This window comes from Bidens hawaiensis, unplaced genomic scaffold, assembly GCF_021521415.1.
Source record: "Bidens hawaiensis isolate Kalapana, Puna unplaced genomic scaffold, B.hawaiensis_p1.1 tig00043871_1, whole genome shotgun sequence".
Taxonomy (NCBI): domain Eukaryota; kingdom Viridiplantae; phylum Streptophyta; class Magnoliopsida; order Asterales; family Asteraceae; genus Bidens; species Bidens hawaiensis.
Genome location: NW_027497779.1, coordinates 64,035 through 116,504, shown reverse-complemented (window position 1 = coordinate 116,504; position 52,470 = coordinate 64,035). Strand labels below are relative to the sequence as shown.

At 41.3% G+C, this 52,470-nt stretch overlaps 1 non-coding gene and 2 pseudogenes across 2 annotated transcripts; 2 read left to right on the top strand and 1 right to left on the bottom strand.

Annotated features, from left to right (window-relative positions):
• Nucleotides 1–24,662: 24,662 nt before the first annotated feature.
• On the bottom strand, nucleotides 24,663–30,961 carry LOC143594563 (beta-fructofuranosidase, soluble isoenzyme I-like; annotated as a pseudogene).
• Nucleotides 30,962–35,062: 4,101 nt separating this feature from the next.
• On the top strand, nucleotides 35,063–43,721 carry LOC143594571 (eukaryotic translation initiation factor 2 subunit gamma-like; annotated as a pseudogene). Its single transcript, XR_013146358.1, has 7 exons — nucleotides 35,063–35,246; nucleotides 35,346–35,407; nucleotides 35,507–35,619; nucleotides 35,704–35,806; nucleotides 42,360–42,849; nucleotides 42,965–43,225; nucleotides 43,310–43,721. The product of XR_013146358.1 is annotated as a eukaryotic translation initiation factor 2 subunit gamma-like (transcript).
• Nucleotides 43,722–52,178: 8,457 nt separating this feature from the next.
• TRNAL-AAG (transfer RNA leucine (anticodon AAG)) lies at nucleotides 52,179–52,259 on the top strand. Its single transcript has one exon. It is a non-coding gene; the product is annotated as a tRNA-Leu (tRNA).
• The last annotated feature ends 211 nt before the right edge of the window (nucleotides 52,260–52,470 follow it).

Here is a 52,470-nt window from a genome sequence, read left to right as displayed (position 1 = left end):
TAATCGTCAAGCTTTTGTCTCTAGGGATCCTGTTGAACCTTACATGCATTACCAAGATGAATATTATTAAGATTTAAGATAAGTTTTCTTTTTGGAGGATTTGAGGTATGTGTCTGAAAACTAGGGGTGCAAACGAGTCAAGCTACTCGCAAGCTTCCGCTGGTCCAGTTGTTGCCAGCCTGCTTTATGCCACGTGTCATAGTTTCATTGCACCTTCGATTTCTCTCTCCTCCGCATTAAATTCATCGCATTAATTGCGATTAGTATATAAAGGGGGAGAGGGCTGTTTGCAATCCACACTTTCACCCTTCTCTTCTTCTTCTTTAGCGATTTCCGGCAAATACTCCCCTTTTCAGGCTAGCATTTTCCCGAAATCGCTTTCTTTTTTCTGCACAATGTCTTCTCGTGATCTTGAGTCTTCGGCCGATGACAAGAGTACTGCTGGTGAGTGCCAGTGTGCTCTGCCCGGCGATCAGTACCGGTATGTTGTTAGGAAGTTCATGCTCGATCCTCTCGAGCCTGAGTTTCCTGAACCCCATCAGACCGTGTACGATGCCCCCAGTGGCAAGATCGGGGTATATGCTGCATTCTTTGTTTATGGGAACCTTAGGTTCCCATTGACAAAGTTTGTTTACCGTGTCCTCGAAAGGCACGGTGTTCATCTGACCGAGCTGCACCCAATGGCGATCGCGAAGATTCGCCACTTCGAGTGGGTGTGCCGGATATTGGGTGTTGAGCCCTACGTGGACCGCCTGATGACCTTCTATACTTGGAGGTGCATCCAGGGGTGGTACACCCTGACAACCCGAATCAAGGGTTTGAAGATTTGCGCGACAGAGCGCAGTCTCCGATCGTGGAAGCGGGAGTTCTTCTACATTTCTGCTCGCGCCGTCCCCATTGCCATGAAGTTTAAAAATGGCCAAGCCATTCCGAGCCACCACGCCACAAACTACCAGGAGGCGGAATGGTTTGCAAAGATATCCCGGGTCCAATCTCCGGTTTTCCGGTTTCCGGAGTCCGGGATGGTGATGTTGGGGATGAGCCGAGTGTGGAAAGAGGCTGACGCGCAAAAGGTTCCAATCGTCCTCGAATACGGTTCGAACTCTATCCCTTACGGTATGCTCCGTTTCTCTTTGCTTATACGAGTTTATCTTCTAACTGTTTATTTTCTTTCAGAGGGGAACAACTTGGAGTCGCTCCTGTACCCGCGGGAAGCTGACGGTCCCGCGCGGATAGGTACTCGTGCTCTAGACGAGAACGAGTTGCCCATCCTGGAACAAATGGCGGATCGGTTTGTGGAGGTCTATCCGCCGGGCTAAGAGATCCTGAGCCACCGGCGGCCAGGTAAGGCGATATTCTATCCTCAACCCCTCAATGCTGTACCCGCTGCTGGAATTCCTTACATCCTGTCTTCTTCTGAGGAATCCGCAGATGGTCCTCCGCTAGTGCGGAAGAAGAAGGCTGCCGGCGGGAAAGGGAAGGAGAAGGTGGCCTCCACAGCTGATCCGGTGCTTCTATCTGACACCGAGTCAGATAATGAAGAGGTGGCGGGGAACCCCGGTGGTGAGAAGACCATTGCTCCGGAGGCTACGACTGTTACCTCCGGAGAACCGACGACGACGGTGACCGGCATCAAGAGACCGGCTCCATCGGGTTCATCCCCGCCCGTCCGTACGTTCAGGCTCAAGAAAACCCGTAAGTATGAACATTCTTCTTTTTGTAGATTTATCATACTTCATAAATTTATTAACACTTGTCTTCTTTCTGCAGGCGTGGATGTTGACGCATTCCAGGGTGGAGCGCAGGGGAGTACCTCTCCGCCAATGACGGTAGGCTCGGTCAGCCTACCTGAGGCGTCGACCCAGGCACCTTCGCCTGCTTCCGCTGGTCCAGTTGCTCAATCCTTTGAGCCAACTGTTCCAGCCGAGATGACGTCACCGCCGGCGGTGAGTGCAATTTTTACAGCATCGTTCACCGAGCCGGCGGTTACTGTTGCTGCTGATTCCTCGGCGGCGTCCGCGGCGGACACCATGCCTCCGCCATCGACTGCGGCGGAAACCATGCCGCCTCCGCCATCGGCCTCGACTGCTGGACCTTCAGGTACGCGCGGGGCTTCTCGCCGATCTTTGTTACCTTCCCATCTGCCTGACCTTTTGGATGGATTTCCCTTAGGTTCAGGTGATGGGTTCGGTGGCTATCGGCCTGTGATCGACCCTACAGGTGCGTAGGGTTCTTTTGTCCTTTATGCAATTTTTATCATCTTTTCCTAACTGCTTTGTTTCTTTTGCAGTGTCGGATTCCAATGAAGTGTATGTTCCAAGATGGAACATTCGCCGAGGAACAACCCTTCGCACACCTGTGGAGTGCGTGGACTGGGCTCGCCACGCTGCTCCCCATGGTGCGTTGGGGGAAACCATGGTTAGCTACCAGGAGGGTAGGCTAACCAACGAGCTTCGGGTTCTCCTGGCCCGGATGCAGCCACGCGTCGAGCTGCTTTGTCGTGAAAACGACAAGTTGAAAGCAGCTCGCGTTAAAGAAGTATTTCAGGCGCGTGCTCTCCGGGAGGAGAACCAAAAACTAACCGCAGCATCTGCGGAGAAGGAGAAGGCCTTCAAGGCCCTCGAGGTTGAGGTTCAAGCGCGACTCGAGGCCCGCTCCAAGGCTGCCCAAGCTGTTAACGAACAGCTTCGGCTAGCTAAGGAGACTGCGAGGAACGCGACCGAGAGGGCCACCAAGCCTGAAGCTGTTGCTGAGCCTCTCCGCCTGGAGAATGAAGAACTTAAAGCTAAGTTAGAGGCTCTTCAACAGGCTCATGATGCCTTGGCTATGGAGGATGCGAAGAAGCTTCAAGAAATCCTGGACCAGAGGGGTGTGCTTGCGCACACCGAGCGGAAGCTTAAGGGCGTTGAAGAGGCCGCTGCAAAGGATGTGCTTCTCGCCAATCTTAATAAGAACGAAGCTGAACGCGCCTGCACCCAAGCTCTGGTTGTCAAGGAATGGCTTCTTCGAGAAGCGTTGCCTCAGGTATTTTAGCTTTATGTCGTCACGCTTTCCTTTGTAGGATAGAAGTTCTTATACTTGTACATTTTTTGTAGGTTGTGCATCGGGTCTTTTCAGAGACATCTTACGACGATGCTATGAGCGCAGCCCTCAACGCTTCTCATGAGGATGGGGAACGGACCGGCTTCCTGCTTGGTCTAGGGTTTGCTGAGAAAGGCGTCCCGCCTTCCAACTTCCCTTTGTATAATGCGGATACCGAAACTATTTATGACCAAGCAGTGAACCAGTATGCTGCCTTCCCGCATCCGGTGGTGGAGAAGGTGAATGAAATTGCTGCTGCTGATGATGGGCTTGCTGTCCTTAGAGCTTTCCTTGAACCGTCACCCTCTGCCGATGGTGCGGGTCCAAGTGGGAGTGGTCCTGAAGCATGATCCAAAAGATCCCTTTCCACCACTAGCGTAGATATTTGCTCTTGTACTTCTTTTGTATGCGGGTATATACCCAGCAATGTTTGTAATATTCAAGTTGATGAAATAAAGAATGTGTTGGTCCTTTGTTTATTTTACGCATGTTTACACTTAGCAATTTCTTTAGTACTTAGATAAGTTAACTTTTTGACGTGGTAAATTATAAGTTTATTTTTGCTTCCTCTTTCATGATTGTGCGGGTAGGACCGTCACTTGCACTTAGTAGGATGGCTAAACTTACATTTATCCTGCGTGGAAGTTTTCCTCATCTTTTCCTTGAAATTTTCTAAGTGTTCAGAATAAGTTAACCTTTGAACGTGGTAGATGATAGGTTGAAGTTTTGCTTCCTTGCTTGTGATTGTGCGGGTAAGACCGTCACTTGCACTTACAAGGATGGCTAAACTTTACTTACCACTGACCTGCGTGTAGGTTTTCCTTAGAACTTTTTTACATTTTTAGCGTTGTGTTTATGCGGGTTTTGCCGCCTTCCACACGCAACTACTTACTTCTTCACGCATTGGTGCGGTGAATACCGGCACATGGGAAGTTCATAAGTTAAAGGTAAGGCTATCAACACATTGTGTAAGGAGAATCATTTCCATTAGAAGTGGCTCTAGGCCTTTTCTTTACAAGTTTGGAATTGATCTACATATAACATTTGCGTAATTGAGCTCCATTCCATGTTCTTGGGATAGGAGTGCCATCGAGCCTTTCAAGCCGGTATGCGCCTTTTCCCAGGACTTCTTTGATAATGTATGGCCCCTCCCAGACCGGGGCCAGCTTTCCTGGGCGCTCTTGGTTTGAAGCCTCGTTGTTACGCAGTATGTAGTCTCCTTCATTGAAATTGCAGAGTTTTACCCGCGTGTTGTAGTACTTTTGCATTTGTCGTTTGTAATTTTCTTCATGCACTGCGGCTAAGTCTCTGCGTTCCTCGGTTAGCATAAGGTCTAACCGTCTTTCCGCATCATTGTCTTCTGGCTGGATCAAGACCCTTGGTGAGGGTAAACCAATTTCGACTGGGACCATGGCTTCAGTGCCATAAGTGAGACTGAACGGGGTTTCCCCCGTACTGGCCTTTTTCAGCGTTCTGTTTGCCCAAAGGACGTGCGGGAGCTCGTCCACCCAGCCGGATCTGTGTTTCAAGAGTCTTTTCTTTATGCCATCGACGATGCTCTTGTTTGCTCTTTCCACCTCACCATTACCTTGCGGGTGTGCCACTGAGGTAAAGGTGTGGGTGATTTGAAGTTCTTTCAGCCACTGCTGTAGCTTCTTGTCAGCAAAGTTGGTGCCGTTATCGCTCACCAGATTCTGTGGAAGTCCAAAACGACAAATAATAAATTCCCAAATAAATTTTTTGATATGTTTTGCGGTTGTTTGGGCTAAAGGTTTTGCTTCTATCCACTTGGTGAAGTAATCGATGGCTACCACTAGGAACTGAACATTTCCTGCTGCTGTGGGAAATGGGCCTGTCACATCGATGGCCCACTTCTGAAATGGCCACGAAGAAGTGACTGGAACAAGTTCGTTCTTCGGGCGATGCGTGTTGGGTGCGTAAAGCTGGCAAGACCTGCATTTTCTAGTGTATGCCAGTGCATCCATATACATCCCCGGCCAAAAGTATCCCGCATTGTTCAGCTTAGCCACAACAGCGCGGGGACCTGCGTGAACTCCACAGATGCCCTCGTGTACTTCCCTTAAGAGGTAGTCAGCATCTTGGTTGTCCACGCATCTTAAAAGTGGGCCAAGAAAGTTACGTCTGTAAAGGTTGTCATTGATGAGTTGATAATTTAGTGCTTTACAGCGTAGTTTTCTTGCCTGTGTTTTTGATTCTGGTAGTGTTCCTGCTGTAAGGTAATTTATTATTGGTGTCATCCACGTTTCTGTACCGGTTTGGATGACACAAATTTCCTTGTGCGGGACTGATGGTGCTTCGAGGAGTTCAATGCGGATGTCCTTTCCCAAGTGGGTGAAGGCTAGTGATGCAAGCTTGCTTAACGCATCCGCAGATTTGTTTTCGCTGCGCTTAACGTGTATGACTTTACAATCATTAAAATCACGCATAAGGGTTTTTGCCTGGGCGAGGTACAGGGCCATTATGTCGTTCACAGCCGTGTACGTCCCATTTATTTGGTTGGCCACCAGCATGGAATCCACGTGGGCTTCCAAGTTTTTCACTCCCATTTTACGCGCAATTCTCAATCCGGCCAAGAATGCTTCGTATTCGGCTTCGTTATTCGTACTTGGGAAATCCAACCGAATAGCGTAAGTATATTCTTGGCCCGCTGGGTTGGTTAATTTTAACCCTGCGCCTGAACCCTCGTTGTTGGCTGCTCCATCAGTATAGAGTCGCCAGATATCGTTGATGTCCTGTGCTGGGGAGGGTTGAGCCTCCTCCTGGCACTCTTTCTCCCGCGTAGCGGGGACTTCTGCAATAAAATCGGCCAGGACCTGGCCTTTTATGGCTGGTCTTGGCTTGTACTTAATTGCATATTCTCCCAATTCAATTGCCCATTTGGCTAGACGTCCCGATAATTCGGGTTTGCCTAGAACGTTTGAGAGTTTGAAGTTGGTGAGAATGGTGATTGGGTGGCCCTGGAAATATCGTCTTAACCTGCGTGAAGCGTGTATGAGTGCTAAGACTAATTTTTCGAGGGTAGAGTACCGGGTTTCTACGTCTGTTAGTACACGGCTAACATAATAGATTGGCATCTGGATGCCTTTTCGTTCTGTTAGCAGTACTGCCCCGGTTGCTCTATCTGTTGCGAAAAGGTATAGGATTAACTCCTCTCCCGCTTGTGGTGCTGTAAGTGTTGGGAGTTTGATCAGGCGTGACCGAATCTCCTGAAAAGCTGCTTCCGCTTCTGGTGTCCAGCGGAAGTGCGTTTTCTTTAAGCAGTTTCTTAATGTTGACACGAAAGGAAACGACTTATCTGCATGGTTTGCCAAAAAGCGATTAAGTGCGACTAGTCGTCCATTCAGTGTCTGAGCCTGTTTGATGGTGGTAGGTGATTCCATTTTAACAATGGCTTCGACCTTTTCAGGGTTCGCTCTGAAGCCATCTTTAGTAACAATGACTCCCAAGAACTTCCCTTCTTCCATCCCAAATGAGCACTTGCTCGGGTTGAGCTTCATGTTTATCTTTCTGAGCGTGTTGAAAGTTTCTTCAATGTCTTTCAACATCGCTTCTGGCTCGGGGCTTTTGATGACCAAATCATCCATATAGACTTCCAAGTTTCTCCAGATTTGGGCATGAAACTCTTTGTCCATCAGGCGTTGGTACGTGGACCATGCATTCTTAAGTCCGAAGGGCATCATTTTATAACAAAATGTACCATCGGGCGTCCGAAACGCGGTTTTGTCCTGGTCATCTACGGCCATGTGGATTTGATGGTACCCCTTATACGCATCCAAGAAGCATTTAAGGCGAAATGGTGCCAACGAATCCACCTTAAGATCAATTTCTGGTAACGGATAACAATCTTTGGGGCATGCTTTGTTCAAATCTTTGAAATCTATGCACATGCGCCATTGTTTGTCATTCTTCGGTACCATTACGGGATTTGCAACCCATGTTTGATATCTACTAACGCGTATGATGCCTGCGTCAAGGAGTTCCTTGACTTGGGTTCTACACGCGTTAGTTTGTTCAGGCCCCATTACTCTGCGCTTTTGTACGACTGGCGTAACAGCCGGATCGCACTTGAGCTTATGCTCCGCCTTACTTCGGGGTACACCAGTCATGTCAGCTGGTGTCCACGCAAAGATGTCAGCGTTTTTCTGCAGTAGGCGTTTGAGTAAGGTGCGGGTGGGATCAACGATTGTTGGTCCAATGGTAACGGCCTGGTCGGGGTATTTGCCATTGAAGGCCCATTTTTCCGGTTCGGTGATGGTTGGTTTAGCCATCTTTGGTTGGGGTTTAGATGAGACAGATGCGATGCATACCTGGGGAATGCCAGTGATCATCGCCACACCCTCAGCTGTTGGCCATCCCATCATGCCGTGGACTGAAGATACCACGGCGTTGAATCTTGCCATCCCGTCTCTCCCGAAGAGGATGTCGTACGTGTGGTGTGGCTTCCTCATCACGACAAAGTCCACATCCTCTGTGCGGGAGTGTTTTCCATCTGTAAGAGTGACGGGGAAAGATAGGATACCCAGGGGGGTTTCTGTACTGCCGTCAAACCCTTCCATTGAAGCGTAGACCGTTTCCAGGCGTTCTTTGTCTTCATCATCCAGCTTGTCAAAGAACTGCCTGTACATCACCGTCGACGAAGCGTCGTTGTCAACAAGAGTGCGGGAAGTGATGTAATGCCCCAGCTGGCTTTTAATGACGATGGGGCCTTCTTTGCTGGGGCCTCCTGGTACTCGCGGGAAGCGCACCTCAGCTTCCTTCCACGCGCATGGTTCTGTCGCTCGTCTTTTTCTTCCTCCGACCTTGCCATGAACCATGTTGATGCTGATGTCGACGGGCTTTCGTCCGTTACCTCTGTACCGGTTGTCACTCCTTCCTCCCTTCCTGATTGATGCCACGAGATGTGCAAGTCTTCCATCCTTGACAAATGCTTCAACAATGTCTTTCAAGGATGTGCACTCTTCAGTACCATGACCCTTTGTCCCGTGGAAATCACAGGACTTGCTTTGATCCGCATTAGGTTTCTGCCGGATCAATGGGGCTTTTGGCCATGGCAATTTTTCCGTGGCAAATATCTCCGTGACGCTCTTGGTGAGTGGCGTCCACCGGTTTTTTCGGTTTGAAGGGTGTGTGTTGTCCCTTCCGCCAACAAGAGGGCGAGAGCTGGATGAGGTGTCAAAGTTTACCCTTGACTGCCAAATACCTAGCCGCCTCTTTTTGTTCTGCCGGGCGGTCCTAACGTTGTTCTCCCTTGTCCTCTGCGTGTAGAGGTGTGTACTCTGGGGAAGATCCCTTCCCAGTTGCTTTTCCGTCTCGGCAAAGCGCTTTGCCGCCGTCATGATGGCATCCCAAGTTGATGGCATGCCATCCCAAGTTGATGGCATGCCATCCCAAGTTGCCGCCGTCATGATGGCATCCCAAGTTGATGGTATTCGGCGCCTTGGATGAAGGCGGCGCGAACCAGATCCTCACTTATGTTGCCGAGACTTAGCTTTTTGGAGTTGAAGCGGGTGATGAAGTCTAGTAAAGATTCATCCTCCTCTCTCACGCAGTTGAGGATCGTCCACTGCTCTTCAGTGTACTTCCTCTGTTGGCTAAAGTGCTGGCTGAACTTGTTCTGAAAGTCCGCCCAGTCATATATGTGGTGGATCGGTAAACGATCGAACCATGCCCTGGCCGCTCCGACCAGAGTCATCTGGAACATGTAGCACCACGTGGGTTCCGTCCAGTTGCTGACGGTAGCCCCCGCAATGAACCTGTTCAAATGGTCGTCTGGGTCGGATAGACCATCATAAGTGCCAATGTTGGACATCTGTTTGGCACTTCTCGGGGCGATTGCTTCCGCAATGTCCCTTGCGAATTTTGACTTTCCTGCATTTGTAGCAGTTGGTCTAAAGGTTTTGGAGAAGTCACGCGGGTTTCTCTCCGCGATTGGTTTAAAAGCTTCCCCAAAATTCCTTTTTGGTTGGACGTCCGTTTCCTTACGCTTCCCTTTCGCCTTATGGCGAGGGTTCGCGTCGGTATCGGACTCCAACTCGTCTGAGTACTCGCAGTCACTGCTCATATTGAGGTGTTGGCGAGTACTGCCGAATTCGTCAGCCTGTTGAGCTGAACGCAAGCGTTCATCCAATTCGGCTTGGAATTCTCTTTGCCGTGCTTCGGCCCACGCCTTCACTTGATCTAGTGTTTGGCGAGGGGCCCTTGTTCGTTTTTCCAACTGGGTGTCGGTGAACCCCAGTGGAATATTTACTGCACTTGCTCCGGCTTTGGTGGTCGGAGTAGTGTTCGTAAGGATTGTATAACCGCCGGTGTTCCCCCCAGTTGCTGGGGTTGTTACCGGGGTTTCTTGGTCGGTTACTGGCCTTTGGACCGGAGTAACGTTAACCATTTCTTCAGAAATTGTGAAAAAACTAAAATAGTTCTAGCTTTTATGCACGGATGGCGCCAATGAAGAAACACTATGTGAACCCTGGACAGATTATAGATAATCTGGACAGATTATAGATAATCTGGGGGTTAAGTAATGTTTCCCACGGATGAGATCTAACTGAGAAGGCTGTTCTTCAGGAGACCTGCAAAACAAACACCGTAAGCTCGTCACTGAGAAGGGGGGGGGTTCCTCCTTGTGACCACCCTCCGGCGTGAGAATCAGACTAGATTGCTCTGAATATAAGTGTATATTAAGAGATTGCTAGATAACTGGATAGCAGATGATCTTACCATTCCAAGATGTTGGAGTATTTATAGCCGAAGGTAGGTTAGAAGGTATAGCCGGCTGAATAGTATTCCTGTTCTACCAACAGTGGACTATGCACAGGCCATACTGGTTGGTGGATAGGTTACGGCCAACAGTAACTATGTCGGCTGCACTATTCCTCCAACTGTAGATTATGCACGTCCTACCTACTGTGGATTATACGCAGGCCATGCTGGTTGGTGAATAGGTTACGGCCAACAGTAACACTATTTCACCAACTGTAGGCTGCGCATGCCCTGCAGTAAGGGTTGGTGAGTAGGCAGCGGCTAATAGTGACAAACAGTACTAGAGGGTGCTCCTCCTCGTACTGTTGTCGGTGAGCTGTCACCCTGTGATTGGCTCATGGGCTGTTCTGGTCAGATTGTCTGTCCTATCCATACCTTGGTAGGTATAGTACAGAAGATCTTTCAGAATCATACGGACTGGCTCATTTTGGCGGGATTGTTCCCGTCTTGCTCATTCCTTCATGTGACTACTGAAGTATCTATCGTCTTGTGCGTGTAGCCCTGCTGTCTGCGGGTAGCCTTCCCTGATGGCTTGTATCCGCAACTGCGGGAACAGGCGGGGTACTTCACCATTGGGAGGCTTTCCCTGCGTGTACAGCTTGCGTACTGCGCGTAAGGTTCTCTGAGCATGGTGGGTCCTGCGGAAGCAGATGGCCTTTGCGCAGACGTCCCTGTTCAAGGTGAGTCTTGCGGGACCAACTGGGCTCTGCTGGGACCTACCTCTTCACTACTTGAGTTCGGAACGATGAAAAGCTTGAAAGGAGTCGATTAGTTATCGAGCCCGAGCTTGAGCCTTGTGTATTTGAAAGCTTTATCTTTTTTGGAATTCTATATGTTAATTTCACAATGCACAACCGAGCTTTGGCTAGTTTAAGATACTTCACGAGCTCGAGCCAACCTTAATCTCATTTAAAGTTTTATATAATTATATAAAACTAATTAAAATGTATTAGAATTAATTAACAAATAATAAAAAAGTTCGAGCTTTAGTAAATCAAAACTAGTCAAGCTCGAACTCAGCTTTGCACATTTATCACCTGCTGAAAATCAGATGATTTGGACAGTTGGACAAATTTCTTGATTTTAATTATATATAATCCAAATCATTTGGTTTAATTAATAAATCTTGATCCATCAAACCTAATCTGATGTGTAAAAACATGTTTGGATCAAATCCTTCAAAACCCTTTTTCTTGGATAGATGTCTTTTATCATTATTGTTTATTTTTCCATCCTAGGTATCATTATTTATGTTCACATATTTTGTGTGGATGTTACAAAACCAACAAAGTAAAGAAACGTGTAATCTACATATGCTCACGTGGAAGAAATACATGAAATGCAACTTATTGACTTATTGTCACTACCCGTCAAGTTTAAGGCATCATTGATGATGTTTATGTCGGGAGAAAGCTTCTATAATTAAAGAAGATTATAGGCAGGTTAGACTAATGGGATGAGTAGATTAGACAGGATTTACTGAAGTTACATCTATGTGGTTTGTTTACATCTCACATTACAAAGACACTAATAATAACTTCGCTATAAGTTACCATGGATTTATATGATGGTATATGGTGTCCAATAGTGTCACCATCAATCTCATCCAACACTTATCCCTTTGTTCCTAATGATATGGAGAAACTTCTATACAAAAACTTAAAAATTATTAATATTTTTGTCAATGCTCATTTTGTGTAAAAGAATATCAATTCCTAACCATCGAATTTTATTAATCGTTAAATCAGTCAAACTGATAAGTTATGTCGAGAACAAGAATCGAACATATAATCAAAAGGTTGTAGACTTGTAGATAACTATTCATTGTTTATAATTATATTTTACTCCTTTTGTCGGTCGGTAAACTGAGTGGCACTTTGAGAATGACACGAGCATGGCAAAAAATGTAAATTAGAGTTCGTTTTAAACTTCGTGACACGTTTGATTCGGTACAAATGCAATATATATTTACGTTGATAATTACTTGCATTTATTGCCATAAAATAAAAACGTGAGATAAAAACAAAGCTAGAGAATTCAAAGAGGGGGTACCTACCTCTTTTCTGATATGTTCCTCACAACTTTAACATCATGCTTTTTTTTTCTATTCTTTTTGTCACATTTAAGGATATACACTTTTTTCCCTAAGGTGACTTGTAAATTAGCGCGAGGGGTTTAACTTTTAACACGTCCAAAACTTTGTTAGTCACGTTTTAAAATGAGTCCATCTAATATATATTTTCAGTTATGTTTTAAATGATTTAATGGGTTTCTTCATACTAGAGTAACTAGACAAGTAGATCTTATAAGACCCTTAAATAGGGATGAGCGTTTTCGATATTTATCGAATTTTGCACGAAGTGCCGTTACTGTACCGGTACCAAATATTTAAAATGTTCGAGATCGTGATTTTTGGAATCAGTACCGGTACCATCCGAGCTCATCACGACCCTCAAATAAGTGAAAAGAACTAGCTCTAAAATGGGTAGCCCATGCAATATTGGTTAGGCCCAAAAGTTTTATTTTTTCTTTGGTCCTTGACTCCTTGATCTAGGAAAAGAGCCAGGGTGGATAATGACCTGTTCGGGCTTGATGATATTTTGGGCCTCAAACAATTTCCCCCTAGCAATCCTCACATTAACCCAATCTCCTGTCTTAGTATCTTGTACCTTAATTCACCCAAGCCTATGGAGTATGGACACCCTTTAATTCTAAGCATATAGAAGTTTCGACTAGACACGAAGCTCGGGTTCAACTCGAGCTCGAAAAAAGCTCAGGTCATTTCAAGTGTTTTATCGATTCTATTGCAGTCTAGTCTTGTAGAATTTGTTTCTCTACAATAGATTGTTCTGGTTTACCTCTCATTCATGACCTGTTGAAAAAAGTAAACTATTTTCACAAGTAGCAATTTAAATGTTTAAATAAAATTATAAATATAGCCCTGCTTGCGGTGCGCACATATGATGTATATATGTGTGAACCCTAGGGTGGGCAAAAGTGAAATTGCACTAATTTTGACGTTATTTTACTAATCTCGTGAAAATAACGTTAAAAGTGACGGACGGTTAATCAGGCATCATGTAGTGGCGTTGATAGCCGAATGACAAGGGTACATGCACCGATCAGCCGGTGTCCCGATGATTGAGTGCTATGTGCCTTATGTCCAAGGCTTGATGCAAAACTACTATCGAGCCGGGGTTCTCACCGGAAGCAGCCTCTCTATCCTTATGGGGTAGAGGTAAGGCTGTCTACATCTTACCCTCCTCAGACCCTACTATAGCTTTGCTATTGGTGGGATATACTGAGTACGATGATGATGATGATGATGATGAAATAAAATTATAAATACAAGTTTTTATTTGGTATATTGATAAAAACTTAACTTAAAATTGTTTTCATACCCTTAACAACATTTTTATGAGATAATTGCTAGTGGGCCTACTTAATCTGTCTATTATTATTTAATGATCAACCTAGTCAATATAATTGATAAGCTAAATGAGTGCTAATTTAGACTTACTAAGGTGTATAATGTGTGAGTTTTCTACCTACTTCCATGTGGCAATGATTTTAAATCTTGCACCCAACCCATTAAGGTTCAATTTTTGGCCTCATTCAAGACACTTCAAAAAGCATCACATGGCATCCTATTTTTCTGTCTGCCTTAATGATTGGTCATGAATAATCCTATTATATACTTTATATTTATTAAAAATAAAAAAGTAAAAGCGGTTATCGTTCCTGTGATTTGTCTAAATTTTCGGTTTTAATCAAGTAGTTTTAAATTTGTGATTTCGTCTCTGTGGTTTCATTTCACTTGCAATTAAACCTGATTTCATTAACCCCGTTAAGTCTTGTCGTTAAATCCATCAGTGTAGGTACCCCTCACGAGAGGGCCAGTTTTGTCCTTTTTCTCCTCAGAAAAACCTCAGTCCTAATTCGCAATCCCCCTCACGTGAAGGGCACGTTGATAGGTATAACGACCAAACTTAACGGGATTAGTGAATTCGGGTTTAATTGCAAGTGAAATGAAACCACAGGAACGAAAATCGCAAATTTGAAACTATTAGACTAAACCCGCAGATTTGGACAAACCACAGGGACGAAAAACTGCAGTTCACTCAAAATAAGATTTTATATAATCTTATTTCTTGACATTGTTTCAGTCAGGATGTTGTAAGCCTCCAACCGTGTGCGGATACCAATACGTGAACCCGATTATGTGGATCAACCTGAGTAACCCAACAGGCGATACGGATTGTCCTATATGGAACAATGACCCGAACCATTTGTGCTATGATTGTGACTCGTGTAAAGCCGGTTTGTTAGGGAACCTAAGGAAAGAATGGAGAAAGGCGAATGTGATATTAATCGTAGCTGTGGTGGCTCTCATATGCCTTTATCTTATTGCTTGTAGCGCGTATAGAAACGCGCAAACCGAGAAATTTTCCGAAGGTATAAACAAGGTTGGACTTGAAAAGTTGTACCAAACGGACTTTAAAACTTGCTAAATTTGTTGTTTTCGGTTTATTTTAGGTGTTTAGTGGTTTGTTTAGTTATGTTTTGATTATTAATGTGGTAGAATGATAGCTAGTGGTGTGTATGTTTCTTTTGTGTTCTTATAGTATATGAGAGTAAGCAAGTTAACAATGGGTTTGAGTTTATATAATCACATCATTTTTCAGTTCTTTTTTTTTGTTTAATTGTCAATTTTTTATTTTATTAACTAAATTCTAATGTGAATTTCTAAAAAAAAATTAAACACATTATTATTGGCACGTGCTTTGATTTAGTTTTACAATATTATTGTTGAGTTATCTTTTTCACATATATAAAAAGAAAATATAAATTGTGAGGATTCGAGTCTTGTGTTTGTTAGCAAATGTGTATCTTAGGAATAGAATTTAAGAGTGTGACTTGCCGTTTAAAAAATTAAAAAAGAAAATTATAGTTTTAATAGTAGACAACCAAATAATGATATGTATATATATTTTTAAGTTTTTTAACACTACAAATAAATGAATAATTAGCCCGCTAGTTTTTTTCTTTTACTTCACTAAGTATGACAGACGAATCTGAATCTAATAGACAAATGAACCCAGGTGTCAAAACCGATTGACAAACTTGAAACCTAAAATATTCGGGAGGGGTAATTTGACAAGCACTTAGCTATGGAATCGAGTATGCAATTAGTTGTAACAGTTTTTATAGATTTTGGATCCGTCCTGATTGGCCAAAACATATATACCTATTTTACTCTAACAAAATCTATTAACTATTTCTTTTTGTTGTTAGCTTTCTTCGTCCTTAGGTAATAGAATAATCTATTATTTCACTAGTTTGTAATTTTATATTTTTGTTTTTTTTAATGTATTTGAAATCCTAGCAGGTGGTATTTATCACACTAACGACTATATTTGATTTCCAATGAGTGATTAACTGATTACCCAACCAATACCTGTAGATATTGGACACAATTTTGTGATCAAGTATAGCACTAGGAATTCTAATACTCGTCTCAATCTCATCGACATCCCTATATTTCATCTGTTTAACTTGTTTAAATAACTCAACTCATTTTAAAGAGTGTGTAAGTTACTGTTATAAAAAGAAATTCTAAACAATTTTAAAACTAAAGAGTGAAAGAAATATAAAATTGATGCATTATTATAGAGGAATATGTCGGTGTTATGTTTGTTTTGGAGTTGTCTACAAAACAGGCGTTGATTAGTGTGATTCAATGTTGAATGTTGCATAATATGCACCGACTTCATGAGACCAATGTTCTTTAGTCTCGATATTCCATATTTAATCTTTTGTCCCTTTTTCCTAGTAATTTTTTAACCATTGTATGATTGTATCCATACTATTAAAACATTAACATTTAGCTTAATTAGAATCCTTAAAAAATTTAAAAACAAAGTTTTTTTATTCGAGTGTTAATCTTAAAAAAAAACAGCAACCATTAATCTTACTTCTAAATCTACATATTTCATCAACACTTTAAGAAGGGATACATTTTTATAAAACCCTCGGTTCTTTGATGTTCGTGTGGTATATGACTTTAAATTTAATTATTGCTAGTGGTTTTATAACTTTCTACAATACTACTAATTATTAATTCTATAAAGTATAGACTACTTAAACACAAATATTTTATCATAATTAATATTGATAAAGGCATCAAGCTAGGTGTAACATCTACTTAGCTCTCGTACATATCAATATTGTCCGTTTTTCTAACACCGAGCTTATGATTTTAATTTAGTTGCCGAGTGGAGACTTCCGAAGAGATCATCATTAGGTTTTGGCTTGGTTCTGTCAATTTCGTGGTCTTGTTCTTATGTATGCTTTGGTCTTTGAATAAAGAAAAGATGGTTTTTGGTTTATAAATTTAAATCTAACTCCTCCTCTTCATCATCATCGTACTCAGTATATCCCATCAATAGCAAAGCTATGGTAGGGTCTGAGGAGGGTAAGATGTAGACAGCCTTACCTCTACCCCATAGGGACAGAGAGGCTGCTTCCGGTGAGACCCCCGGCTCGATAATAGTTTTGCATCAAGCCTTGGACATAAGGCACATAGCACTCAATCATCGGGACGCCGGCTGATTGGTGCATGTACCCTTGTCTTTCGGCTATCAACGCCACCACATGATGCCTGATTAATCTTCCATCACTTTTAACGTTATTTTCACGAGATTAGTAAAATAACGTCAAAATTAGTACAATTTTACTTTTACCCACCCGAGTGTTCACATATATATACATTTTTACGAGATTACTTTTGCCCACCCGAGGCAATTTACTTTTAAATCTAACTAGTTTATCTATATGTATGCTTTCTAATGGGCCGAGTTCACTCTCACAGCCCATTTCTTATTAATGTATTTTGTCATGGATACAAAATTGTTGTAATTTTATTAAGAAAAATTATCTGAAGTTTAAAGATACAAGTAGCATAGTTAACAATATAAGATTTCGATTCAAAGTTATTTCAAACATTAATTTCCATAAGCTTATTCCGTAGTTGAGAATACGGTTATTTACAGTTACAAGGATATATAACCCAAATAAAAACAAGCTTAGAAAATTACCAAACACAAAAAACAAACTAAAGGCGGAACTGGTTTAGTTTTGCTCCACCCATCTTCCATATCTTGAGAGATGCCTTAACAGTGATGCCAGTACCATTGTTGAACAAAAACACTTTCGCTGCGTCATATATCGCCTTTGTAGGATACACCCTTGATGTGATCACTGTTCTTCCTCCTTGCGCAAAGCTTTCGATGATTGAATGGTCCACCTACACACATTTATAGTTGGTTATATACATAACTTAAGTATGCGCGCGCTTATGCATGTCGTAATAATATTCAAATTTTGTTTTTTATTTAGTGTCACAATTTTTATTTTCACATACCAATAACCTCATGTTGTAGTTTTCACCATGGAGGACAGGAACAGTACTTCCATATACAATTTTTCCCACATCTAAAAGCTTTGACGATCTACATAAATTCCATAAAAATAGTTATTTAGTTTAATATAAATGAATCAAATTAATAACGAAAAAAAAATTACAGTATCTAACACGAACCTTGATTCATCGGCACAAAAATATGTTCTTGAGGTGCCATCAGTATTTTTTGCAATATAGAAATATATAGGAGTTTGTTCTGAAAGCGTTGCATCGGCTAGAACCACGACCCCAAATGGTCCCAAAACACCCCTCATGGCTGAACCCTCACTCGTGGTGAAGTTGAACACATCTGCTTCTACGGTTGCATCTAACGAAGCTTCATCTACCTCAAATGAGGCACTTATGTCCAACTATAAACATTGTCATATCAAATGTAAGTTAATGACTACTAGGGTGTCGGTATATATATGTGTGTGTTTATTGTGCAATGTGTTTTATTTTAGCTGCAATGTGTTTATTGTGTGGTGTGTTTTATTAGGGTGAAAACATATTTTCTATACTTCTTAGGAAAAAACTACTTCTTATTTTAACTTTGCTCTCCCTATATATATATATATATATTAACTAACATGTTAATTAGACTGGGTAAATTATTTACATTAACTTATAGTTAAGTTAAATTGTAAAAGACCTATGTGAAATATTATACAAGTCTATGACATATTATTTACCTCTGCGGCGGAGCCTATATCAAGCGGTACAAGTGATCCGGGCGTTAACTCAACTTCTTTGAATTCATCATATGTTTCTGATCTCAATGTCTCTGTTTCCTCGACGGGTCACACCACTGAGAAGTGTTTATCTCTGAGGAATATTATCGAAACATTCGTCAAGGAAGGCAAACTTACACACCTGGTGGCATCAATCAGGAATAGAGGGCAGAATGACAACCGATACAAAAGCAACGGACGAAAGCCCGTTGACATCAGCATTCACATGGTTCGTGGTAACATCAGAGGAAGAAAAAGACAGACGACAGAACCATGCGCATGGAAAGAAGCTGAGGTGCGCTTCCCGCGAGTGCCAGGAGGACCCAGCAAAGAGGGCCCTATCGTCATCAAAAGCCAGCTGGGACACTACATCACTTTCCGCACTCTTGTTGACAACGGTGCCTCATCAACAGTTATGTACAGGCAGTTCTTCGACAAGTTAGATGATGAAGACAAGGAACGCTTGGAAACGGTCTACGCCTCGATGGAAGGGTTCGACGGCAGCACAAACACCCCTCTGGGCATCCTATCTTTCCCCGTCACTCTCACAGACGGAAAACTCTCCCGCACAGAGGATGTAGACTTTGTCGTAATGAGGAAGCCACACCACACGTACGACATTCTCTTCGGGAGAGACGGGATGGCAAGATTCAACGCCATAGTATCTTCAGTCCACGGCATGATGGGATGGCCAACAGCTGAGGGCGTGGCGATGGTCACCGGTATTCCCCAGGTATGCATCGCATCTGTCTCATCAACACCCAAACCAAAGATGGCTAAACCCACCATCACCGAACCAGAAGAATGGGCTTTTAATGGAAAATACCCCGACCAGGCGGTTACCATTGGCCCAACAATAACTGATCCTACGCGCACATTACTCAAACGCTTACTACAAAAAAACGCTGACATCTTCGCATGGAAACCAGCAGACATGACTGGTGTACCTCGAAGTAAAGCAGAGCATAAGCTCAAGTGTGACCAGGCTTTTACGCCGGTCATACAAAAGCGTAGAGTAATGGGGGCGGAACAAGCTAACGCGTGTAGAACCCAAGTCAAGGAACTCCTTGACGCGGGCATCGTACGCGTTAGCAGATATCAAACTTGGGTTGCAAATCTCGTTATGGTACCAAAGTCTAACAAGCAATGGCGCATGTGCATAGATTTCAAAGACTTGAACAAAGCATGCCCCAAAGATTGTTACCCGTTACCCGAAATTGATCTTAAGGTAGATTCGTTATCACCGTTTCGCCTTAAATGCTTCCTTGATGCGTATAAAGGATACCATCAAATCCACATGGCCGTTGACGATCAGGACAAAACCGCATTTCGGACGCCCGATGGCACATTCTGTTATCAAATGATGCCATTCGGACTTAAGAATGCCGGGTCCACATACCAGCGCCTGATGGACAAAGAGTTTCATGCCCAAATTGGGAGAAACTTGGAAGTATACATGGATGACCTGGTCATTAAAAGCCTTAACCCAGAAGCGAGTTTGAAAGACATCGAAGAAACATTCAACACACTCAGAAGGATAAACATGAAGCTCAACCCGAGCAAGTGTTCCTTTGGGATGGAAGAAGGGAAGTTCTTAGGAATCATCGTTACAAAAGATGGCTTCAGAGCGAACCCTGAAAAGGTCGAAGCCATTATTAAAATGGAATCACCTACCACCATCAAACAAGCTCAGACACTGAACGGACGCCTAGTTGCACTTAACCGCTTCTTGGCAAATCATGCGGATAGGTCGTTCCCATTCGTGTCAACGCTGAGAAACTGTCTAAAGAAAACGCACTTCCGCTGGACACCAGAAGCGGAAGCAGCTTTTCAGGAAATTCGGTCACGTTTGATCGAACTCCCAACGCTCACAGCACCAGAAGCGGGAGAGGAATTAATCCTATACCTCTCCGCCACAGATAGAGCGACCGGGGCCGTCCTGTTAGTCGAGCGAAAAGGCATCCAGATGCCAATCTACTATGTTAGCCGTCTCCTAACAGACGTCGAAACTCGGTACTCTACCCTGGAAAAATTAGTCTTAGCACTTGTACAGGCTTCACGCAGGCTAAGACGATATTTCCAAGGTCACCCAATTACTATTCTCACCAACTTCAAACTTGCAAACGTTTTAGGCAAACCCGAACTTTCGGGACGCCTAGCCAAATGGGCAATAGAATTGGGAGAATACGCGATAAAATACAGGCCAAGGCCAGCTATAAAAGGCCAGGTCTTGGCCGACTTTATTGCCGAAGTCCCCGCATCGCGGGAGAAAGAGTGCCAGGACGAGGCTCAGCCCTCTCCAGCACTAGACATCGATGAAGTCTGGCTACTTTACACCGATGGAGCGGCCAGCAGCGAGGGCTCAGGCGCAGGGTTAAAACTTACCAACCCAACAGGCCAAGAATACACTTACGCTATTCGACTGAACTTTCCAAGTACGAATAACGAAGCTGAGTATGAAGCATTCTTGGCCGGGTTAAGGATTGCGCGTAAAATGGGAGTAAAGAACTTGGAAGCCCATGTGGATTCCATGTTAGTTGCCAATCAGATAAACGGGACGTACACGGCCGTGAACGACACAATGGCCCTGTACCTTGCTCAAGCAAAAACCCTCATGCGCGATTTTAATGATTGTAAAGTCATACACGTCAAGCGTAGCGAAAACAAATCTGCGGATGCGTTAAGCAAGCTTGCGTCATTAGCTTTCACTCACTTGGGAAAGGACATCCGCATTGAACTCCTGGGAGCACCATCAGTCCCACACAAGGAAATCTGTGTCATCCAAACCGGCACAGAAACGTGGATGACACCAATAATAAATTACCTTGCGGCGGGCATACTACCAGAGTCAAAAATACAGGCAAGAAAACTACGCTGTAAAGCATTGAACTATCAACTCATTGATGACGTCCTTTACAGACGTAACTTTCTTGGCCCCCTCCTCAGATGCGTTGACGACCAAGATGCCAACTACCTCCTAAGGGAAGTACACGAAGGCATCTGTGGGATACATGCAGGTCCACGCGCAGTTGTAGCTAAGCTAAACAACGCGGGATACTTTTGGCCGGGGATGCATACGGATGCGCTGGCGTACATCAGAAAATGCAGGTCTTGTCAGCTCTACGCACCCAACACGCATCGCCCGAAGAATGAACTTGTTCCAGTCACCTCTGCATGGCCATTTCAGAAGTGGGCCATCGACGTGACTGGCCCATTTCCCACAGCAGCAGGGAACGTCCAGTTTCTAGTGGTCGCCATCGACTACTTCACCAAGTGGATAGAAGCAAAACCCTTAGCCCAAACGACCGCAAAACATATCAAGAAATTCATTTGGGAATTTATCATTTGTCGTTTCGGGCTCCCACAGAATTTGGTGAGCGATAACGGCACCAACTTTGCTGACAAGAAGCTACAACAGTGGCTTAAAGAACTTCAAATCACCCACACCTTTACCTCAGTGGCGCACCCGCAGGGTAATGGTGAGGTGGAAAGAGCAAATAGGAGCATCGTCGACGGCATAAAGAGAAGACTATTGAAACACAGATCCGGCTGGGTGGACGAAGTTCCACACGTACTTTGGGCACACAGAACGATGAAAAAGGCAAGTACGGGAGAAACCCCGTTCAGCCTCACTTATGGCACTGAAGCCATGGTCCCGGTCGAAATTGGTTTACCCTCACCAAGGGTCATGATTCAACCAGAGGACAATAATGCGGAAAGACGGTTAGACCTTATGCTAACCGAGGAACGCAGAGACTTAGCCGCAATGCGTGAAGAGAACTACAAACGACAAATGCAAAAGTACTACAACACGCGGGTAAAACTCTGCAACTTCAATGAAGGAGACTACATATTACGTAACAACGAGGCTTCGAACCAAGATCGCCCAGGAAAGCTGACTCCTGTCTGGGAAGGTCCGTACATTATCAAACAAGTGCTGGGGAAGGGCGCATACCGGCTCGAAAGGCTCGATGGCACTCCCGTCCCAAGAACATGGAACGGAGCTCAATTACGCAAGTGTTACATGTAGATCAATTCCAAATTTGTAAAAGGCCCAGAGCCACTTTTAATGGAAATGATTCTCTTTAGAACATTGACGCTGATGATTTTATACTTGTAAACTTTCCACACGGATATGCCGGTCTTCATTGCATAATTACGAGGAAAGTCGTTGCGTGGGGAAGGCGGCAAAACCCGCATAAACCCAAAAAACGGCAAACCTTCACGCAGGTCAGTTGAAGGGGAAAAGTTCAGTCATCCCACTAAATGAAAGTGCCGGTCTATCCGCATGAATCATGATAAAAGAAACTGAACACTAACCTATTAACAACCGCGCGTCGAACGGTTCAAAACAGAATTTCTAACAAAAGGATGAGGAAAACCTACACGCAGGTCAGATATAGGTAAAGTTTAGCCATCCAACTAAGTGCAAGTGACGGTCCTACCCGCACAATCACGAAAGAGGAAGCAAAACTTCACACCTATTATCTACCACGTTCAAAGGTTAACTTATCCTAAACACTTAGAAATTTCAAAAAAAAGGATGAGGAAAACCTACACGCAGGTCAGATATAGGTAAAGTTTAGCCATCCTACTAAGTGCAAGTGACGGTCCTACCCGCACAATCACGAAAGGAAGCAAAACTTCACACCTATTCTGTCACGTTCAAAGGTTAACTTATCCAAAACACTGGGAAAATTGCTAAAATAAACTAAAATATGCATGCGCAATTCATATAACGTTTATAACGCAAGTCTCAAAGATTCAAAAGTAAGCGGGAATATACCCCTTACCTTGGCAACCAAGTAACTATAAGACGGGTGCGGGTACAGTGTCAAGGCAAAACCCTTCACATACTTAGCACCCGCAGGGAATTGAAGCCAAAAATACCTCGGCAACCAAGTAACTATAAGACGGGTGCGGGTACAGTGTTAATGCAAAACCCTTCACATACCTAGCACCTGCAGGGAATTGACGCCAGGAATACCTCGGCAACCAAGTAACTATAAGACGGGTGCGGGTACAGTGTTAAGGCAAAACCCTTCACATACCTAGCACCCGCAGGGAATTGACGCCAGGAATACCTTGGGAGTAAAGTAACTATAAGACGGTTGCGGGTACAGTGTCAAGGCGAAACCCTTCACATACCTAGCACTCCGCAGGGAAATGAAACCAAGAAGGATCTTCTGGGCCATGCTTGCGCACACGGGAATAACATCCCCGCATAGCGGGAACGTCGAGAACTAGATTGTTTGAAACTTCAAGATGGAATTGGTGGTTTTAACATAATTGATCACTATGTTCAAAACTACCAAAACCTCATGGAGAATCTACACAAGAGGTACTCAACGCTCCTGACTTGCGAGGAGGTTACAGATCTACCCGCATCATACCCAAAGATCAAGCAAAACAGTGGGAAATTCTGCGTAACATTAGGACTTCCGTGGGAGGAATCCCCATGGAAAACCTTAAAACTAAACCCTTTTCAAAAACCCTTTGCTTAAGTCCAAAAGTTCACCTCACTTTATTAAACATTCATGAGAAGAACATTGGACTGGGGGGACTTGAAGAGGTAGGTCCCAGCAGAGCCCAGTTGGACCCACAGACTCACCTTGAAAAGGGACGTCTGCGCAGTTCAACCCGCAAGACTCCTTAACGGACGTCTGCGCGGTTGAACCCGCAAGACTAAACTAAAGGAACGTCTGCGCAGAAACCAACTGGATCAGCAGGACCCACCACGCTCAGAGACGTGACGTCCTCACGTGCGGTACGCAAGCTGTCCCCGCAGGAAACGCCTACCAATGGTTCTCAGGTATCCCGCCTGTTCCCGCAGTTACGGATACCGGCCATCAGGGAAGGCCACCCGCGCAGTATGGCTACACGCACAAGGCTTAACTCTCATAATAATTTAGCAGTCACCTGAAGAAGGAATGAGCAAGCCGGGAACATTCCCGCACAAAGGCGGGAGGGGGAATACTCCCGCCCAAATGAGCCAGTCCGTACGATACTGAGGATCTTTTACTGTACCTGACGAGGTATGGGCAAAAGATCTGTCCAAAGATACGACAGCTCATTGACAACAGTATGGCGAGCAGCATGCTCCTGTACTGTATGTCACTATTAGCCGCTACCTACTCCCCAACTCCTGACATACCACGTGCCTAGCCTGTAGTTGGTGAAAAAGGAATAGTACACAGCAGGCCTGGTCACTATCAGCCGCTGCCTACTCACCAACTACCAGCATGGCACGTGCGTAGGCCACTGTTGGTGGAACAGGAATACTATTCAGCAGGCCACACCTCCTTGGAAACCTACCTCCGGCTATAAATACCACAAATGGTATGACCATCTTATCTTAACATATCTTATCATATTATACCTGATATCTGCTCTAGCAATCTCTTAATATACTTTTATATTTAAAGAGCAATCTAGTCTGATTCTCACGCCGGAGGGTGGTCACAAGGAGGAACCCCCCCCCCTTCTCAGTGACAAGCTCACGGTGTCTGTTTTGCAGGTTATCAGAAGAACCATCTTCTCCGGGTCTAACCCCTCGTGGGAAACAGCTATCTAACCCCCAGGTTACCCGTAATCTGCCCGGGGTCCGGTTAGTGTTTATTCAATGACATATTATTTACCTCTGCGGCGGAGCCTATATCAAGCGGTACAAGTGATCCGGGCGTTAACTTAACTTCTTTGAATTCATCATATGTTTCTGATCTCAATGTCTCTGTTTCCTTGACGGGCCATTGGATCAAGTTAGTTTGTGTCTTTAGGTCCAACACCACGGTTCTTGGAACATTCTATAATAAATAAACAAATCAATCAATCAAATAAACTACTAATAATTAATTATTTATTTTGAAGAGAATTAAATATTTTCAATAAAACTTAATTCTTCTATATTAAATAGATAAATAAGTAATAAGTAAATTACTAATAATGGAGTATAAAATTGTTGTTAACATAATTAATAATTATTAATTTTTAATCAAAGGTAAATGTCAATATTACTAAAACAAAACAAATAAATCAATATTATTTACACATGGCTTGATGAGGCTATTTATGGCTTGATGAGGCTATTTATCAAAAATATGATGATATATATAGAGTATTAGTTTCATTACAATACTTAAAAATAAGTTAAGAACTTTAAGAAACTTTTAACAACCAGTTATTTTTAATATTTTCTTTTTATATATTAATACTTTTTCAGGATAGATTTGACACTTATTATATATATATATATATATATAGTATATATATATAAAGCGATAAATGATTTTAATTATTACCAACATATTTGCCCATCCCTTTTTAATGTCACTTTGTGGAAGATCTGTTTCACCAACGTAGCCCCATAACACCCGTCTCCTCTTACTCGGGTCATAAAACGTCTTTGATGTATAAAACTTTCCATGATCGTATCTGAATCCGATACCCAAATCCATCTCTGGATCATCTGGATACCATTTATCTTTTACCGGATCATATGACCCGATTGCATACCAATCATGCCTATCTTCATCCCCACTTTGCTTCAACACATACTTAGCATCTGGTTCATAACTCAACATATCTAACCCGTATGTATTTGTGGTGGATACCGGGTAAAGATCTACACATTCCCACATACCCGTACCCGGAACCGCATGGAGCACATCATCCAATAATTCAAAATGTGTGAAATTAGTGGTGTGATGTGACAATCGTCAATTTCAGGTTAACTCCGTTAACTCCGTTAACTCAACTCCGTCAATTCAAACTTTAGATCACTGAATCTATAACGCACACCTCATTACAATTAAACTAGGGTTTAAATGACGCTTGACACTTACTACATGTGTAGTCTTTCGGGAATTGCACCGAAACGCAAACGAGTTGACGCAAACGATTGGTGAATAAACGAGAAACGTCAAAACAATAATTATGTTAGGATTATGTGTTAGGATTATGTGTTATGTGATAACATGTTATATAATGTTAACTCAATGTGCAAAACTAAGTTAATTAAGCTAGAGATGTAACATTTGGAAGTTTAGGGACTAAAGTGTAACATGTTATTATTATATAATATTATCAAACCCTAGCTCCCTCTCCCACTTCTCCCAAACCCGACGGAAATTCTAGACCCCCCCCCCCTTGCGATCGGCCTCATATACACACATACAATCAATTATTCAAGCTTTTGATTGGAGATTAAGGTGCTAGGAAGGTATAAACGACTATCCCTTGCATCCTTTATACTTAATTTCGATTTTTAAAGGGTTAATTGAAAACCCTAGGGGCCGATTTTTGTATGTATGGTGTTCATATGATTGTTGTTGATTTGATGATGTATTGATGATGATTTGATAACTAGTTTTGATATTATTGCATGTTAATTGTTGTGTCTTTGAGTTTGAGATCAAATAAAACCCTAAATATGTATGTATGGTGTAATTGATATGCATGGATAGTAGTTATGGTATCTAGAATGTTATATGAATGATTTGTGGTCCATAGATAGTTAAATTGTTGAGTTTGGATGCAAACAGTTTCTGGACAGATTGTGTTGTTGATGTTTGATTGACTGTAACGGGGTGTAAAAGTGAAAATTTATTTGAGATAATTGATACTACAGTAAACTAGGTTGAGTCTAGTTTCTAAAGAATGTAAATTTGCAATTTTTGGACGTGTAAAAGTTAACCTTTATGATTTTACAAAAACGTTGTGCAAAGCTGAGTTGTTAGACCTGCTGTTGGGTTGTTTTGTAAATGTTATATCTCATGAACTACGAGACCAATTGAGTTGGTTCCACTTCTGGAAGTTGACTTATTAAGTTAGGAACCTAACCCAAGTGGTCTTGCATTTATTGGATTTTTCGTTTAACGGGAATTTCAAATAACATTCTGTTGCGCATGAATTTGACTGTTATTAGTTTGTTGTAATGATTTGATTATTGTGAGAAACCTATGTGAAATAAAAATATAATAAAATATGTTCTGGAAACCTAAGACATATATGCTTTAGTGATGATTTTTGGTAAATTAATTGAGATGCTATGATCGGTGGAATAGTACAATCTTTCAAGTAGAATTTCTGTCTCGATGAAACTAGTTGCTGAATTTTGTGAAAGTTGCATGAAACAACGTGATTTCTAATTTATTATCATGATTTGATCAAATTGCCCTCGTGGGGAATAATTGCTAGTTAATTGTTATGTGCGATCAAATTGCCCTTACGGGGAGTAATTTCTAGTGATGTACATTATTAATACATGACACGTAAATAATTGCTCACACACGTATCGTATCACAAATGTACTTGTTAAGGTCACACACGATTCATAAACGAAACACGAAACATGTTGTGTGCATAGGTATTATGTGCCGGGTCTAGAGACTCGATAATATTCCGACACTTAAAAAAGTCTCTTTGTTGTTTTAGAACGCTAGAGAGAGTTTTTCTGTGACGCGCATCTTGGTGATTTATTTTGGGAATACTTCGCAAACAGTGAGTTCACTTAGAGATGTTCAAAACGGTTTGGGACTAGGAACCGGAACCGGTTCCTAACCGGTTCCTATATTCAAAACCACCTTTGGTTAGGGAACCGAACCGGTTCTTACCGGTTCCTAACCCGGTTCCTGTACCGTAACCGGTCAAAAAACGGCTATTTTTGACCCCAACGGTCAAAAAACGGCCAAAAAAACGGTTAGGAACCGGTTCCGGTTCCAGAACCGGTTCCGGTTCGGTTCTGGTTCCTACCCGCCCCCACTCAGAAATGCAAGAACCGGTCACGGATCATCGGGTTGAATCAGATAGGGTCCGGTTCCTACAAAAAACGGGTAGGAACCGGTTCGGTTCCGGTTCGGTTCCACCGGTTCGGTTCCAGGAACCGGTTTTTTTTATCATCTCTAAGTTCACTTACCCCTTTTAAACTGTTTTCAAACGCTTTTCTCTTGGGGGAGATAACATACTCCGAAAACGCATTTAAGATTTTGTTAATATAGATTATATATCACTTGTAAAGACTAAGTGGCAAACGAGTTAACTAAAGTCCTTCATTCACATCGAACCGTTTAATATTGGATAATAGCGAGTCATTGTTGAGTAGTACTACTGGGTTTGACAAACCCCACCCAACGCTAAACTCGACTGGAGGTCGAGTGGGTGTAATCTTGGCTAAACACATATCATGGTCGGGATAGACCTGGTGGCAAGACAAATGATAAACAGTCAGCTTCAGTGTCGAACACTTAGTAATACTTGTTTTATTGGCTAGCTACCTATAGATATATAATTGACATAACACTATCTGGTAACGCAAAACGCTGAACGCAAAACGCTAACGCTTTATTTTATTTGAACTCGTGAACTCACCAACCCTGTGTTGACACTTTTAGTATGTTATTCTCAGGTAGCCAAGGCGGGCGCGCGGTTTAGGATCATGCATTGCTTGAAACACTTTTAATTATGCAAACTTATTTTAAACTGTTATCATTGGGTTTTAAGTCGTCCTGCGTGACGCAACATTGGTTTCTATGGTTTTACGCTTCCGCATTTAATTACTCGTAAACGTTTTCATGGTTTTAAAACTTTGTTTTATGGTTTGATTATAACTAATGATTCCGATCCTGTTAGTTCACACCCTCTGACGGTAAAACTCCGTTAGTGGATTTTGAGGGTGTGACAGGTAAACTAGGGCACAACCAATAGTATTATTGTGCTTTGATCCCATAACCATTCGATACTTGCCATCCGACCCAATCCACATAGTTGATGGGTCTCTAAAGTCTTTCAACCCGACACCCGGAGGGGGGCCGAAAATCGGGTTGGCTTCATGTTTGACCCAGTCAATAAGGGATCAGAGGAGTTGACCGGGCTAGCGAGGCATTGGAGCTGAGAGAGGTCGTGTGCATTGCCCGTGTAGTACATCATGATTTAACCGTTGGGTAGTATGGTGGCGGACCCGGTCATAACCCCTTTGAGGTCGTACCAGTGGTCTGGAACCATAGCTAGAGGAAGGTGTAACCAGTTGATAAGGTCTTTAGAGATTGAATGAGCCCACGTGATATTACCCCATATTGCTGAATGCGGATTATACTGATAGAATAAGTGATACCAACCCATATGATATAACGGACCTGCACTTCAATTTCATGCAAATTATTAATATTTATTGTTTAGAGAAAAAGAAAACAAAAATTAATAAACTACATAGAGAATTATGTATATGACTATTCTATTCCAAAGTAGAATATTTAAGTCAATTTTCATTTGTCCGTGTTTTCATATGCAATGGTGTTCACACATACACACAACTTGAAAAGTTAAAATATGGTGTTTATTACTCGAATTGATTTTGAGAAAACTGAAATTCAAACTGGTCGATTTCGGTTTTTGAATATCTAACTAAATCGGGTTAGTATCCGAACCAAACTTTGAATTCATTAATCCAAACCAAATTCAATTATGTAGTTTAGATTCTTTACTAAACGAAGTTTATACTTTTTATTAAAACTTAATTTTCTTAAATATATCTTTTATTAAAAATAGTGAAAAAAAAATTTATTGAATAAAATAAATCTTTTTGATTTAGTATATATTTATATATTTATTTTTCTCATAATATAAGAATTTTTTTCTAGCTAATTTAAACCCATAAACAATTAACGTGATAAACGCACTTGCAAGCATGCTAAAAATAACTACTCCCTCCGTCCCATTAAAAGTGTCGTGTTTTGAATTTTCAAAGTCTTTATTTATAAATTTCGACCTTAAATAATTTTGTTTGCGTTAGATAACACTTGAGGAAAGTTATATGATTTGAGTATGTTTTAAAAGATGTTTTTATCGGTATAATTTTTATCAAGTTTTTTATATAACACAAAAAGTATATAATCAAGGTCAAAGTTTATAAATAAAGACTTTGAAATTTCAAAATATGACACTTTTAATGGAACGGAGGGAGTATTATTATTATTTTTTTTTTGTACACAACATATGAACGTATTCGAAATCAGGATCTGGTTCGATGGGTCTGGTTGTTTCATGACGTATTTGATTTACTATTCCTTGGTCTAGTGTGGATGTGCTCGGTGCGGTGATTAACGTGTCCCTTGCTAACCAGGTACACGTGTGGCTGGGTCTATCTCCTACACCTGTAATACTTATTTGATATATATGAAGTAATTTATTTAAATCTATAATGAAATACGTTGAATCCACACTAATTCCATAAAAATCTAAAAGATTATGATATAAATAAAAGTTTCTCACTAGAAAAACACTTACCATTAGGATCTTGAAGAGGAGTAAATGGGAAAAATCATCCATCAAGCCAAAATCATGACACATAAGATAAAGAAAAACATATATTAGTGAATAATAAATTTTAAGTTTAAAACACATATATTTATTAAATATATAAATCATAATGATTGCATAAACACTTGTTTTATTGTTTTAGGTATGATAAATAAAACGGCTACGTAACTTATAATATATCATTAACTTATAATATATCATGTATATGTGTTTATACAGTTTTTATATTTATTTAATTTGACGCATATATACCACTGATGAAATTCTTATCAGGTTGAAAGTGGTAAACAGATCGTTGCCATCCAACGCTATAATCCACTTCGACGACCACCTTGTCCTGCCAACCCGCTCTTATCGCCGTAGGCTTGATTTGAAACTCCCGTAACGCTGAATTAATTATGATGGTGGCAGTGGAGTGCCGGTTACCATGAGGCTTTAGCAGTTGGTGGTAAACTACGGCAGTCAACGATGAAAGAACTAGAATGTATACCAATAAACCCGCAAGTACCCTTCGGGTGGATGATCGAGGGGTACTAGTGGAATGTTTTTCAAGTTCCTTGCATGCAACAAGAGGGGTGAATACAGAAAAGGCCATGGTGGTGCAGTCAATAATAATATTATTGTATGTTTACAAGGTTTTGGATGAGGGTTTTATATATAGGAATATAGGATCACTTAAGTTGGTGACTTTCATGGAATATGTGGGCTCCAAAGTGAGTATAGTATGTAACAAAGGAAGATATTTTTAATACACAATAGAGAAAATTACTCTTTTAGTCTTCGTGGTTTTAAGCGAAGTCACTTTTAGTTCTGAACAAAAGATTTTAATCCCTGTGGTTTAAAAATTGAACCGTTTTCGTCCCTCCGTTAAACAACCGTTAACCTGAAGGTTAAAATTAAAGGTATATGTGTAATATTGGTCCTTAAACATATTTTACCCTAGAAAATATTATTAGCCGTTCAATCAATTTACCACCAGCAAGAACAAAAAATCTACTGGCCTTCACGACGGCTACGTCTACCTCTTTTTGGCCTTCACGGCGCTCGACGAAATCAATTTTATAGCAACAACAATTGGCCTTCATGAGGCTCACATTCGCCGGTCACAATTCGTCGGATTAAGCCGGATTGACGGAATTTACAACTGGTCTTCACGACGCCCGCATGTGTGACGAAATTTCATATTCGTTCGATGACCTGTGGAGTGTGGAGGAAAGGCTTTTCTTCTTTTTTGTTTTTTGTAATTAGTTTAAATTATAATGAAAGATTGATTTTTTTCATGTTAATTATAGATGATAAAAACTTATTTATATTACCATGGAGGTGTAATCTAGTGAAGAAGGGGTCGTAAATTAGCGTTCATATGATGATCGTCGCTGTGTCTTTCACCTAATATAATAAATAAGGGGTAAAACTGTAAATGCAGACATTTTAAGATGGAAAAACTAACGTGGAATTGATGGAGGGACGAAAACGATTCGATTTTTAAACCACGGGGATTAAAACAATTCAATTTTTTATTCAAGGACTAAAAATAACTCCGCTTAAAAACTACGAGGACTAAACCAATAATTTTCTATATACAATATAAAAGTGAGTAATTTATATAATAATAATTTTTTTTGTTGTTATTCATGCTTCATCTATATATCTATCCATCCATGTTCGATTTTGGATACATGCACACGTGTATGATGATAAGTTTCCACTTGTCGACTTATTTTATAACCTGTTTACTTGTTAGCATGCAATGGTTCTCTTTGGTTTACACGTTTTCAATGACGTGTCTTCTTGCAGACATCACATACCCTGTGACCACGCATAACCACCGCTTCACCACCATCGGGTTGTTCCATTTGGTGGCGTTCCGGTGTTTTTCTCCCTTGCCGCATGGCACCCGTTTCCGGCAACGCCATAGCAGCCTGGCTCCTTCCTCATCATCACTGCGGGCATTTGGCTCGCTTCCAAACCCGACAGCGAGTGCATCCGCTGGCTCCGTTGGCCGGTTCTCGTCATCGGCATCGTCTAAACAACCATAACTTTTTCATACGTTTTTTTTAATTATATCATAAAAACGAACATTTTATTATCTTTAATTTGAAGATGATAATGATATAGTGTTTTTTCTTCTCGTTAACAGTTATTTTACATGCTAAATTGTTACGTTTTATTTTACATGCTAAATTGTTACGTAATATGTTTCCTACTATATATCAAGCTGGCATTTTGAGTGAGGTGTCAATTTAAGAGATTATTATTAGTGTGAGTATGTTTATTAAGATTTGGATCCTTGAGGTTTCGGATTCGAAACGTAATTTAACAGAGGCTTTTCATAGTGTTAGGTTTCTTCCTTGATGATATTTTTGGTTGAGACATGAAGTGTCAAACTCAATATAAACGGTTAACATTTAGTCTTATAAGACTCACTCAAATATTAAAGGTGGTTTCATAAGTTGGAAAAAATATATAAAAATATATATATTATGAGCACAAAAAAAAGCTAAGTATAAGAAACTTAACAACACACCTACCACCTTCTCACTTTCCCAACTACAACCATCAATGGGAGTAAGTAAACAATATCATAGCGAGTTAGACCATCAACATTCACAAATCAACCCAAATCAATCTATTATTATAAAGCTAATTTCTCTCTCTTCCACATACCCAATCCAACCAAACCAAATTTTCCATACTTATTAGCAAATCAAACTTTATTACTTTTTATTAAATAAATACAATTTATAATTGTTTTTATTAATAATTGTTGTTTTTTATTAAACGCGTTTAGAAATATAAAAATAATTACTTTCTTTAAAATAAACAATATATATATATAATATAAAAAAATTTAAAAAAAAATTTATATTCGCCAAACACACTTAATAAAGTAGATAACAAAATTACAATCGTAGCATTAAATATAAAGTGTCGGATAATATAAATCAGTAATGATTAATATTTATTTTATTATAAAAATATTTTTTTTTGCAATCTAATGTTTTTTAATAAAATTTATACCAGTGTATTCACAAAAAAAAACTAAACAAGACTGTATTTTTGAATTTTTTTAAAAACTTATTAGTTAAAAGTTATTAAAGAAAACCAATTTTAGTATTATAATTAATTAGCATGAAATGGAAATGAAAAATAAATTAAAATAGAAACCAATAATATGGTGACATGTGGCCTGCAAGTGGATGGGCAAACTTGCTTGGTTTGGCGAGTGGTTTGCCCAATCTTGAGGCATTTTTCTTTATTTTTTTTAAATAGCGTTTCAAACTCCTACTAGTTTGCTAATGGGAGTAGTCTTAGCGACCCTCAACGCCATCCTATGCTCCATCCCGATCATCACCATGGGCATTTGGCTCGCATCCGCCGTTCTTTCTTTTGTTAAATAAAAAACGAACAGTTTATTCTTTTTCTATATAAAAAAAACAACATTTTATTCTTTCTAATATAAGTAACACATTGCTACAATTTCTTTCTTTTGTTAATTCAAAAAAATTAACGTATTACATAACTACACGTGTGCAGGATAAATGTATAACCCTATCACACAAACATTTTTAACGGATATACATAACTTTATTATTCCATCTACCATCTTCTCACTTTCCAACCACTTGTTCACTAATGGCAGTAAACAACAACATCATAGCCATCCTATGTTCAATCCCGATCATCACCGGGGGCATTTGGCTATCATCCGCGCGCTGCGGCTCTGTTGGCCAGTAAACTATTACAAAACTTGAAACTATATATTAAACTTATTACTTTTCAGACTTTCATATATTGTTATGTTTTTTGGAGAGCAAGGCTTTAGTCTTTAGAGGCGGCTCGTGTATCCATAAGCGTTCATATGATGCATGTGTACCATGCATATATATTTATTTAATTTAATGATTTACATGATGACATGATCCGTAACTTATTAAGTTAAAATAAGATATTTTATATAGAATCCATCTATTTTAAGTATTTGAGAATATACATATATGCCTTAAATATAAATGGTTATAATTAAACGAGGATATACATTTTAATATTAACATGAGAACGTAGGCACCAAAACCAATTAAAAAAAATGAGATAAGAAACAAAACCAACTACAATAAAAATTTGCATAAACATTCATTTATAATGATAAAGAAAAAAACATAAAAATTACAACTAAAGAATCAAAATAAAAAAAAATAATAGCAACAAATATCAGCAAATACTTATAATAGTAAGAGAAAAAGAATATAATAATAACAATAAAATATAAATCAGCAAATACTTTTAAAGTTTCATAATCTAAAAATAGCAAATACGAACAAAAAATTAACAACAAACACCTACAAAAATAAACCTAATAATAACAGCAAATTAGCCCTTACTATTTTCATGTTAAAAGTAAATGTATTTGATCATGTTTTAGAATTAAATACCTATAAAATATTCAAATATTAAATCTATCGGATACTAAGATGTAAAGGAATTGAATTTAATATAATTTGTATTATGTATGAAAAAAAATAAGAAATAATAAACCGTCTTTCTCCAAAACTTGGTTGCCAAGTAATAATATTTTGTCAATCACGCTTCCTAATTTAAATCAATAACTATATAAGCTTGTTTATTTTTTGTTTCAACACAATCAATTAAAATTTCTCTATTAATCAAAGCAAAGTATTTGATTAATTTTTTCAACATATATTATCGACCACCAGTGTTTCTCCAAAACTTGGTTGCCAACAATCTGATTTCGAATACGTCAAGAAGAGTGAATATGGCTCGAAACAAACTAATGGAGCAGGATTTGAGCAAGTTGGATGTAGCAACGCTACATCCGCTTGCTCCTGAGGTCATATCTCGCCAGGCTACGATTAATATTGGTAAATAAAAATTTTATATTCCATTTATTTTCTCCTTTAAACCTAACTTCTTATGTTAACCGGAACTAACTAAGGTTTTATATGTGCTTAACTTAACAGGTTCTATTGGTCACGTGGCTCATGGCAAGTCAACAGTTGTAAAAGCATTATCTGGTGTACATGTAAGTCTTCTTGTCTTTATCATGCATCTTTTGTTTTAACGGTTTGGTTAAAATTGTCACTTTAAATAACCTGACGTTGTTATTATATATTATATCTAGACTGTTCGGTTCAAAAACGAGTTAGAGCGTAACATTACTATTAAACTCGGGTATGCCAATGCAAAGATATACAAATGTGAAGATGAAAGGTGCCCTCCACCCATGTGTTACAAGTAAGCATACATATCATTATATAAATGTACATATATGATCAATACTTTAATTTACTATATAATATTTTCTTTAAATTTTTGCAGGGCCTATGGAAGCGGAAAAGAAGATAATCCTCCTTGTGACGTGCCCGGATTTGAAAACAGCAAGATGAAGTTAATGAGACATGTATCCTTTGTCGACTGTCCGGTAAGTATTATAAAGTATAAACCATTAGTATAAACCATTAACCATCTATCTTTTCTTGTTTAATATTTACATTATGACCCTTGAAATACGTAGATTTGGAATTGGTATAAACGGGTTCGGGTCAGGTCTGGGTTGAACTCGTGAACCCGTTTAGCTAAACTGGTTGGGTTCAGGTAAATCCGTTGGGTTTGTGGGTTAGTTTAATTATTTCTTATTATATGTTTCTAAAATGTGTTTTTGTAATAAATTAAATTGGTTGAATGGTTGCCAAGATATAAATTTGTACTTTTTTTTTGTTGTAAAATATAAATTTTAAGTATTGATATGTGAAAACAAGAAAAAAAAACTTTCATGTCAAATGGGTCATGTTCAGGTGTCTTTTATCTGATTTTGTCATGTTCGGGTTCATATCAAATTTTCGAGTCTGTGTCAGGTTGGACCCTGAAGAGGTAGGTCCCAGCAGAGGTGGTTAGGACCCGCAAGACTCCCTTAAAAGGAGACGTCTGCGCAGTTGAACACGCAAGACTCCTTAAACGGACGTCTGCGCAGTTGAACCCGCAGACTTCACCATAGGGACGTCTGCGCCGCGACCTACCAAACCCGCAGGACCCACCACGCTCAGAGTTGTGACGACCTCACATGCGGTACGCAAGCTGGTCTCGCAGGAAATGCCTCCCTATGGTTTCCAAGTATCCGCCTGTTCCCGCAGGTACGGATACCCGCCATTAGGGACTGGCCACCCGCGCAGCATGGCTACACGCATAAGGCTCAAACTCATAATAATTCAGTAGTCACCTGAAGAAGGAATGAGCAAAGCCGGGAACATTCCCGCATAAAGGCGGGAGGGGGAAAACTCCCGCCTAAATGAGCCAGTCCGTATAATAATGGAGGATCTTTTGTGTGATACCTGACGAGGTATGGACAAAAGATCTGACCAAGGATACGACAGCTCACTGACAGCAGCATGGCAGACAACACGCCACAGCACTGTGACCAATAGCCGCCGCCTACTCACCAACTCCTGCCATACCACGTGCCTAGCCTGTAGTTGGTGGAAAAGGAAAAGTGAACAGCACGCCTGGTCACTATCAGCCGCTGCCTATCCACCAATTACCAGCAGAGCACGTGTGTAGGCCACAGTTGGCAGAGTACTAGGCCGGCTAAACCTCCTTGGAAACCCACCTTCGGCTATAAAAGACATCAAATGGTATTATCATTTCATCATCTAATATCTTGTATAATTTACCTGATAACTGCTCTAGTATTAATAATATACTTTTATATTCAAAGAGTAATATAGACTGATTCTCACGCCGGAGGGTGGTCACAAGGAGGAACCCCCCCCCCTTTCTTAGTGACGAGCTCACGGTGTCTGTTTTGCAGGTTATCGGAAGAACCATCTTGCCGGAATTAACCCCTCGTGGGAAACGTCTATCTAACCCTCAGGTTACTCGTAATCAGTCGGGGTTCGACTGGTGTTTCTTCATTGGCGCCATCCGTGCATAAAGCTAGAACTTTATTTTTCTCCAGTTTTTTCAAAATTTCTGGAAAGATGGTTAAGGATACTCCGGTCCCAAAACCGAGTAACCAAGAGACTCCGGTAATTACGACCCCAGCTATAAGGGGGAATACCGAGTACACAAACTTTACGAACACTACCCCAGCTACCCAAGCCGGGGCAAGTGAAGTAAATAATCAGACACTGGGATTCACCGATACCCAGTTAGAAAATCAACAGACGAAGCTCCCATGCCAAACACTCGATGAGGTTAAAGCGTGGGCCGAAGCACGTCAAAGAGAGTTCCAAGCTGAGTTGGATGAACGTTTACGTTCACTCCAACAAGTGGAAGAATTCGAATACGACGATGATTCGGAGGAATCCGAGGAAGACGCGAACCCTCGCCATAGGGCGAAAGGGAAGCGTAAAGAAACGGATTCCCAACCGAGAAGGCGTTTTGGAGAAGCATTCAGTCCAATAAACGTGGGCAACAGCCCACGGGACTTCTCCAAAACATTCACACCAACTGCGGCAAGGGCGGGAACGTCCAAATTCGCAAGGGACATTGCGGAAGCAATCGCCCCAAGAAGTGCCAAACAAATGTCCAACATAGGCACGTACGATGGTATTTCTGACCCTGACGATCACTTGAACAGATTCATCGCGGGGGGCGACCGTCAGTAACTGGACGGAACCCACGTGGTGTTATATGTTCCAAATGACGCTGGTCGGGGCAGCTAGAGCGTGGTTCGACCGTCTGCCGGTCCACCACATCTACGATTGGGCAGACTTCCAACAGAAGTTCAGCCAACACTTTAGTCAGCAAAGAAAATACACTGAGGAGCAGTGGACAATCCTCAAGTGTGTCCGAGAGAAGGAAGAATCTTTGCCTGACTTCATCACTCGCTTCAACTAGAAGAAGCTAAGCCTGTGCAACGTTAGCGAAGATCTCGTTCGCGCCGCTTTCATCCAGGGCGCAAACGATCCGGAACTTATCCGCACCCTAACGGGCAAAGATGGCATGCCATCCACATGGGATGCCATCATGACCGCAGCTAAACGCTTTGCGGAAACTGAGAGGCAACTGGGCAGAGATCTTCCGCAGAGCACGAACCTCTACACCCAGAAGACGAGGGAAAACAACGTCCTTACCGCCCGATTGAACAAAAAACGGAAGCTGGGCATTTGGCAGTCAAGGGTAAACTTTGACACCCCGTCCGGCTTCCAACATCGGTTGGGCGGAAGAGATAACGTGAAACCGGAGAAGAACTCCAGGTGGACGCCACTCACAAAGAGTGTGTCCGAGATATTCGCCACGGAGGAGCTCCCGTGGCCGAAGGCTCCATACATCCGACATCGCCACAATGCTGACCGGAGAAAGTATTGTGATTTTCACAAAACCAAAGGTCACAACACTGAAGAATGCTTAGATGTAAAGGACTTGGTCGAAGCATTTGTCAAGGATGGGACACTCGCGCACCTTGTGGCGAAGTGAGCGTCGAGCAGGCTGATGCGTGAACCCCAGCTGGGGAAACGCACGAATAAAATCGCAGCTTCAACGGAGACTACATACTGCGTAAACAACGAGATCCCGAACAAGATACATGTCGGCTCGATGGTGCTCCCATCCAAGCCACGTCTAATGGGAGCTCAATTATACAGTTTATGTAGATCAATTCCAAATTTGTAAAGAAAAGGCCTAGAGACACTTCTAATGGAAACGATTCTCCTTCAAATTGAAGCTGATGATTATACATTTTTATTTTACGAACTTTGCACATGGAGATGCCGGTATCCGCCGCATCAAGTGAAGAATCGTTGCGCAGGGAAGGCGGCAAAACCCGCACAAACCCAAAAGCATCAAACCTTCACGCAGGTCAGTTAAAGGGGAAAGGTTCAGCCATCCCACTATGTGAAAGTGCCGGTATATCCGCATGAATCCTGGTAGAGGAAGCTGAACACTAACCTATTAACAACCACGCGTTGAACGGTCGATTCGAACACTAATGCCGGTAGTCATCGCATCAAGTAAAGAGTCGTTGCGTGGGGAAGGCGGCAAAACCCGCATAAACCCAAAAAACGACAGGACCTTCACGCAGGTTAGTTAAAGGGGAAAGGTTCAGCCATCCCACTATGTGAAAGTGCCGGTATATCCGCATGAATCCTGGTAGAGGAAGCTGAACACTAACCTATTAACAACCACGCGTTGAACGGTCGATTCGAACACTAATGCCGGTATTCACCGCATCAAGTGAAGAATCGTTGCGTGGGGAAGGCGGCAAAACCCGCATAAACCCAGAAAATGACAAGACCTTCACGCAGGTTAGTTAAAGGGGAAAGGTTCAGCCATCCCACTATGTGAAAGTGCCGGTATATCCGCATGAATCCTGGTAGAGGAAGCTGAACACTAACCTATTAACAACCACGCGTTGAACGGTCGATTCGAACACTAATGTCGGTATTCACCGCATTAAGTGCAAAAGTCGTTGCATGGGGAAAGCGGTCAAACCCGCATAAACCCAACAATTGGTAAACCTTCACGCAGACTCGCTGCATGGGGAAAGCGGCAAAACCCGCATTAACCCAAAGAATAGAAAACCTTCACGCAGGTCAGTCATAGTTATATGTCGGTCACCCTACTGAATGAAAATGCAGGTTTTAACCGCATAAATCATGAAAGGTACCTAGATCTATTGACAACCACGCGATGAACGGTTAACCTATCTAGAATATGAGGAAAAGCGCTAGAATAAATTTAAATATGCATGCGCAAATCCCAAAGATTCGAAAAGTAAGCGGGAAAAACCCCTTACCCTGGCTATCCAGTTGACCATAAGACGGCTGCGGGTACAGTGTTAAGGCAAAACCCTTCACATACCTAGCACCCGCAGGGCACGGAAACCGGAAAAACCCAACTATGAAGTCGGGTGCGGGTACAGTGTTAAGGCAAAACCCTTCACATACCTAGCACCCGCAGGGCACGGAAACCGGAAAAAACCCAACTATGAAGTCGGGTGCGGGTACAGTGTTAAGGCAAAACCCTTCACATACCTAGCACCCGCAGGGAACGGAAACCGGAAAAACCCAATTATGAAGCCGGGTGCGGGTACAGTGTTAAGGCAAAACCCTTCACATACCTAGCACCCGCAGGGAACGGAAACCGGAAAAAACCCGACTATAAGGCCGGGTGCGGGTACAGTGTTAAGGCAAAACCCTTCACATACCTAGCACCCACAGGGAAGTGAAGCCGAGAAAATCTTGGCATTCCACCCAACTACAAAACGGGCACAGGTAGTGTTAAGGCAAAACCCTCCACATACCTAACACCCGTAAAAAGTCATACCTCGGCACCCAATTGTAAGTCGGGCGCGGGTACAGTGTTAAGGCAAAACCCTTCACATACCTAGCGCCCGCAGGGGATTAAACGCCAGGAACACCTCGGCAACCATAAGTCAGGTGCGGGTACAGTGTTAAGGCAAAACCCTTCACGCACCTAGCCCTGCAGGGATTTAACGCCAGGGATACCTTGGGAGTAAAGTAACTAATAAGACGAAGTGCGGGTACAGCGTCAAGGCAAAACCCTTCGCATACCGAGCACTCCATGGGAATTGAAACAAAGAAGGATCTTCTGGGCCATGCTTGCAGAAACGGGATTAACATCCCCGCATAGCGGGAACGTCAAGAACTAGATTGTTTGAAACTTCATGATGGAATTGGTGGTTATAACATGATTGATCACTATGTTCAAAACCACCAAGACCACATGGAGAATCTACACAAAAGGTTCTAAAAGCTCCTGACTTGCGGGGAGGTTACAGACATATCCGCATCATCCCAGAGATCAAGCAGAACATTGGGAAATTCTGCGTGACATTGGGAAACCCGTGGGTAAGACTTCCCGCGGAAAACCCATAAAACTAAACCCTTTTCAAAAACCCTTGCTTAAGTCCAAAAGTTCACCTCACTTTATTAAACATTCATGAGAAGAACATTGGACTGGGGGGACTTGAAGAGGTAGGTCCCAGCAGAGGTGGTTAGGACCCGCAAGACTCCCTTAAAAGGAGACGTCTGCGCAGTTGAACACGCAAGACTCCTTAAACGGACGTCTGCGCAGTTGAACCCGCAGACTTCACCATAGGGACGTCTGCGTCGCGACCTACCAAACCCGCAGGACCCACCACGCTCAGAGTTGTGACGACCTCACATGCGGTACGCAAGCTGGTCTCGCAGGAAATGCCTCCCTATGGTTTCCAAGTATCCGCCTGTTCCCGCAGGTACGGATACCCGCCATTAGGGACTGGCCACCCGCGCAGCATGGCTACACGCATAAGGCTCAAACTCATAATAATTCAGTAGTCACCTGAAGAAGGAATGAGCAAAGCCGGGAACATTCCCGCATAAAGGCGGGAGGGGGAAAACTCCCGCCTAAATGAGCCAGTCCGTATAATAATGGAGGATCTTTTGTGTGATACCTGACGAGGTATGGACAAAAGATCTGACCAAGGATACGACAGCTCACTGACAGCAGCATGGCAGACAACACGCCACAGCACTGTGACCAATAGCCGCCGCCTACTCACCAACTCCTGCCATACCACGTGCCTAGCCTGTAGTTGGTGGAAAAGGAAAAGTGAACAGCACGCCTGGTCACTATCAGCCGCTGCCTATCCACCAATTACCAGCAGAGCACGTGTGTAGGCCACAGTTGGCAGAGTACTAGGCCGGCTAAACCTCATTGGAAACCCACCTTCGGCTATAAAAGACATCAAATGGTATTATCATTTCATCATCTAATATCTTGTATAATTTACCTGATAACTGCTCTAGTATTAATAATATACTTTTATATTCAAAGAGTAATATAGACTGATTCTCACGCCGGAGGGTGGTCACAAGGAGGAACCCCCCCCCCCCCTTTCTTAGTGACGAGCTCACGGTGTCTGTTTTGCAGGTTATCGGAAGAACCATCTTGCCGGAATTAACCCCTCGTGGGAAACGTCTATCTAACCCTCAGGTTACTCGTAATCTGTCGGGGTTCGACTGGTGTTTCTTCAGACCCGTTTCACACCCCTAATATTTTTATTACTCTATTCGCAGGGACACGATATTCTGATGGCGACTATGCTTAACGGAGCGGCTATAATGGACGGAGCTTTACTTCTCATAGCCGCAAATGAACCATGTCCCCAACCTCAAACTTTAGGAACACTTGGCTGCTGTTGATCTTATGAGACTAAAACATATTATTATCCTTCAAAATAAGGTTGATCTAGTTCAAGAAAATGTAGCCCTTAACCAATACGAGGCGGTTCAAAAACTCATGCAAGGCACAGTTGCTGACGGTGCTCCAGTGATCCCGGTCTCTGCTCAGCTTGGCTATAATATTGACGTGGTGTGCGAGTACATAATAAAATGGATTCCCATTCCAATAAGGAACTTCGTTTCACCTCCGAATATGATAATAATCCGTTCGTTTGATGTTAATAAACCCGGGTCTGAAGTTGATAAGATTCATGGTGGTGTTGCTGGTGGAAGTATCCATAAGGTTTGTTTGTTCTACATAATATGTTTTAATATTAAATTTTTTAAATAATATTTAAAATATATTTATAACAATTATGCAACTAACATGGCTTGTTAATTGTTATGTACTTATGTAGGGTGTGTTGAAGGTAAACCAGAATATCGAGGTGCGACCGGGGATTATTGTTAAAGATAAGAATGGAAACGTTAAATGCAGCCCGATTTACTCAAGAATCGTGTCACTATTCGCAGAGCAGAATAAGCTTCAGTTTGCTGTACCCGGAGGTCTTATCGGTGTTGGAACGACAATGGACCCTACGTTGACCCGAGCTGACCGGTTGGTTGGTCAAGTTCTTGGGGAGGTTGGGTCACTTCCTGATGTCTTTGTTGAACTAGAGGTACAATTTTTTTTTTAGTTATTAATAACTTAATATTGTTTTTGTAATGTTAATTAACGCGTTAGTTATTTATAAAAAATGTAGGTGAAATTTTGTCTTTTGAGACGGTTGTTGGGCGTGAAGACTGAAGGAACGGAACAACAAGCGAAGATATCAGACTTGTTAAAGGCGGAAATAGTGATGGTGAACATAGGATCAATGTCCGCAGGGGCTCGTGTTATGGAAGTGAAAGTTAAGAAAGATGAAGCAAAAAGGAATGGTGTAGCGAAACTGCAGCTGACATCACCCGTGTGCACGGCGAAAGGCGAAAAGATTGCGCTGAGCAGGAGAGTTGAGAGGCATTGGCGGTTAATCGGTTGGGGAACGATTCGAGGCGGTCTAACTCTTGAGATCCCACCCTGTCCAGTTTAGAGTTTTAGACACATTTTTTAACTAAAGTTTTGTCTACGAATGTTTTAATGTTTGGTTACTTTTTATTAAATGTTTGGTTTTGGATACCAAAATCTTGTTATTTATAGTCTTGTTTGATTATTTAACTAGCAAAAAATTAAATAAACGCTCGTTTTTGTTGTTAAACTATCCGTAAGAAAAACGCGCATTTTCGCAAACAAGACGAAGATTGATAAAATTGTTGTAAAACTTGCAGCGAGACACGATTATTTTCACAAAGATGGAGATTCAAGCATAACCCAAAACTGTATGTATTACAGTATGGAATATTTTTATAAGATCTATTAAAATAAGAACAAATATCTAAATATGATGAAGATTCAAGCATAACCCAAACTGTATGTTTTACAGTATTGAATATTTTATAACATTGATTAACATAAGAAGAGCATCTAAATATATGTTTTTGCCAGTTTAATTATATTTAAACAGATGATATTCAAGGGGTTAAACAAGAGGTGTACAAAGCGGTTTGGGTTGAAACTGGTTCGGTTTAGTAAGCAATAGTCAAAACCGGTTTACAATCGGTTGAAACCTAAGCAGTTAATGCGGAAAAATATCGGATATCGGTCGAGGACCGATATTTGAGATATCGGTTATCGTGGTGAGATATCGGTAACTTTAATATCATGCAGAATTTATATACATATATATAGCACTTTAACGCTAACAATTCAGTATACTCTCATACTATTAACAAATTATCCTTTGGCAACTTGCAAAACACTAACAAATGTAGCAAATTTGAACCGATTAAGACTCAAAACACCAACATTAAACACTAACAAGTTGAAAATTAAGACTTAAAACACTGATATCGGGAATATCGGTGATATACCGGTGAAATATCGGTCAATATCGCCGATATTATCGGTACCGATATTCTGACCGATATTTCACATGAGGACCGATAACCAAGATACCACCGAGATTGACTGCATAGGTTGAAACCAGTTTCTTGACAAGGTTACGATCGGTTTCCGTTCAGGTTTTGATCGGTGTCAGTTCGGGTTTTAACCGGTTTTGGCCAGTTTCGGTTTGGAGCCGGTTTTGGTGGAGAAAATTACAAACCGGTTCTGAACCTACGGTTTCAATCAGTTTCAAACCGGTTTCTACATAATTGGTTCTAAACCAGTTCGTTTTCGAGTTAACCGGCTTATTTGCCCACCTCTAGGTTAAACAGATAAAAATACAGTTGAAAGCTTATCTATTTAATTTAACCACTAATATTATTTTGTGCAACTTCAACCAATTTCCTTTTATGGCAACCACAACTTTCTACTTTAAGAAAGTATTAGCTATGTTTAAGCATTACCAATCCTTAATGGCATAAAACCATCCTCTTTTGCTCTTCCTCACCTTCTACCTCTTTTAGAACACAATGGCTCTTGCAAAACAAACCATAGCCCTCATCTTAATCGCTACCTGTATCGTTTTCTCAACGTTTACGAACGCTAACCAACATCTTACACAATCATCAAAGCCGTGCAAGACGCCACAAAAACAATCTAAGCCCAATAAGACCGACAAACCTGTTAAGCCCGACAAACCTGTTAAGCCCGACAAAACTTCAAAGCCCGAAAAATCTTCAAAGCCCGAAAAACCCGAAAACCCTTCAAAGCCCGAAAAAGCTTCGAAGCCCGAAAAACCTTCTGAACTTCCGGTTCCTGGTGCCAAGGACGCGCCACCTAAAGGAAAAGCCGAGGTGGCTAACATGGTGGCAAAACAAATGCAATGTGTTCAGAAAAAAATCGATGAATTCAATGCAGCGCTCAAGAAACGGCTGGGCCATCATAAATCATCGCACAGGACCCGCGAGTGCGTTTCAGAATGCGATGAGGTGTTTGGTGCAGCCATTGCTGATATTAAAAAGACACTTGATAGTCTCAAGAGCCTAAATCTAATAAAAGCCAACTTTGATGTTAGCGCGGTTGCCACCAATGTAGACACGTGTAACGACTGTTTTAATGAGATAGGCTGCGGTGGTGATGCTGAGGTAAAGAAGTTAGGTGATTGGGTACGGAAGATTACCGGAGATGCCCTTGCGGCTATGCAAAAAGCAGGATAACTCGTGTTTATAAACTCGCACAAAAGGGTTTCTAGTGACATTTAGACATCATCATCTATCTTAATTAAGGTTTTTTTCGTTGTAAAATACCAATGTACTTTCACTTTTAACCTGTTCTAGTCATTGTAATTCTTTTGTATATTTGAGTTGCTAAAAGTTAGTTTTTTTGTCCCCTATCGGTCATTATGCGAACTTCGAATCCTGTTTACCCAAACGGGACAAAAAACATTCATTTAATGACTCAAAATGTGCGCAAAATATAATGACAGAAGGGGGACAAAAGTGAATATAATAGGTATTTTATGAAACATAAAACAAAAACTAAACATGAAGCTTCATAACACAAAGAGGGATTGAATCCTACCATTATTGTACTTTCAAGCGTCGTTTTACAAGTAAAATGCATATCTTAATTATTTTAACACAAAGGAAAACAATAGAATGTAGTTACTGACTCATTGTACAAACTATTTTAGATACACATACCAGGATCATGTATGAAAAGTCCATTACTTTGTGATATTTATCTGTTCGGTGGAAGTACGGTTCCTTTGTAAATCTTCCAAGGACCACCATAAAATTTTGGTCTCATGATCGGTACCGCCTCGCCAGGATGATCTTCCCAGTATTTTTCCTGTTAATTAAATGAATGAAAACTTAGCATATTTAAATTGCAAGTGATTTTCAAAATGCATACCAAACACCCCATAAAGATTGAAGATTACCTTGTAAAGTTGCTCGGTGATTGCAGCTCCAACGACGCCAGTATAGAAAGCCGCTATGTCACAAGAGGAGTAGTTTATGGTGAATGATTTACTTCTTTCATTATTGATAATAATCTATCATAACCTACCTCTGATTAGGAAACATAATCACCATACAATTTTATAAGATAACGACTATCTATACAAATAATATATATCCTCTAAATATATCAGCTAAGACTCCCCCGCAGTTTGAGCGGGCGGTGGACAAACGCTCAAGCTGGACCAAAAAGACTGAAATAATTGACGAGACAGTCCTTTGGTAAAAATATCGGCATATTGCAAAGAGGAAGGCACATGTAGAACACGAATATCCCCAACACGAACTTTTCCGCGAACAAAATGAATGTCAATTTCAATGTGCTTTGTTCGTTGGTGTTGGACTGGGTTATCCGACATATATACCGCTGAGACGTTGTCGCAGTAGACCACTGTAGCTCGATGAAGCGGGAGATATAACTCAAGTAATAAATTGCGTAGCCAAGTAGCTTCTGCCACAGCATTTGCGACGCCCCTATACTCTGCCTCGGCACTAGAACGTGAGATGGTGGGTTGACGCTTGGAGGACCATGAGACCAAATTATCCCCAAGAAAAACACAGTAGCCACTAGTAGAGCGGCGAGAGTCGGGACAACCACCCCAATCAGCATCTGAGTAAGCAACCAAAGAATCAGTTGTCGATCTGCGAAGCCGAATGCCATAGTCTATAGTGCCTTGTAAATACCGTAATATGCGTTTCAAAAACGCAAATGTGGGTCACGTGGTTCATGCATAAACAAGCAAACCTGCTGAACTGCATAAGAAACGTCGGGACGAGTGAACGTCAAATATTGTAAGGAACCAGCAAGACTACGATATAGAGTAGGATCAGCAAAGAGTGGACCATCCGAAGCACTAAGTTTTGAGGATAAATCAACTGGGGTGGTGCAGGGTTTGCAAGATGACATAGATGCACGGGAAATGATATCTTTCGCATACTGCGATTGGTCCAAGAATAACCCGTCGGACTTTTTGGTTACCTTAATGCCCAAAAAATGATGCAACTGACCCAAATCTGTCATAGCAAACTCTCGTGAGAGCATGCGAATAATATCCAATAAAAGATCAGTGGTTGAAGCTGTCAACACAATATCATCAACATATAAATGAAGATAAGCCCTTTGAGATCCCTGTGAAAAAGTGAACAACGAATTATCACAAGTGCTGCTGCGAAAACCCTGTGATAATATAAATGATGCAAATCTGGTGTACCATGCACGGGGAGCCTGCTTAAGGCCATAAAGAGACTTCTTTAACCTGCAAACAGAGTTAGGAAAACGTCTGTCCACAAACCCTAGGGGTTGATGCATAAATACTATCTCATTTAATGTGCCATGCAAAAAAGCATTCTTGACATCTAACTGATGAATCGGCCAAGAACGGGAGGCAGCAATGGAGAGAACGGTGCATATGGTTGCCGGTTTTACTACCGGGCTGAACGTGTCTTCACAATCAATTCCCACAGTTTGAGATTTACCATTAACCACTAGTCGAGCCTTATACCGCTCAAGTGACCCATCGGATTTAATTTTGTGGCGAAAAAGCCACATGCACCTGATGACCGGTCGATCTGACGGTCTGGGAACAAGTTCCCATGTCTCATTTTCCTGTAAAGCGCTAAACTCAGCCTGCATGGCAAACATCCAATTAGGGTCGGCAAAGGCTTTGGCATAAGAGGTGGGGACCGGGGAGATAATTTTAGTCACAAAGGTGTGGTGAGATTTGGAGCGGGTGGTCATAGGGTGTGTGTTTGTGGGTTCGGGTGGAACGGGTTGTTGTGAATGGGATGACTGAGGTGGGGGCTCAGGTGTTGTGATGGCGGCTGAGGTAGTAGTGGGGATGGAGGTAAGTGGCTGTGGTGGTTTAGGTCTACGCGAATAGGTATGTTGGAATGGAGAGGTTGAGTGTAAACGGCTAGGTAGGGCGGCTGAGGTGGGCACGATTGGGGCGAAAGTGAAGCCGGGTGGTATAGACTCATCAAGGAATGAGTATTGGGATGTTGGTGTAGGGATAGTATATGGGAATGTGTTTTCGTCAAACGTGACGTGACGGGAGATGGAGACCTTACCGGTGGTAGGGTCAAAGCACCTATACCCACGGAAATCAGGTGGGTACCCGAGAAAGATGCACCTCACGGACCTTTGGTGAAGTTTATGGGGTTGGGTGGCCGATGTGTTAGGATAGCAAACACATCCGAACACTCTTAAGTGGTCGTATGTGGGGTGGCGAAGATATAAGGCGAATGTGGGGGTGTAAAAGTTAAGGCGTTTAGTAGGAAGTATATTATGTAAATAGGAGGCGGTATGAAGGGCTTCGACCCAAAATAGGGGTGGGAGATGGGCATGAATTAGTAAGGAGCGTATAATGTCATTAATTCGACGAATTATTCGCTCCGCTCGGTCATTTTGTGATGATGTTTGAGGGCATGAAAAACGGAATAGGAGTCCGTGTTGGTGGGCAAAGTTTTTGAAGGCATGGTTATCGAACTCCCCCCCCCCCCCCCCCCCTAGGTCACACTGAAAGGTTTTAATGTATTTGTTGAACTGGGTGGCTATGAGGCGGTGAAATTTGGTAAATGTGGTGAAGGTTTCAGATTTATATTTTAAAGGGTAGACCCACACGAAATTTGAAAAATTGTCTATTAGTACCATGTAATATTTAAAGCCTGTTTTACTGGTTATGGGAGATGTCCACAAATCACAATGTATGATATCAAAGGGAGCAAAGGTAAATGAATTAGATTCATGAAAAGGTAATCGTTTACTATTAGCTAGATGACAAGAGTTGCAAAAAGTAGAAAGCTTATTCAAATTACATGATAAACCAAAATTTCTAGACAAAATATCAAAAACTTGTTTGCCAGGGTGGCCAAGACGCTCATGCCAAGGTAGAGTAGCAGCAGTGAGGGAGCATGCTGGTGGTGGTAATGTTGGAGCAGTGACCGGATAGAGATCGCCCGTGCTATTGTGACGCGAAAGGAGCCTTCCCGTTTTGAGATCCTTCAAGGAAAAACCAAAAGGATCAAACTCAATAGAAACATTGTTATCACGGGTAAAACGACGGACAGACAGTAGGTTTTTGATAATGTGTGGGCTATAAAGGATGTTAGGGAGAATGTAGGTACGGTTGTGTATTGGTAGGTAACCAGTGCCAGAGCCCTCAATTGGTAAGTACTGTCCGTTGCCGGCTAAAAGTTTAGTGTTAACAGGAAATAAGTCAGGGTGATGAATCATACCTTGATTGTCAGTGACGTGACAATAAAAGAGTTTATGGTGAATGATTTTCTGTGTTTCATTATTGATAATAACAATCCCTTTATATAGGAAGAGAATACAATCATAACCTACCTCTAATTAGGAAACATAATCACCATACAATGATAATGACTATCTATACAAATAATATATATCCTCTAAATATATCAGCTAAGATAAACGACTTTGGGCGTTTAAATGGGTCAACCATGGTCCAAAGGCCCTCTTTCTCCCATTTGGTGTGTAAATAATCAGCATATTTTCTCCAAAAATAGGTTGTCATTCTCAAACTTGAACAAGACTCCTGAATTCTAGGACATGTTACAATGTTACATAGCCAAAAGCGTAAAATGGTCATAGTTAATATTGGAAAACCAATCAGGTTAAACTATAGAAATCATTGAAAAGAAGCGATCAAAAGAACGATAAATATACATGTACAAAATCAGAAATACAGCTCAAATCTTGCATTAGTATTTTTTTGGGATGTTTTGGTTACAGTCAACAAACTTAGTGGGATGAACTTGGTTGAAAACCGGGCCAAATTCTTATTCGGTTTGAACCTTACTGATATAAACAGTCCATACCAAACAAGTCGGTTTATTCAGTTCTTTTAAAAATTCATGTTGTGTTTAAATGAACTTAAAATCAGAGTTTCTTTATTGTTTTCAATATAAATTCGCAAGAAAACGGGTTATATGCCACTGAAATTTACATATGCGCATGTTCAATGCCTAAGTATTCTTGCCAATCTGGATTGGTAAGACTAAAGAATAAACAAGAGAGAATGCTAAGCTCCACAATATGTCCTACGTGCAGAGAGGTGTTATATTTTTTTCTTAAAATGTTTCGTACAATTTAAGTTAATTATTTACTTAGTATGAAACGATAACAAAAATAATAACACCTTTCAACGTATAGGACGTTCTATGGTGTTTGGTAAACTCTCCGGTCCATCCTCCACTCTTACCTATCCCAATCAGTAAGAACAACTCAGGCATAGAAGATGCGTACACATCAATCCGAGTAGCATATAAACAGTTTTCAGGAAATATTAATGAAAACAATATGGGGATTCTGATCTACATCGTATTTAAACTACTCACACCTCAGTGCGTAAAATGAGTACACCATACATAAGGATGATGGTTCGCGTAAGATAAGCCTCGCGCGTAACCAATGCCGAAAACCAGAAGCAAAGCTGAAATATACATTAATTTCAAGGAAAAAACATCTTTTAAACCAACTTGTTCTGACCCGAGCCAAAATAACCATTTTCTAACCCGTTCTGACAATAACATGTTCTATGTTCTGACCCGAACTTGTTTTGACCCGTGGCACGTACCCACCTGAACCGACCCATTTGCCAGTCTTACAAACAAGTGATACATTATAAGGTCATTTGTGTCAGTCAGGCATTTCAACAAACAGGTGATGTGCATAAAAACAAATAAGCATTCAACATCAACATTCAACACAGTTTAATACATACTAACATAAATGTTGAATCTTGATAATTATAAATCACTATTTACCTAAGAATAACAACAATGGATGACGTCATCTAACATGATTGAATCCCTTAGTTATATAGAACTATATTTACACTACAGCCCTTCAAATATAAACTTAGTTCATTTCTACCCTTTTGAAAAACATAATTTGGATCCTCTCGTTGTAGCCGTTAAAGAAGAGTCGTATGATGACCTCTGATAAATAAGTTCTGATTCCGCGACTTACAATGTCAAAATAAATAGAAAAAAAATACTTCAAAGAAAAAAAAATCCTAACACCTCTGTTTCCTGACACGATCGAATCCAGATAAGACTGTAACCCTACACTAAGTTATAGTCTTATAGGGTAGGTCTATGAGCTTTGTTTTATATGTTTTTTGAGCTCAAGTTGGTCGGGTTTAACCCAGTTTGGTCTGCTTGCATTTATTTATAATTTATAATAAATAAAAGATCACTTATGTCACGTGTCGTCTCTATATTCTCACTATTATAAACAACTTATAAACATCCACATAAGTGATAATCATATTGTAGAAACTTCAAACAACTTATTAAGGCATCGCTTCCTTTATATACTAAACGATTTTATTATTTTATTTCAACTACTTAAATCATATATTTAGCGCATCCAAGGTCTTTAACGTAAATTTAAAACAAACTTCTCCTTTTGTCTTGTGAAAATAATAATATAGTTGAATCAATTTAATGTATAGATGTATATAGTCCAATTTAAAGATGTTATGTACAATTGACTGATTGAGTGTAATATAAAAAATTCTATTTATTTCTTTATATTGTAAAATGATTAAGAAACATATTGTTTCATTAGTACTTGAATATTGTTTTTTACATTTATTGCATCAAGTTGAGATGGCCGAGTTGGTCTAAGGCGCCAGATTAAGGTTCTGGTCCGAAAGGGCGTGGGTTCAAATCCCACTCTCAACACTACCTTTTTGCTCTTATAATATTTTTTATTTTTGAAATAAACAGACATACTACGGCCCAGTTTCCTAGTATACTGAACTTTATAAGCCCGGCCCATAATCCAAGATTAAATGTTATTATGTAATTTATGTTACAAACATGAAATGGATGCTAAAGCAACATACATGGAACTTATGTTTATATTGAATACAATTAGCCGCCACTTCATTTT